We start from the raw sequence: 69446 nt of genomic DNA, 5'->3' as shown, positions 1-69446 counted from the left end.
CCAGGTGCCTGTGACAAGAAGGGACACTGTGCTGGTGACCCAGCCCACACTGGTCAGGGAAGGCTGGAGCAGTGGGAAAGGAGCCCCTTGGGATGACACAGCACTCCCCGTCCACCCTGGGGAGCGGGACACGCACGGCCCGGCCTGTCACATCCACCCCTCGCCGGGAAGGGGCACGAGGGCCCCAAATCCTAGGCAGGGCCTCACCTGGAACTTCCTGAAGATGAGGTCGGGGTTGAAGTACAGCTGGAAGGGGGTGATGAACTCCAGCTGCTGTGGGAGACAGGCAGAGCAGCTGCCATCACCCGCCGCCCTCAGCCAGCCCCCGGCTTCCCCCCCAAACCCTCCACGCCCTGCCCCCCGGCGGGGTCCCCGCTCACCACGGCGGCGGTGGTGAGCACGCAGGCGGTGGTGTACGCGCGGGTCACGGCGGGCATGCCCAGGTACTCCTGCGCGAAGCCCTGGTACGCCATGGCCGCGCCGCTCCAGCGCGGGGACGCGGCGCCTTTAACGCCCCCCACGCCCCGCCCCCCACGGGGCGCGCCCGGCCAATCCCCGTGCGACAGGCTGCGCGCCCCGGCCAATGGGAGCGCGCCTCATGGCCCCGGCCCGCGCGCGCCGCCAACCGCGAGCGGACCCGCCGCGGACGGAACGGGCCGGGGGGGGAGGGACCCGCCTGAGGGACGGACCCGCCTGAGGGACCGGCCCCGTGCGCCGCCCCCGGGGGTGGGACGCGCCCCCGTGCACCGCCCCCCAACGCCGATGGCGGCGGCGGCCGAATGAAAGGCGGGTTGGGGGCGTCCTGAGGACGGGCCGTCAGCGGCAGAGAAGGGAGAAGCACCGGGACCTGGGTGGGCTCGTGAGGCTGCGCTCGTGGGGCAGTGCCCGGGCTGAGCCGCCGGGTCCCGGCACAGGGACCTGCCCGGAGGTGCCTCCGCCCAGTTCCTACCCCGGCTCAACTCCGGCCCCCGCGGCAGCCCCCCGAGAGCCCGGGGCTGCCAGCGTGTTGTTCCCGCACACCCGGGTGTTTGGAGGGAGAGGGACCCGCTGCGGGAGCCGGGCCGGGAGAAGGGGCGGCGGTGCCGGCTGCTTCGCTCATCAGGAGAGTCCTGTCATCACTAAGACACAAAGGGATTTGGGTTGTCAGCAATTCCTGCCAAAACCTCTCCTGGTTCCTGGAGGGAGCAGTGAGGCGCTTCCCCGAGATCGCCCCGGCCTGTCAAGGTCGCACGAGGTCGCTGAGACCACAAGGGACGCGTGGTCCCAGCAGATGCTCCTGTTTTTCGGTGGAGCGGCAGCAGCACTTGGATTCATCCCTCAAGAGAGAGCGGAGCGTCTGCCACCTGTAGGACACGACACACGACAGCAACCTGACATCCTCCACTCGTGCTGCTTGTCCTTTCCAGAGCTGCCTGCACTGCTCAGGACCCGGGTCTAATGTTACAGCCACCCTCGTTTCAGACAAGGAGTGAGCCTCGTGTTGGGTTTGTGCAGGAGAGGGTTAAGCTGTCATCAGAGCCTTAATGAGCCCTGAGATTTCCCTTTAAACCCTCAGTTTAAATGGGAAATGAAATTACTGGCGGGGGAGGGAGTCTTTGTGTCTTCCACCACCTCCGCCCTGACTGCCCTTTGATGAAGAACAAAACCCAGCTGGAAGATGACAGGACATGGGGTTAAAGCAACATGGGGGAGAGAGGGAAGAAGACAGAGTCCCGTGGGCGCCTGTGAGACCAGGGACTGGGTTCCTGAACGCCCCAGGCACTGTGGTGCTGAGAGCCACCTCTGTGTCGCTGTGCTGGGGAAAAGGAGAAACTCCTTCAGGTCAGAGCTGTGTTATAGGGATCCTGGGAATGGAGTTGAGCGTGGGGGAACATGGAACGTGAACTGCAGCAGTGTCAATAAGCTTGGCTGTGTTGTTAACAGGCTTTTGGTGGGAGCTGGGATGGATGTGACAGCTCTGAAGAGGTGAGGAGAGCTGAGCTTTCAGGGAAACTCATTGGGCCAGGAGCTCTGCAAAGGCCTGCCTATATTCATGTGGCTCTTTCAGCCCAAATGCCCTGCTGCTGCAGCTCAGCCCTCCAGCATGCCACAGAACTCCCAGCCCCAGCAGGATGGGCAATGGAGTTGAAGAACTGAGAGTTAATAAATGAATAATGAATTAAATACATGAATAAATATCCTGCTCCTTTGGGTGGGTAATTAGAGGTTTCCTGTCTGTGCTCACTGAGTGGGGATGCCAGACAGAAGCTGAATTCAAGCACTAGAATTCCTGCCCCTTGATTGAATCAAGGCTGGAGATGAATACTGGGAGCCTCTCTGCTGGAAGGCCTTCATCCTAGAGCTCAGTCTCACTAGCTCCCCAGAGATGAGAATCCAGATGAACAATCCCACTTATTCACTGAGAGGACTATGTGCAAAACAGACACTGCATAAAATCTAAAAAAAAGGCATAAGTTTTTCAATTTTCTTCTTTTCCCTTGTTTGCCAGCCAAAACTGGAGAACTCTACTTGTCCAGGCTTCTACTTAAGGCCTCTTTTCTAAGATTCGTGGGGGAAGGGGGAGAAGTGATGAAGTGCATTGGGAAGCTCACCAGCTCCCACTGGAAGAGGCCAAACAAATCCCAGTGTCACCCCTGGTTCCCAGGCTGCTTTCTGCCCATGATCTCACTCCCGTTGGAGCTCAGCCAAGCTGACTTCATGCACTACAGTACGCCCAGGGCAGCTTTAGTCTTTATTACAGTCTGTGTCACATTTTATGGGTTTTTTGAATTATGTCCTTTCACAAGTTCTCATCAGTCCAGCCATATATTTGAGTTTGCATTACACACCTTTGTAGTGATGCCTTCTATAGAATCACGGAATCTGATAAAAAAAAATGAAAAAACAAAGCTAAATTTTTTGTCTCAGCTGCAAGAAGGTACTGCCAGAACAGAAACACTGCCCAGGAGTTTCTTTGCTGATTTCCTCCTGCCTTGTTCTGTCATGCTCCCTGTTCTGTCATGGACCCAAAGCAGATGTAGTACAGGTCTGAGCAGCAGTGATGTGCCACTGCTGCCTGTCATCTGCTGGGTTGTCCTTCCTTTTGGAAGCAGTTCAAGTCATGTCAATGTGAAGCATCGGTTTCAAAACCCAAGACACCAGAAACTCAGAGTTTCCACAAAAATATGCCTGATGCCCAGACTTCAGTCCATTTTTTATGGGCTTTGAAAGAAGGTTTCTGTCTGCGGTTCTTGGAGCTGCCCAGGGAACTAATTAGAAGGATTCCTGACTGTAGTCTCTGCACAAGTCATTCACAGGAAGAACTGAAACGTGATGGTGTCGGAGGCAGCTCTTTTCCAGACAGTATTTACCCATTCTGCATCTGCAGGCTTCTAGTGATAATAACCTGTCATACTGTAAACATACTGTATGTTGCACCCTCACCACTGTGGTTTCATTTGGACTTCAGTTTAAAAATATATATATTTTCTGAAAGGGAACAGTTTTGCATGTACACAGTGACAGACCGGTATTAGACCCTCCTGTTACCTCTGGGTTTGTTTTCCCAATTTCTGGGGTGACTTTTAGGAACATGCAACCATTTGCCTGGAGTTGCAGGTAAACCGAACCCTGCAACAGAAACTCAACAGCTTCCTGTCTTGGTTTATACAAACCAAAATAGCAGAGAGTTAAAAAACAAAGAAAAAAGCTATTATCTCTCCCCATGGGTTAAACAGCACATAAACCTCAAAAAGGCACATGAGCAAAGATAAATGGGCTGTTGCAGTGTTCATCTCTTTTGTTTGTTGTAAATTATTGTGTGTAATTCATGTTTCCTGTCCATAAATACCAGAGGAACTTGGAGACATGGAATCCATTCTAATTCAGTAAAGACAAAAACAACTCCTTTTGAGCCCATCTGGAACTTGTTTTTATCATAATTGTTTTAGGCTCAGTAACGAGTTCAAGATCTAACTGCCGTCACTAATTGTTTCAAGAATAAACAGATGCTTTGTTTAAAGGTGGCAGCTCCCATTTTGCCCAGCACAGCACTCTCTGGGGTCGCAGGATGAAAGGAGCTGTGCGCCGTGTCAGCACAGGCCCTAACGAGCATTGGCGCCCTTGTCGGGTGCTCACCCCACTGGCAGCTGGAAATCCAGCCCCCAGCCCTGCATGTGGAGTGTCCAGCCAGTGACGTGTGCCCTCTGCTCTTTAACACCGCTGGCATTTTGCTTGTAACTTCATCTGATGGCATTTTGCAGTGTGTCATGCTGTGACAAGTCATACCTGCTCTGATGACGCATAGGCACCTCCTCCAGCGGGGCTGTGGGACACTCAACGGAGAGTGTTCATTCCCCGGCCATATAACCCCAAGCCCCTTGCCTGGAGTAATGCTCCACCCCCTTGCTTAGAGCCCTGCTTATTTTCTTCATTTGAAAACAAAGATACCCCACACAAACCCACTCTGAGAGGCTCCCCCCACCAGGACATGAGACCATGGCAGTTCTGTTCAAGGCCTCGCTCATGGTGGTCCCCAGGACATGCCAGGCCCGAGACCCCTGACAGCCCTGACAGAGAAGAGGTCATTGCATGACCGATGCCCCAGCACTAGGAACGGGTTCAGAAAGAGCAGCACTGAGCTCCCCCACAAGGGAGCCACACCAGCCAGGGGGACCTCACTGGAAGGTTATTTCAGCTCTCACACTCAGCCCTCGGTGGCACAGACAGCAGGTGCCAAGAGCTCCAGGTCCACCATGGAGTAGTCACTAAGAGTTTCTGCTCCATGAACCTGCTGTGCACAGATAAGCTGTGTAATCAGAACTGCCTGAGGCACTTGATATGTTTACTTTTCCATGTTTAGTGGCCATATATAAATTCTTTCTGCTTCATTGAAGGATTTCTTGTCCCAAATCAGCTAACTCTAGAGTGTCGTGGCTGAAGTCAGGAGAAAGGGAATCGTACAGATTTGGATGGATTTTTAAATTTGTTTGTTTGTTAGAGAGAAACTAAAGATAGCACTTAGACCTCAGCCCTCCAAGGACATGTGGTTTGCACAGGGTTTGCTGTAAATCACAGTTTATGTTATTTTTATTTCCTATGGGTTTTAGTTCAAAAACACAGCTTTGCATCTGGCATATCACGAAAAAGAAGATTTCACTTAAATCTCCTTGAGCAGAGCCTGATCACATATCCAAATAAAGCACCTCTTCCAAAACAGCTTCTGATCATGAGTTGAAGACATCAAACAAGAAAATGTCTGTCTTTTTGCACAGTTATTTTTTTTCCAGTGTTTAATCATTCTTGTTAAATTCTTCTGCCTTGTGATCTGTCCTCTACACCATAGGTCACCTCCCACAGCTGTCAGTAGGGAATATCCTTCAAGGGCCTTTATTTTGTAACATCCATTTCATAAGCACTGTGGCCAAATCAACAAAAGAACTGAAAAACAATCCCTTATTTCTTATAAAAAGAGATCTATGTTCAATTTACAATAGCAGCACATCAACTGAGCAAGCTGTCAGCTGCTGAAGAGGAGTCAGAAATGGTATTTGTAGTTTTGTTTTCAGCAAACTTTTTTTCAGGGGCAGGAGTATGTGTCCCAGTCGAGGTGCCTCTCAGTAAGCCAGGGGACAGCTCTAATCAAAAGCTCTATCTGAAGTGAGTGATAAATAAGAAACCAGGATGAGTCTGACACTCTGACACTGCTGCACACATTTTCCTCTCCTCAACGGGAACATTCAGCAACATTTGCTGCCATTTGGCAGAGTCTAAATGCTCTTCTCTTGCACACAGAAACAGAGGTTTAGTTCAGCCAGGCAGTTTGTTCTCTCTGGCCTTCAGGTCACCCAGTTTCACCCAACTGCCTGCATCAGTGTCTGGTACAAAGAAGGAAGGAAAGGAAATAGTTCAGCCAAAGCATGAGCTACAGCTCACAATGCACTGAAACAAGGGTATTTCAATCATTTTTAGTATTTTGGGCTTTCTCAATTTTCCCTGGGAAGCTCTACTGCTTATCAGGAGGATGAAAATGCAGACTGCTGATCCAGCATATAGAACATACAGCCATTCATCTCATATCCAAAAATTCTAGCTGGCAAGGAAAAGCAGCTAGTTCCCTTGGCTGCATCAGCCCTCGTGTCCTCAGAGGACTCAGATCCCATGTATCCCCTCTGGTTTGGAAAGCATCCCAGTGACTCTGTGTGGTAGCAGAAGCTCTCTCAGCATTGGGTCCCTGCCCTGAGAAACCTCTGTGATGAAGCCCATTTCCTGAAATTCTTATACAGTGTCTTGAACCGACATAAATTGTGGGTTTTTTATAAAGAACACTGGTGAACTGCTGGAACTGAGAATAATGGTGTCACAGCAGGGCACTCATTTCCTACAAAGAAAATCAATTTTAACAACTAAGTTCCATAAACATTGCTGTCACCATAAAACCAGCAAACCCGCTGCATGTTTCTTGAGAAAGCCACTTGTTTGTGGATCATATTATTTGTCTTCTTTATTCTGAGCGAATCCTGCAAGAGTCAGGACAAGCAGACAGAGGTATTTTGTATCTCACAGTGATGGGCCTTGCAGGAAAGTGAGAAGGGTTTAAAGAAATATCCAGGCTAGAGCTTGGGAAACAGCCAACAACCAGCCAGGGAGCAGCTCCAAATCTCTTCTGCAATTTACAGTGTAGTGTTTGTAGGGAGAGTTCATCCTGTCGATCCAAGCCTCACAGATGGAAATGGGGCCCCTTTTCTCCTCTTGCACTGTAATTGCAGTTGGCTCAGATGATTCTGGGGTAAAAACACTAAAACTTGGGAACCTCTCAGTGCGTGACAGATCAAAGAGCATGTGTTGATGGTCTTTCCTAATGACAGGATTACCACTTATTCCTGCAGTCAGATAATTACAGGCAGAGCCTGCCATCACATTCTGCAAATAACTACTCTCCCATGCTCATGGCATCGTATTTCACCTCGATTATGACAGGTTTGAGTTAATTGAAAAAGTATTCGAGGGAAGAGGGTGGAAGATCCCCGCATTACTGCTGGAAACCTGCTGGGTTTATGTGAAGTTATGAGCTCTAGAGCCAGGAGTTTGAGTAACTGCAGTGCAGTGGATATACCCTGGTGACAGACCCCGAGACTGGGAATTCCTCATCTACATCAGCTGCAACTCTGAGATTTTGAGAACAAGGACTGAACATTGGGAATGATGGTTTTTTTAAGGTGCTGCACAAAGCTGGCTGGAAACACAACCAATGTGAACATTTCTCAACACCAAAGCACAAGTCATATATAGATGCTGTGTAGGAGGAAAAAAAAATCTGTTCCTTCACTCCTCATCAAGGCAGCTGTTACTTCCAGCTAGCCAGCTGCACACACAAATCTAGACATAGCAACAGAGTAGACAACATTAAGAAACTAGAGGTTTTCTTTTTGAATATGTTACTGGTTTTGATACCTGCTACCTAAACTATAGGTTGACTTGTACAGTTGGGTAAAGTTACACCTGTTTCCCAGTGAACAAGTTATTGTTTGGGAAGGTGTTGGAAGTGTTCATCTAACCCCTGCCATAGTGTTGGAATATTGGATTCAGAGCCTAATACAGCAAATTTTGTACTTCTCCTGCCACTTAGTGGCTGCAGCTGATGCAGCATCACATCCTTACTCACACAATCGTGAGAAAATACTTCTGTGATGTGGAACAGATTTATACTTCTGTTCAGGTTTAGCAAAACCTGAGTAGGGACAAAGAGGCATTTTTTAAAAAGTTTAACTTAGTTTGAATACTTTGAAGTCTGTCAGGGCCCTCACAATTTGCAATCTGCAGGATGAAAGGATGTTAAAATATCATGGTTATTCCTAAAGGCCAGGTATTCTGTGAAGCAGTAGCTTTGATGTTACTGCTGGCACTGCAATATGCCTCCATCTCCACTGGGCCCATCTCTAGGATTCATAAGATTGCACCATTTCTCACTGCCAGGGAGTGCCTTTCTATTTTATAGAGAGCAGCAAGGCTGTCCTTGCTGTTACTGCTGCCTTGCTGTCTTCTGTACATGGCAGGATCTAGTGCTGTAAGTGTGGCTGTCTGCTCTATGCTGGGCTGCAGGGAGGGGACAGGACCACAGCCTTCTGTGCATCACTCACAGCCTTGTCAGCAACCCCTGGATTGACTGCATGGCACCAGGACATGGACAGGACTGCAGTGAAAGGCCCTGGATAACAAGGATTTGAAAGGTTTGGGCTTCATTTATTCCTGTCACTGGCAGGACCAAGGTTTGTCTTTCAGATCTTAGATTGTGTTCCAGGGCAAATACAGTCAGAAAAAGAAAAACTTGTAGTTCACTTCTGCTTTGATCACACTTAATCAGACAAGTGATACTGGGCAACTGTGCCAGATGCTCTGAGAGGGAATCTATGCAAACCACGCTGGCCTTCAAGAGGATTTAGACAGCTCTGGATCTTGGAGAATCATTTTCCCGAATTGCCTTTCAACAGTTCTTACTTTTCCCCAGAATGTGCTTTGAACAAAATTAATTGAACTGTCTTGCTAATGAACATGCAGCCCTGTTTTGAGAATGTAAATCAGCTGGCAAAACACCTGCCAAGTCAAGTGTCTTATCCTAACGTAATGGGTGACTAAATACACATTCCTATGCTGGAGATTTAAATAATCCTTTAGAGCACTGCTGAGAGTACCAGAGGCTTTGGCAGACAGAGGAAAACCTACGAAAGAGGATGAACAAGCTGCAGAGACTGGTAAAACATCTATTTTACTATTATTGCTGACAGATTTTTTTTTTAATTTGAATTTTTCTAAAGCTGTGTAAGTACTATCAGGTTCTCATAGAATTATTTTCCAACTCATCACAGTCCTTGGGATAAAACTGACAGACTAATGGCTCTCCTGGCAGCTGCACACCATTGCTATGGCTGAGAAAATAGTGCAGAAGCCGGGTGTTAAAGAAGGCTTGGGAAAGTCACTCTATCAGTACAGCTCAGCTCTGAGCACAGAACTGTTTGGTGGGTCCTGGAGGAAGAAACAAATCATTTTCCTTTAGCTCATGGCCACAAAAGAGCTCTGTGGTACAGAACCTGTAGGGGAAACGAGCAGGAGGAGTGGTAGAGTCCTAGGCATTGTGAGTTAAAAAGAGAAGTGTGCTATTATTGTAGGGAGAGGAAATCTCTCTCACCTGGAGAACTAGAATAACTAGGAAGAGCAGAGATATCAGGAGCACAATCCTTAGCTCAGGTCTCAGTAATAAGACAGGGAAGTGGTGCAGCCACGAAAAGTGCAAAGTGAAATGTAGCTGCTTCTAATGGGGACAGGAGAGAGCTCAGCCTCTTCTTGCTGCAGGGCTGGAACAGTCTGGCTTTATTTTTGTCCTGGGAGAACGTCCTGTCTCAGGCTGGTATGGAAGTTATTTACAAGAAAAGACTTTGAGAAAAGGAAAAATCTAAGATTATTTGAATTTGTGGTTTTAGAACTATTGCAAGACTAGACCAAACTTTCCTTTTCTTTGGTAAAGGGCTCTGTAAGAAGAAAATGAGCAGGTAGAGCAGAAAGAGCTCCCCAGCATTGGGTTATCCAAGTTCTTGGGGTCAATGGGGTCATATTCATGTAGCAAAACACAATCTGGCCTGAGGTGCCCTGCAGTGGCTGGCTAACAGCCAAACCTGAGCATGGGCTCTTCATGTTACACTAGAGCTTTCCCAGTGGGAGGGGTTTTGGAGCAGGGGGCTGGTAAAGGCCCTCCTGGCCCTGGGTCACTCAGAACTGGAGGTGTCAGACTAAAGGCCAGGGGCCCCCAGCATGCTCAGAGTGGTCTTGAGACATGGGACAGTGTTCCTAGCCCAAGGACACCCTCAGGGCACAGCTTGCCTGTCACAGGATTTCACCTACAGATGGGGAAACTAAAGGCACAGGCACAAAACAGCATTCTATTTTAATCTAAAATACGTGCTATTATCATGAAAAGGTAGAAGAAATAGCATGCCAGTGTATCACAAATGCACTGGATATACAAGGCCATGAGAAAAATCTCCCAGCTCAAAGTGTGAATTTTGTGGGGTCATTTTATTCTGTGCAAGGAAGCCATCCATTTTCTGTCCCTCTTCTTCAGCTTCAGAACAAGATCCTGATCCTGACAATATGTGCTGCTGGGATTGGAGGCACTTTCCAATACGGTTACAACATCTCCATCATCAATGCTCCAGCTTCAGTAAGTACTGCTAGTCCCAAAGTCCACCTGCCCGAGGGCCTCCTCCCAGGACAGACCCTTCCTTAGTGGCTCTGTTGGACAGTGATGTGCCATTGCTGGTGCTGAGGGACAGAAGGGAAAGATGTGTTGTTCCCTCTGTATAATTCACATCTGGGGTACAGGACTTTGCTGTCAAGAGCCAACTTTGAGCAGGATGTAGTGTCACAAGAATTTATTCAAAATCTTTGTCTCAACTCCTTTAGCAAATGTAATTCTAAAATTTTCTAACCTGCACCCTTTGAAACTGACTTTTGCCCCTATATTCAAAGTTAGACCCATTAAATTAATTTTTAAATTATACAAGGTAGCTACATACAGATAGGAACCAACTGCAACTTTTCAACGGCAACAATTTTACACTCTAAACTCTCTGTTAAAAACTCGTCTGGAAGGGATTGGAAGCATAAACACAGAATAAATAGATATATTAATAAGGAAGACTTCATATTTCTCAGTGTCCTTCACCTCTCTGTGGTGGTTATGCTGCCCTGTCCCTCTCCCTCAGTACATCCAGACGTTCATGAACACGACCTGGCTGGAGCGCACGGGCGCTCCCCTGGAGAGCAACGTGATCCTGCTGCTCTGGTCCTTCACTGTCTCTGCTTATCCCCTGGGAGGCCTCACTGGGGCTGTGGTTGCTGGTCCCATGGCCATCATGTTGGGAAGGTAAGAGGGTGCTGGAGTTTAATTTGAGCTTTGCAGCTTCCATTACTCTGAGAGGAATTAGGAGCCCTGCAGCACAATGCTCACTGCAGTTAAAAATAATGAAAATATGTTTGCTATCACGGACCAGTCTGCCTTAAACATTCTGAGTTGGCAGGGAGCATATTCTGATATGACAGTATTTCATATCTCAAAACCCAATGGGGAACATTTTTGTCCCCCAAATCACCTTCTCATCATATTCCAGCCCAGCTGAGGTGCTACAAGGATTTCGGCTCACCTCCATATCACAGTAGCCACCTACATCATCACTATCATTTTTGTGCCAGTTTTCTGCCATCCTTTCAAATAAAAAATCATAATGGGTCAGACCAGGTATTTTTCTTCAAAATAAACTGTGGAGATTGGTAGGAATGACACTGGAAAAACAGAGGGTGGTTGTGCATCCCAGGTCCTCCTGTCTCACAGGTCACTTTTTGTCTGATGTATTTTAGGAAGTATTCATTAAATTCCCAGAGTTGGAGGGTTTTTTCTCTGCTCTGGAGTCTCTAAAAAGTATTTGTCTTACCTCATCCATCTTTCATACACAGCTCTATCTCCAGTTCTCTTCAGAAAAAAAAAAACAGTATTGCTAACATAAACTAATAGGTAGTCAGATTTTCCTTCCTTCTCTCTCAATCCCAAAATTTTCCTCCATGTTCTATGACTTTGCTTTGTTCCTCTGGTATGATGAAGCAGGCACCACTGTGAAGGACTATCTCCCATGGCTTACTTATTTCATGGTTATGAATATCTGGAAAAGATACAGCTTTTTTATCCAATTACAGTTTTAGAGACTTCACCCTGTACTGCTTTGGAATAAAATCATATCCCATCATAAATAAGATTTAAAAAGACTGACTGGCAAGGCAGTGAGCTGGGACTAGAGAGAATTATTGGCTGTTATGGGTCAGTAGAGCTCTCTCTCTTTTTTTTTTTTTCCCTAGTTTTCAACAGAAATTTCTCCTGGGACACATGAAGACTTTCTGTGAAAGCTTCACAACACTCATACTATTACATGAAAAATGCCTGTTTCAACAAGTTAGCATTTTCAGACCGCAATGCACACAGCTTACTGAAGGAATACTCCTCTCCATTCGAATGGAAACTGCGTGTGAGCAGGAGAGCCCTGAATTTGGGCACCCTCACGGTGCCCTCAGCGTGCCCAAAGGCAGCGCTGCAGGGACACCTTGTGGCACACAGACACCCCATGTAGGGCTTCGGGTACTCAGGTGTTCTGTGGTGGGGCTGAGCCCACCTTGAGCTTCCAGGCGGGACAGATGGGATCTGCAACGTGAGATGTTTTATTTGATAACTAAACCTGACACACCAGTGCTCACAACTGTCTTTTTTTCTCGGAAGGAAGATGTCCCTGCTGCTGAACAATGTCTTTGTGATCATAGCTGCAGCCTTGTCAGGATTCAGCCGAATGGCAAAATCCTTTGAAATGATTATGCTCGGCAGATTTTTCACTGGCATGAATGCAGGTATGGCAACACGAGAACCATAGCAGGACAAAGGGGATAACAGGTAACAATTAGAAATAGAAGATATTCAAATAGGGATGATGTGAGATATGAAACCAATTAATCCTCCAGGCTGACCAGACACATGTAAGTGAATTAAGAAGTTGTATATACAGATTTTATATTTTGCTTCTGAGGCCTTTTTTTGAAAAAACATGCATAGGCAGAGGTTTTGTGTATTACGTGTATCTGTGTGCACAGGGAGAATCTGAACTTAAAATTGATCCCTGTCTGCTTGTAAGAATATCAGTCCCTCCCCAGCATGAGCGCCAACATTAAAGCTCTTGTAGAAGTTTATCCAAGAAAATAATGATTAAGTGTCTTAAAGTATGATCAACATGGGAAGTAGAGGGAAGCCTTGCTTACCACCTCGAATTTGGTGCTGAAAAGACCATAGACGGAGGCCCTGCCAGGTTTCGGTTTCATTATCCACTGGTACTGATGAGTCCGGAAATGGGTGTTTAGCAGCCTATGCGAAGAATAGCCCTGCAATTGGGGAAATAATGAGAACTGGCAGATGGGTCATTACATAGACCACGGCAGAAAAGTTCAGCTGGCAACCTCCAGAGGTGGCTGACGGCATTTATCCTTGTCTCCTCCGCCCACGAGCTGAGGTCACTGTTTGTCTGCCTTGCCCAGGTGTGAGCATGAATATTCAGCCCATGTATTTGGCGGAAAGTGCCCCAAAGAAGCTCAGAGGAGCTGTGGCCTTGACCTCTGCATCGTTTACAGCCCTGGGGTTGGTGCTGGGACAGGTGGTTGGACTCAGGTAATGTAAAGCAAAAAGCTCACTTATTAAATCTTTCCTTTTTGTTTTTTTTCTCTTTACTACCCCTTTCTTTCCATTCATTTTCAGTGCCCTCGTGCAGCAGAGGGTGCTGGGCTTTTGCCAAGTTGTTAAATGTACTGTGTAAATTTAGTTTGTTTGGTTTATTTTTTCCTCTAGGGAGCTCCTAGGCAGGGAGGAGAGCTGGCCATTCCTTTTAGCAAGCAATGTGGTACCTGCCCTGATCCAGCTCACAGCTCTGCCTTGGTTCCCTGAAAGCCCCAGATACCTCTTGATTGACCGTGGAGACAAAGAATCCTGCATCTCTGGTGAGTTCAGGATGGCTTGGCTCCTCACTGAGCATTTGAAATCTACCCACTGGGCAGATTGCATATCCTGAACATACATAATTATTTATGTTGTAAATATCACTTCCTCCTTCCAAACTAAAGAGCATCCTATAATCTTAAATATATTTGACCTATTGAAGTAATTGAAAGACATCTGACATCTTCCTACAAAAGACTTTTTTCCTACAATAGGAGGGTCAAAAGGTGAGAGTTGTGTTCGCAGTGGCAAATATGTTTTGTAACTGTGAAGAGAAATAAATGCTAGTTGAAGAGCTCGGGATCAAATCTGAAGCCAATTCATATTAAAGGATTTGCTTAGATTTGTGGCATACAAATCCTCATATGAGAAGTGGCTGGACTTACTTTCTGGGAAATATGTGCTGTGTACCAAGAACATCTTAATTGCCTGCAATTCCCAGGGAAGTCACTTGAGATCTGAGTCAGAAGCACAGCTGCTGAAATGGCACTGGTGGGTTATCAAACAACGTGGAGGGATTTATACTCCCTTTCCCCCAAATCCTTCAAGTGGCTGCACCACAACTGGCCATCTCTGTGAAGGTAACAGCGTGATCACAGACTCTGCAGAATGACAAACCAAATGTAAGGCTCGGGAGTAAGAGGTTCCCTTGTCCTTGCAGCACTGCAGAAGCTCAGAGGCACCAGTGACCTGAGTGCAGAGCTGGAAGAGATGCTGGCTGAACAGGCTGCTGTTAAAGGTCAGAGAGCAAAGAACCCCTGGGAGCTCTTCCAAAATCCATCTCTGAGGTGGCAGCTGGTGAGCATCGTTGTGCTGAGCAGCGCCATGCAGCTCTGTGGGAACGACTCGGTAAGAGCCTGAAACAGGAGCCACAGCAGCACTTTGTCATGAGATGTGGGTGAGAGCTCTTGGGTTTAACATCCTCTCTGCTGGAAAAGAACAACCAGTGGTCTTCCTGCCTGTGGAGACCTCAGATGTTTGTTCCCAAAGTACACCTGTGCATTATGGAAAGATTCAGAGAGGTGCTGTCAAAATCGCCTGTGTGACAGCACGTCAGTCACTCTCTGTGTGGTCCTTCAGGAAGAACAATGGGATGTATTTTCAGGTGTCTTCTCTTACTGCTTTCTCCTCTCTTCTCTCCACAGATGTATTCTTATGCAGCTTATGTGTTCCAAGAGGCTGGAATTCCTCAGGACAAAATCCCATATGTTGTAATCGGTACAGGAAGCTGTGAACTGATCACGTCTGTCACCTGTGTGAGACTCTTAATGCACTCTGCTGACACGCAACCTCTGTTGACAGTGTGGAGGCTCTTAATAGCTAATTTTGGATTTACATGTCTTTTCATGCCAAGAAAGCCCTCTAAGCACAGCAGCCAGGCCATTTGTCAGCACCCACAGCCAGACAGGTTAACGCAAAGTTATTTGGTCTGACATTGCATCGTCATCACTGTCTAAAATCTCTAAAAAGTGTAACTTTCATGCTTTGTGCCCATATGGATAGTGGCAGAGTTTAGGCTGCAGCTGGGACATTCTCTTCTCTCCTCAACACCCTTCTTGCCTGATTCCTGCCACCAGACCTTTCCTTTGAAATTTCCTTTTTCTTTGCTAAGAAGCAGACAACATCCTTAAAGTAGCTGTAGAGTGAACTAGGCACGGAGTATTGAAACGGGAAGAGGGAGCAGGCAGGAACTATAAACATAGATCAAATATCTTGCTTTATTTCACTGTGTTACTTTGTGCAGAACATGATTATAGACTATGCTGGTCGGAGGCCGCTGCTGCTGGGGGGCTACATCTTCATGGCAGGATGGGCCATTGTCTTCATGGTCGCTCTGAGCCAGCAGGTAGCAAACTTTACTTAATTTTTTAAGTGGAATGGAGTTGGGCTTTGCTTTTTATATGACTGGGGTGTTCAGTGGTGGCAAATAAGTGTAAGTGCCCTCACTGGTTTTCCGTTGGTCTCTGTGGCTATAGACTCAGATTAGCTGGATGCCTTATCTCAGCATGGCCTGCATTTTCGCCTATATCCTGAGCTTTGGAATCGGACCAGGTCAGTTCCCTCAGTGTTTTCAGTGAAACTTTTGGGTACTGCAGGGGCTTGGAGATGTGTGCAAGCAGCTTATGGAAACTCTCAGACCCTCTTTAGCCACAGCACGCTCAAAGGAACAAGGCAGTTTCTGCCAGCAGTGTTCAGCTGTTTCTCAGGGGCTTGCATTGCATGCCCCTGGAAGTCAGTGTTGGGCAGGGTCATTCTGTGCTCTCCTCTGTGCTGTTCCTCCTCACAGCCATCTTGGCTGTAAGGCCAAGGCAGCTAGGGGTGATTCTTGTGTTAAACAGATGGCAAGGTTTTGATTTGCTGCTCAGTCCGTTAGGGCTGCAAACCAGCATTTCTGATGCTTCACTTTAACCCAAGAGATTGGTGGTTACATAATTTGATTATTTACTTGCAGATACCTGGAAGGAAGATTTCCACATCTATTTGTTATCCTACTAACATACATTTCCATTAGTTTCTGTGGTTGTGGGGGCAACACACAGACTGTCTGTGTGTGGATGTTTGGTTGGTGTGGGAGTAGATGTGAAGCTCTGTTTGCTTACACAAGTTTGAAGGAAGGCAGGTAAGAGTAGAACCAAGCTGCCAGTGTCATAAACCACACAAGTTGGCAACAATTTCTTGTCCTACAGTGCCATGGGGCTGAATTAATTATAAGCCTTTCTCACGGTTTGGTCCTGGTAAGAATAATGTGGATTACAAAACTTTTCCTGGCAGTTCATTCTAACATGAGAAAGTTTGAATAATTAGCCAGGCCTTAATATTTAACCTAAAAATTCCCCTCTGCAGTTAATCTCTATTACCACTTCTTCTGGCATTGCTGACTAGTGAGAATAATTTGCTGAATAATAATTTACTGTTCTCTTATACTTCAGGGTATGTTTTCTTGTTAAGATGTGTTCTCTTGTTTTTAATGTCATGTCAACAATATTATTAACTTTCTTGCCATTTCTTTTCCCAGCTGGTGTAACAGGAGTTCTGCCCACAGAGGTTTTTGATCAGATGTCCCGGCCAGCTGCTTACATGATCTGTGGCTCCCTGCTCTGGTTCAACCTATTTCTGGTTGGAACAGCCTTTCCATTCATCGTGGTGCGTTCCAAAGGCAAAGCAATCACCTGCAGCTCTTCAGTGCTCTGTACAAGAAAGAAGCTCTGGTAGTGACCAGGAAAAGGGAATATTGCAAGCAGCAGGATAGCACTGCTATGAAAGTATCTTTATGAGAAAAGTGGCCAGAACTCCTCTAAACCAAACTTTCTCCATGTTCCCTATGGTGAATTCTGATTTGAGGTTGGGAGAAGACTAATTTGGGGCATGGATGACTAATATTCCTCTCTGTCCTCAGCTGCGAACAGCTGGGACTAAAGATGTGATGCAATTTCCTTTGGCCAGACCCTGGCACCATTTCCTAAGGTGATTTCTGAGGCGAAAGGGAGCAGAATGTACACTCCTGTCTTATTTCCTACTGGAGGTTCCTATTCTATATAATTATATAGAGATAAAAAGAGAGAAAAAGACATTTTGAAATACTATTCTTGCTATCTCAAATCTCCCAACCTCTGCTGGGGAGCTATTGCCTCCAGGCATGTGAGACCCTCACCAGGGTGCAGAGAAATATCCCCTTGGCTGACCTTAGTCCATGCAGGAACAGGGATTAGTGGCCTATTTGTCACCACACAGAATGTCACCAACACTGTCTTGTTTTTTTCCTCCTCCTCAGAAAAGTCTAGCACATTTCTGCTACATCCCATTCCTTGTGGTCTGTGTCTGCACTGCACTCTACGTTGGATTTTTCCTTCCTGAGACAAAGGGAAAGTCCTTCCTGGAAATCTCGGAGGAGTTCAAGAAACGGAACTTCAAAACTAAAGCCCATGCGGGTTTCTATAAAGGCCCTGAAGAGATCAAAACCACCACACTGTAGCAGAAGAAAGGAAGATGGTACCTGGGGGAGTGGCACAGTGAATTCAGCAGTGGCTGTGTTCCTTTGCAGGGACACCAAGAGAAAAGTAGGGTTAGGGACAATACATTACTCTTAGGTCCTTAAGTTCACCTTGAAAACACATGGTTGAACTGATAAATACAAACAGAAGTTTGATAATCTGTTCTCAGTTTTTAGTACTGAGTAACACATGCATATTTTAGAATCCAGTGACAGAATGATGCCTTGTTCTCTTATCATCAAACAACACCACGTAATGCTTGAGCAAATTTCCTCAGAATTTCTCCTCTACCCAAAGAGTAACTTCCATCTCAGAAGCCTTTCTTTCCTTGCCCCTGAATCTGGGCTCTCTAACACAGAAATTAATGCGATTAAATTCTGTTTTCAGACACCAGATGAAATTTTCAGTACCTTGTCTTGGTGCTCCCGTTGTTTCTGTTATTAAGTGATTTCAAATAGACCCCTACTTGTTGAGCAATAGTGAGCAGTTAATTATTTTCAGCTATAAAAGCATGTGACAGATGGATTAAGAAGAAAGCTTCTAGTACTTGCTAAGTGGCTTATTATACAACAGACTTTTGGGCATTGTTTTGCAGAATATTTATTCTGGACTGGTTTTCTTCATGGCTTATTTGTTGTCTTCCAGTCCTATATTGTAAAGCACAAGTTCCCCAGTCCAGTTTGTACTGCTCTCACAGACACTGCTGGTGCACCTTGTAGGGTTTTGCACCTGTGCTCTGCTAATGGTAAGTGTGGTGAGGAGCTCGTGTGCAGCAGCTTATTTTGGGTGTGGAGATTTAGATCACACCTGGACACTCTCTGCAGCATGTTCTTGTTGTCTCCACAGAGCACACTGGAGAAGACCCAGGTGTGATAGTGATTGCTTTTAGTTAACCTGGTACAGAAGAGGGCAACACTCCTCATTTAATATGGCCTTTCACTTTGTTCATATGACAGTCACAGCACTGCTGATGGTTGCAGCAAAGAACACATACATTTTGAAAAGAAGTTGCTAAAGTTTCTCTCAGTGTATTTTTTAACCGCATTTTTTGGGAAATACAGAACTTCTGAGTGACAAGACTGTAAACATTTCCAGAGTGTATTACTGTCATTACTGGGCACGTGTGGAGCAGCAGATCTATTTCTCAGAAGTGGAGTCTGTGCAAGAACTCTCTTTCAATACCTAAAGTTTATAACATACAAAAAATAAAGATTAAACTTTTGTTCCTTTGTGGTTGCTGCTGTTTTAGAAGTCATCAATATACAGACATGGGCAAGAGCAGGTATCTCTGCTCTTGGAAAACACTGAGGTTTTGAAGTATGCAGGATTTTGAGAGAAGACAATCAAGAGCAGGACTTCCTGGAGCTGGGAACTGAAGAGATACTTTTCATTTCTATAGTTTGAACAGAGCAGTGAGGGGCAGATGGAAAGAGTAAAAAACACAGTCAAAGCAAAAAGTGACAGTACTGTTCTGGTGGTGGCAAAATACTCTGTCATTCCTTCGGTGAGGACCAGAGTAAGGAGAGAAGACAGAAGTGAAGCAGAGAAGACAAGGCAATAGTGAGGATGCAGGATAGGAAGCAGGGATGGACTGAAGAGACTCCCTGGGCAGAGAGAGAGGCCTGGCACACACTGCTGGGACATACAGGTCAGAGAAGAGAGAAGCCCTCCAGTGTCCAGAGGTCCTCACCTTGCCCACCTCTGTGGCTACTCCCCTGAGTCAGCACTGTACTTTTCCCCAGAGCCCTGGCAGGCCAGAGACCATCTGCACCTGTCAGTATGAAACATGCCTGTGCAGAAATCACACACAGTTAATTGACTTCCTGAGTTTCAGAGCCAGTCCTGTGAGTACATGTGGCAGAAAACACTAATTCAAACTTTCTGAAATCAGAAGTCTTTAGACTGATTAAGCAAATGCAAACAGTGGTTACATTTCAATTGGTCTAATTTGTTAAATTTTAATTGAAGCATTTAACAAGTTGGTTAATTGATACTGAATTCAAACACCTTTGACTGAAAAGATATATGACACTTGTTCAGATTTCCTTATCATGTGAAATGTTAAACAAAAACACGTTGAAAAGTGATCCTCAGAGACTCATTATGGTTCATATTACTATTTGCAAATCAAGTAATCATGCACTGTTGGATTTATTAATAACTATCAACACCAGAGAAAAATAGTTACTGCTCCTGTCCTCAAACACTGCTCTTCTCCAAAAGCTACCTCTCACTTCAAACCCAGTTGGGGCTGGGATTCTTCCAGGCACTAAAGACATGCAGCATCCTGGTCTGTGGAATTGCCAACTGCAGCCTCTCACCAGAAGATGGAATTCCCCCCTAAGCTCTTTGAATGACTTGTAAAAGCCTTTTAACAGAACCAGCTCGGAGACTGCTAGATAAAGAGGCCTTTTGAGAATTATGGATAAAAGTAAAGATGTAGTTTATTTATTTTGAAGTCAGGATTTAAAATTGAGATTCGACTTTCTTAGCATCTGACATATATTATAGGGACACAGACTTGAACTTTCAGGCAATGACCTTTACTCTTAAAGAGTCAACTGATCCCACAATTCAAGAGTTGGATGCACAGGCTGAGTCAGGTTTGGCTGAGTCAGGTTTGGCCAAGTCAGGCTTCAGAAGGCTTTGCTGTATTGAGGCTCAAGGTAGCAGTCAGGAACTTTTCCTTTAAATGTGATAACTGATTACCCAGCCTATGACTTGGGGAGTCCAGACCGGTCCAGTCCAGTTTGTGCCAGTCCCTGGACTTTGGCTTCCATCAGTGCTTTTTTTGATGCCCACTCAAGCAATGGCATTCACCTGAGCAGAAATCAGCTTGTAAATATTTGGCAGGAATTGTTTGAATGTGATCTGTTCTAGAGACAGAGGTGCAGCATCACACCATCATCACTGGCCAGAATATCCCTAGGACAGTCAGGAACAGGAGGAGTGGGAGAGGCTGAGGAGTGCATTTATTGCAGTCCTATATTCTTAAGCCTCCTGTCAGATAGTTCTAAGAAAGGGTGAATAAACCATGAAACCAGGAATGCCCTTCAATCCCCAAATGTTTATCCAGTCTCAGCCAAGTCACAGAGCAAAATATTCACTTAGGTGAGATAACAAGTGGGAAAGGAGGAGAGGAAAGGACAAATAGATGGAATTGTTGACGGCACACTTGCACATTGCACCATGCTCCCACAACCATGACAGTGCAGATTGAGATGGCCAAAGCTGAAGACAGAAGCACTGAAGTGTGTAACTGGGTTCTAGGAAACAGCTGTGAGCTTTGTCTCTCCTCAGATTCCTCACTGTCCTGTGCTTTAGTAGCTGTGGTTTCCTAGTGCCAGCTCCTTGGTCTCAGAGGAGGCAGGTGCGTGGCATTGCTCAAACTGCTAGAGCTCCTGAGGAAAACAGAGGACACTGGGGGCATGTCTGAATAGCTGTACCAGCTTTGTTTGCTGCTTTTATTTCCTGCCAGAAAATGAGCTACAACCTCTTTCTGCTGCCTTTTGTCCTGGGCATTGGTGGAGGTTTCCAGTATGGGTTGCAGGTCTCCATTATTAATTCTCCTGCTGAGGTAAGCATGGAGAGCTCCAAGAGTGAGCTACTAGCATGGATTTTACTGTTCTCACTGCCTCTATATGTAATCACTAACTTTTTAAATTCTGCTCTCAAACCTAGACCTCTGTTTTTTTAGTTCTAAGAGTAGCTACTATTGCTCTTGTGTTTCATGGGGTTTTAACTTCTATCTAATGTGGCAGACCTGGGAAAGGGGAGGATGAATGATATCCATAAAGTCAGCCATTTTCCCCTTGCTGAGTTGAATTACTCATAGGGCACTCTTCTCTTTTCAGTGCTCAAGGGGCCTCTTGTACATGTGCTTGGCCACACACTGTGTCTAAGTGACTGTAAGGTGCAATAGGACAGGGCAGGACTGTAGCTCTAGAGCTGAGTTCAGCACTGATACCTGCAGCTGGAAAAGGAAAATTAGGGAAGATGTTTGTGATCCTAGATGGTACCAAGGACATTGAGCTCATACTGTTACCACATTGTGAACCCTCACCAAGAACGAGGGTGCCATGGAGGTTGTGAACAGCAGGCCAGAGAGACCTCACAACAGACCATGTCAAGGGACAAAACCTGCTCTCACTTGAGTCAGTTGAAGTCAAACCTGGATTTCACTCAGGGCATCAGATGCAGCAGGTGGACAAGAGAGACAGACATACAGGCAGGAATGGTGGGAAAGATCAGGTAGCAAAACCATCAGGTTTTAGTACAGAAACAGAAGACCAACCTACCATGCAAAATTGCCATTGATTTCATCAGGGCTAAGATTTCAACCAAGGTATCCATAGAAATGTATCAAAAAGGCCAGTTGGGGAATTAAAAAAGAGGCGCAATTATGCAAAAAGCATGTTGACTGGGTCCATGGGTTTCTGCTTTTGTTTTCAAGTACATCAAGAGTTTCATCCGTGAGACCTGGCTGAAGAGATATGGCTCCTCTCCCAGTGAAGACATGATCACTCTGATGTGGTCCTTCATTGTGTCCATTTACAGCATCGGGGGGCTCCTGGGCTCCTCCTCTACCGGATACTTGGCTGTTAGATTTGGAAGGTAGGAAGAGTGATTACATTAGTCCTTCTATTTACACCCACAACTGCAAAAATAAGTGACCATGTCTTGGGAGAAACATTGCTTGTAAAGTAGCACTGTGAGCAGCCCAGGGCTGCTTCCAATGAAGGATCAGTACAAAATCACACTCTCTCCCTTAGAAAGTCCAAAGTGAATCCAGGCTGGGGAAATCACACAAGGAGTGCATGCATTTTAAAGTGAATTTCACAGACAATCACTCACAAAGCTTGTTCTTCAGTGTAGATGTTGGCTCCACTAAAGGGGTCAAAAGCTTGAACTAACTTATCAGTCTGTGACAGTTTTCCCATTCCCTTTTCCCATTTACTTCACTGCAGCCGATCTCAGAAGCTGGCACAGAGTCTGTAACCATGGTACAATTCGTGTCACTTCTGTCAGGTGTGAATGACACATGGACAATATTTATGCTCACATTAATTTAAGTGAATTCCAGGAAAAAGTCCATGCTCCTTGCCAACATCCCTGCTCTGCTGAGCGCAGCTCTGATGGCACTCAGCCGGCTGTGCGGGTCTTTTGAGATGATCATCGCTGGAAGGTTTTCTGCTGGACTGTGTGCAGGTAAATTAAAATTCCTACTTAGGGCATTAAATAGTTGGAAGAACAGTGACTCAGATTCACAACGATTTATCAGTACACAGACCACAGATTTTTACTAAACCCTGCAGAGGACATGATTATGATATGATATGATATGATAATCATGATTAATGATTATTTTTAATTAAATAAGAAACCACAAACATAATTAAATTAGTAATGTCTAACATCTCCATTTCTCTTTCTTCTGTCTTTACATCCAATCCCTATAAAAGGTACTGCCTTTTGAAAAAGCCAAAACATGCAATATTTTAGGGGAACCTGCTCACTCAATAAAGAGCTGACCTCTGTTGTTCCTGTTGTTTTTCACTGTGGCTGATGCTGCCCTCCATATTACAGACAAGGGAATGGTTTTCAAACTGGGCAATTCTAATTTCCAAATGGTTACATTCTCCCAGTGTTTTCAACCCCTGAGAAGCTGGATAAAGATAATACTAACCAGCAAAAAAAAAAATTGAGAGAGGATAAATATTAATTAATTCATTCACTGAAATGCAAATGGAATGTATAGAATTTGTTAACTTCTTGGTTTCAAGCAGAAAATAAGGCACATATCATCCTGAATAAACACTGAAACACATCACCTGAGACTAAAGGGAGTAACTACAGTCCTGTATATGTGGCTGTAGGAAATGATATAAGAGAAGGCCAGCCTGCTGAAGGACAGAGTTCTCAGGGGCAGGTACTTGCCTAGTGAAATATTTAGCAAAGACACAAGGCCATGGTACAGGGCACATGCTTCAGGTCGGGCAGACACATACTCAGCATGGTTAAAAAGGTGTCTCAAAGCCAATCCCTATAGGCTTTGTCCATAATGGTCCCCTCTGAAACACCACACCCATGTGGGTTTGCATTGCCCTAACAGTCCTTTGTCACTGCAGGTTTATCTCTGAATATCCACCTCATGTATTCTGGGGAATGTGCCCCACGGAAGCTCCGTGGGCTGATTGCCATAACAGCTTCTACTGCCGTTGCCTTTGGAAAATTCGTAGGATTTGCTCTGGGTCTCAGGTAAGAGGGTCTGAAATAGACTCAATTTATTCTATTATTAAAATATATGCATATGTCAATGCAAGCCCATGGATAGGCAAATCAGCAACTGTTTTCAGACATGTTTGCAGGGTAGTCAGACTGAATTAGCCCAAATTCCTGACTTTAGTGAATGGGAAACAGAAATCATACAAAATATTTAATTCTGAAGAATAAAGTTCCTTTCTAGCAGACACAGATCAAAATACAAGTAATAAAAACCTTGAACATATTTCAGTGGGTTTGAAAGAAATCAATCTTTTTATGAACAGACCTTTACTTTCTATTTTTTTCAGAAGGAACGGGGAATATCAGACCCATCCAAACCTTCTTGAAAATGCACACAAACTGGCATACCCACTCATCAAACACACACACACACAGAGAGAGAGACAGACACTTATGGTGGATTTATCCCCCCAGCACAGGCTCTTCCTGCCTGTCCTGTGCCAAAGGCAGTCTGCCCCATTTCTAGGGCATGCATCATTCTGGCCACAGTGTTCTCAAAGCTGCAGGAAACCCAGCAGCTGTTATTTGGGGCTGTCAGTACCAGGCTGACAACCCATAGGTCTTTCCCTAATTGTAACATGGGCCTCTTTGGATCAGAAGCTGAGGGATCAGCCCCTGCAAGTTCTTCCTTCAGCGTTTGTGCTGGGACACTGTTGGTCCCTGCGGGCCCTCAGCCGCTGCAGGAGGATGCAGGTGGCCTTGCTGCACTCGCTTCTGAGCAACAGGAACCAACACTGGGTAACTCGTGGGCTACAAGCAACGGCCCTCTGCTCTGTCCTTCCCCCTCCTGTTGAGATTTTAATTTTTCTGGGCTGAGAAATGCTGGAGACCCTTGGGAGGAGCTGCTGTGACACGCAGCAGGGCTGAAGGATAACCCTGTGTCTGTGTGTGCTCACATGGCCAGCACACGATTCCTCAGCCTCTCTCACTCTCTTGGTTTTGTTTCAGAGAAGTTCTTGGAGCAGAGGCTCTCTGGCCTGTTCTCTTGGCAGCCAATGCAGTTCCTGCCCTCATTCAGCTTCTCACCCTCCCCTTCTTCCCAGACTCTCCCCGCTACCTCCTCATTGACAAAAAGGACAAGGAGGCATGCATTAAAGGTATGGAAATAGGTCACAAAGCATTCATTTTAGAAAAAAGTGGAAAACACAGTAAAGCCCCATATGAGCCTGAAAGAGAGGTACAGGTGGGAAAAAGACTCTTGGTCTTTTGGCTCTGAAACAACCTTCAGCTTTAATGAAGATCAGCCTCTTCTGTTTGAATGTTAGTGCTCTTTTGGCACCAGTATTTCCCTTACTCTCTGCCAGAGTCCTCTGAGGGATGTGATCATACAGAGCTTGTATTTCCAACAATACAGATTCTGCCCTGAACAGTCAGGGTGTGGACATGGTACCTTCTGACTCTGTGTAAGAAAGGGAGGCTCTGTATTGTCATACCATATCCATAAGCATTCCAGTTTTTCAGTAACCTAACAGCAAATCCTGACAGAAACAGAGAAACAACCATTCTGGGGGTTTAACTATCAAAAGAGAAAACTCCTTGGATGTAGACATACTGTTTTATATGTGGGAATCATTTTACCTTGTCTGTGTTTTGGAGTGTGTACTAGAGCAGCACCTCTAGTAGGAGTTTCTTTGGGGAAGGATCGGTAAGAATTTAAGTGTGGGTTACATTGAAAGGCTATAGGCAGCTATTGGCCAAGGGTGAGGTCATGATTAAGATGTGTGGGTAAAAATAGATAGCAGTGATCTGAATCTGTGTCTAATCTGAGCCCAGATCTCTAGGAAGTTCATACAAGAAAAGAGCCTGAAGTTCAGATAAGACACTCTGCAAAACAGGAAATAATCCTCAGAATTCATGTCTGTGCTGGTGGGCTTGGACCAGAAGTCACCTCTCCTCTTCTCCTTCCAGCTGTGGAGCAGCTCTGGGGGGATGGAGACCACATGGCCGAAATAAATGACATGATTTCAGAGGAAGAAGCCATCCGTGGGGAGAAGGCCAAGGGTCTTTGTGACCTGCTCCGTGACAGAGCTGTGCGTTGGCAGCTCATCACTCTCTTCCTCGTGGCCTCGTGCTCACATTTCAACGGGGGCATTGTGGTATGTGCTCTGCTCTGCTCTCTGCACTGCTCACAGGCTCTTGCAAAAGTGAGCTCTGCAACGAGCTGTGAAATGCTGACTGAAACAGTGGCTGTAAGGAGGGGTCTGTTGTTACTGTTCATTACAATCCTTTCCCATGGAAGTTTGGTACCTGAGATAAGTTGATAACTGCAAGTGTCATCTGAAGGCATCTCTATGGATTACCCTGTTATGATAAGAGAGAATGCAAGGGGATCAAGACTTATTTCTTGTCAAAAAACCCTGACATTAGTGTAAACATGAGCAAAAATTTCTATTCTTTCCAGGTTTACTTTTATGCATACAATATCTTCATAAAAGCTGGAATCCCCCCTGATCAAATCCATTATGTCTCACTGGGGCTTGGGACCACCGAGATCCTCTCCACAGCTCTGTGTGTAAGTGGCTTTTCAGCTGAATTTTGTTCTGCTGCAATGCGTGGTTCATTTGAATCTTTAGAAATGCTGTAAGCGGAGCTTCAGGAATAAAATTTTTGCAACAAATCAACCACAGAACCAATCATACAAAATCATCTCCACACATCCGGCAAATATGGGCATTTATATTCAATTTCTGGGAAGAGAGGAGAGTCTTTCTCTCAAAATCATGATCCAGGGATGGCAGCTACTGGAGCAGCTCAGCAGTGCCTGCCTTTGGTCTGTCCTTTGGAGCTGGCAGTGTGTCCTTCTGGTTGCAGGGTATCCTCATTGAGCGTGCAGGGAGGAAGACACTGCTGTGGAAAAACTACACAGTGATGACCCTTGCTTTAGGGCTCCTCACAGTCACACTCTTCCTACAGGTGAGACCCCACTGATGCATTAAAACTATGTCCTGTCTTCATGTGTTATTGTGCAGCAGATATCATACTATTTCCGTTCCCCCAAATAATTTTTTAGCCCGAGTAGAAGTGTTTTTGGGGCTAACCATCATATTAACAGAGGTCTGTTCCCAGCCCTGTACATACAGGTTAAAGACAATAGACTTATACAACCAAGAACTCTGCCAAGACTATCTCCTCATGAAATTTCTGGAAGTAAAATAATTAGATTTATATTTAACACTGCTATATTTAGCAGTTGTGAATGTTTCTAATGGAGCTAGATAAACAAAATCTTAATTTCTGATTTTATTTGCTTTTCATTTCCTACCACAGGATTCCTTTTTCTGGGTACCATACTGCTCTGTTGCACTTGTCTTTATTTTCATCCTGAGCTTTGGTGTTGGGCCAGGTTGGTATTTTCTACTGGAATGGTTTCAGGTACTCATTCCTTCCTCACTGCAGCCTTTAGGAGAGGTGCCAGGCATAGCTGCTCCACAGTTAGCATGAACCCCATCCCTACTCCTGATTCAGTGCAGGTGCAGATTTTTCCCTCCATACTGCAGTAGGAGATAAAACTTAATTTCCTATTGCATTCCCACATCCTTCCTCCTCAAGAGCCAGGCAGCACCTCAAACACTTCCAGGTCATTTAAAGCCATAAACCTATGCAACAATATGAAGTGTGAGGTACAGAAGCATCTTGCAAAATTTCTAAGTTTCCTTCTTTTCTTCAATACTTTTTTCAGGTGGTGTGTTATGCTCCTTGATCACAGAAATTTTTATTCAGTCATACAGAGCAGCTGCTGTTGTTTTTAATGGTCTTGTAAGCTGGATCCAGCTCTTCATCCTTGGACTTGTCTTCCCTTTCATTGTGGTAAGCAAAGCAGGGTGTTTTTGTCCCTGACCAAGATCTATAGTAAATACAAAACCAAAAAGTCTATATCATAAGAGAAAGAAATAGAGATAAATTCTTATGAACATATTTTGTCTCTTTCTTTTCCCGTAGGAAGGCCTTGGTAATTTCTGTTTCCTCATTTTCCTGACGTACTGTCTGACCGTGGCTGTCTTTGTCTTCCTGGTGATGCCAGAACCCAAAGGAAAGACCATGCTGCAGATCCTGGAGGAGTTCAACCGCCTCAACTACCGCGGAAAGAAGAGACAGACAGTCCTACAGCAGAGTAACTGCTCGGTGATGACTGTCACTAGACTTTAACAACAAACCCTCCGCTTCATATTTTGCTCCTTTATTACTGTAGTGCCCAGAAGCCTCATTAAGCAATAGAGAATCCGTTGCTCCACAAAGAGCACAAGTGTGTATTTTAAAAATAATCACCTGCAGTGCAGGGTGCAGGATGAACTTAGTCGTTCTCTCCAACTCCTGAAACATGAGCTGAATTAATTCCTCTGCAGAAAAAAAATTGAACACAATATATAAAGAAATTTTGTCAGTCCCTCCAAGTTAGCAGTTGGTAAACTGAAAACATAGGATCTGCTATTTTTCTTGGCAAAACCAGGACTCCACAGTTGGAGAACATGAGTCTGGAAGGTCCAGAGATACAGCAGGTTTGCAAAGGTGAGAGCAAAAAAAGACAGAGCTTTGGTGTTGAAATTATCTGCTGTTAACAAGTCAGTGGTGATGAGCTTTCCCAGACAAGAAGCTTCAGTCCAGAAGAAAAGAAGTGTTTAGCTCCTTAATGCAGTGGAAGAAGAGCACCTTGCCTATCAGTAGACAGAATCAAAATGCACCATTTCTGCCTCTTCAACTGGAAAAAAATCCCTAGGGATATGTGAGCACTGAAAGAAAGCACGAGCAAAGAAAGCAGAGCTGCAGGGAATCATGAGTGGGCAAAGCCATGGTGGGCAGGTTCTCCTTCTTGATCGTGCAGTGTGTCTTCAGCCTGGAGAACACTGGGTTTCAATGGGATTGACTCCTGAGAGTAACTGGTACCAGTGAGACAAAAGAGAGTGGTGCCTCTCCTGGAGAACCCAATCTATGTGTCTGAGTGTTTGCTTCTCTCTCCAGGTGTCTGAATACTCCACATTTTCCTTATAAAACATAGTAAAAAGGGCTTCACTTTTTGTAGTCATTGCTATATGACATGACACATTTTTGGTCTTCTTCATGCTTTGCAGTTTACTGGTAAAGAAATAAAAAGCACTGACTAGGAAAACACACCCTACTGATCATGCCTGGATTTGGTTTTCATTAAATGAAGAGTCAGGGACAGAGGAGAGGCCATCTTTTGGGACTGTGTTATTGGGGTCAAGGAACACTGTATCTGTCTTTTCTGGAAATGAGATCTTCACTACTGACTGATGCAGGTGCCACACAATAAAATTTGCAAAAGGACTTGAATACTGAGCAGCAGTTTCTTTCACAGCCCTAAGGCTCCTGCTATTTTATCTTCACACCATTCTCTAGCAGTATTTGTAGCAGTGCCAAAAGCTAATACCAGGAGCAGGGGACTTCCCCAGTACAACCATCCTTCCTATGACAATCATCATAGTACCAAAAAAGCTAGATAAAGTCCATAGTTTCAGGGCTTGAGGTTATGGATTGCACAGTACCAAGTTAAGAACCAACATACATTCCTTCTTCTGGTCAAAAATGTGGGGGAAAAAAAAAAGAGAAGAAACATTTAAAGTATTTTAAAAAGAATCAGGTAAGACCTTGATTATTTTAAAAGTCTTTATTTGGTCTGGACTTTCTAAACCTTACTGGTTCCCAGTGAAAAAGTTTTTACTGTCTTATGAGACATTAAAAACTCATTTCCTTCTACATGTTTTTCTACAGGGTGATCTTGTCCAAAGTGCCTTACTTTTTTTCTCCTACTAGTAAATACTGTCCACAAGAGGGAAGTGTGGTAAATCATTAGCACTGCCATAAACTAGCATGGATTGGGAATAAAGGTTAAAGAAGTATTTGTGAATCTGCCATGTAGGATCCAGGATCACACAAGTGCTACACAGGGCATCTTTGAAGACAAAATTCCCTCTGAGCCAAGGGTATTGAGTGAGCTCCAGACTGGGTCCGGAATACATTTCTTGTAGTGTTCAAATCCTAGGTGAAAAGATTTGTACTGTCCTCTTTTTTAGGAAAATAAATAAGAACTATAGTAAGCATCTAAGGCTTTCTTTTTCCATAGTACAGCACTGAACAAAAGTGTGAGGCCAGATGAAAATGAGAGAGCAGTATGAGTACTCTAGGAGAGACACAGACAACAGGAGGAAGAGGAACAGGGCTCTGCAGGGACTGTTTGGTCAACCAGATGTTAAAATCTGGCCACAGTGTTTAAAAACCTCTCCAGAAAGACCCAGAACTGCCATGTGTGTCCTTCCTTCCTTCCAGTAGACAAGCTTCCCATCCTTAGCTCAAAGAAAAAATCCTCCTTCTCCCTCTAGTTCATCAAAGCTCATCATCTCCCCTGTCCACAGTCCCTCTCTGAGGCGCCTGAAAAGGGGTTTGCTCTGAGTCTGGCAGAACCCCTTTGGGATGGAAAAGAAAAAATAAAGGGGCAGTACAGACTTGAAGGGGCAGTACAGCATGAAGAAGTGTGGAAACTGGAATATGGGATCCCACTCTGGCCCCCAGTGGGTCAATTCCACTGTCACAGAGAGGCAAGAGTGAGGCTTCTGAGTGGTTCTGGAAAGAGTGTGACCCTCGGGGTGTTAGCAAGGACCCAATATACCAATAGTCCAATACTTCATTTCCTGCAACTGGGAAATTGTTCAAATCACTTCAAGCAACTGAAAATCTTATAGAAGGCAAGAAGAGGCATTACAGCTCAGCTACAATTCTAAGGGCATTATCTCTGGGGTAGAGTGGAGAGGAAGAAAAAGCTCCCTGCCTAAGATGCTTGTCAGAGAGGTGGAGAGGGACTCTGCTCCCCTGAAGGGAAGATGGTAGCACTGTCTGATTCCTCACACAACAGCAACATGCAGGTGTTTTAGCAGTGTGAGTAAAGGGGAGCACTCCCAATTCAAGGATAAACATTTACCAGTGTTGTAATCAGCTTGTCGTATCTGGGTCTTAGAATAATTAAACCAGCAAGAAGAGGCCCTGGCCAGTGTCAGAGGAGGACATAGTTTGCTAAAAGCCATGTAGTTAGAATTTAACTTCTGCGCTGTGATCCCAAACTCTTACAGTCTCAGTGAGGAAACCATCTCTCTCATCTGACAGAGTTGACAGGAGCTCTCAGAGAGGGCAGGGTTTCAAGGGAAAATGTCTGGTTTCCTTTCAGACCTGGTGAGTATCCAACTTCTTGTGTTCTAGCCCTAGTCATTGACAGCAGCATGGTCTTAAAGATTACAGCAAAGGGAATCAAGCAGTCCTTGTAATAAAAATGAGCAACAGAACATGTGTTTGGGACAACACCAGTTCAGCAATACGAGTTCTGGCATCTCCAGAAAACAGATTAGAACTACAAAAGAGTGAGACGCTTAAAAGAGAACTTGGGAAACCAGGAAAGAATGAGCATTTTGAGGCAGATAAAGAAAATAGTAACAATGAAAAAGACAAAACAGAGAAAAAACCTCCCACTCCACTCTACAGCCCTGCACTCTCAAGGATATTTGAAGATACTTGTTTGTTTTAAGTGTGACCTGACTAAATACCTGAAAACATATGTGCTTGTGAGAGGTGCTCTAAAATTCAGTGCACGTCACGGAAACACAGCATTTCAAAAACGAGTCAGTCAGGCAGGGACTCTAAAAATGGCAAATGGCATTCCCTGTGGGGATAATAAAGGGGAAATGTAAAAAAAAAAAACAAAACCAAAAATTTAAGAGGACAGACTTGATTAATCTCTGGAAAGTGATGAACAATGTATTTGAGGAGGCAAAGTTGAAAGCAAAAAAGGGATTCAAGAATGTTGTAGTGTCTTTCTAGCACAAAACTAAACACAAACTACCTGAACAAGGCTTTTATGATTTTTTTCCCCCATAATTACCAGAACTAACAGAATTAGAGACTGCATCTTTTCAGGCTCCTAATGACCAGGACAGGAGCATAACGGAATGGGCAGATTTGCATTTTAACAATTTCTCATTAATTTCGTTTGATTACTGAAAAATAAAAAATGGGTATTTGCATTTTGAAGGTTTCTTAATAATAGAGATGTGGAGATATAAGATCCCATAAATTATCTGGTCTGAAAGCCATGGTGGCATCAGGAACTTAGGATGTGTTTCACTGTCTTTGGCAGGTCCAATACCGGAAGCTGTTGCTGATGATTGTGGTGCTGGGAATTGGTGGAACCCACCTCTCTGGTTTTCAAATGTCTGTGATCAATTATACTTCTCCTGTAAGCAAAGCCTTCATAAAATCACATCTCCAAGTGTTCCTCGTGGGACTAGGCCTTACACTTTAAAAATGCTCTGCCAAAGCTCTTAGGTGTTGCTGTGCCAGTTTATTCATAGCTCTTTCCATGATTGTTGGGAGCTGTGCTGCAAAAACAACTCCACAGAGAATTTCGTGGAAACAACATATTGAGATATCTTCCTCAAAGTTTATGTCATGGAGAGAAAAGATTAAAAACTAGCTGATGGAGCCTCAACCTTCAGCTCAGCCCTTTTCTCTTTGTATCTGCTACCTACAACAAGAACATTTGCATTTCACTATGAGTAAAGGGCCCCTATATTTAGTGTAGGAGAACAAGGATTCAACACACTAAAGATTATAATTAATTTTTGAAAGGTTCTATTACACTATTGGGCTGTATGAGAGGAAATATCAATCTCAATTTACAAACGAGTGTCCTTGAGCCATGTTTTCTGTAATGCCAATAACCTCATTTTTTCCAAGTTGTAAACATTATGAAGAACTACTGTGATTAGTGCCTCAGTGGAATGCAAATCTCTTTTTCTGTCCCAGTACATTCAGAAGTTTATCAATGAAACGTGGCTGGAGCGATACGGTTCTGTGCTGCACCAGGAGACCCTCACGTTGCTGTGGTCCGTCGTTGTGTCCCTGTACTGCCTGGGTGGGATGATGGGGTGTCTGTGCAGTGGGTACCTGACTGCAAAATTTGGAAAGTAAGTGTATCTGCCAACAGCTCTATACTCAGGGCTGCAGCAGAAGAAGGAATTAATTAGTCACCTAATAAAAGGGATATCAGAATCTCACTGCCACCTGCTGTTGCAGAATTTACTCAGCACATAAAACTACACGAGTACATGGGAGAGATGGGAATGTGTGACTATTTCTGATTCCCTTGTCACAGCTTTTGCTGCCATACAATTCCTGTATATTTGCTGACATTTCAGTAAAAAATAAATCTCTGAAATTTCTTGTTTGGGCAGTAATGCCATAGGAAGCCCAACAGCTCTGCAGTAGTGCAGAAGGAGATGGATATTCTGTAGGCAAAAGCTTTTTTTAATTTATTTATTTAATTGATCACAGGCTTCAAAAAAGTTGTGTCATTCCTCTGTAAGAATAATCAGAGTTCCAGCAAAGATAGCAGAAATCCCTCAGGCCACATTTAGAACCCTCTTTTTGGGGGTGCCATAAAGGACAAAGCGAAAACTCTCTCACTTGAGGTGGGCAGTGAAGCTGGATTTGCCTTGTTCTGGAGATGCAAGAAGTGTTTGAGATGGGAGCCTTGCCCACAGCAAAGAAGTGAAAAAGACTGTTCCTTATCAGTATTTATCCTGCAGGAATTTCCTTCAGCCTCATGGTTTGCTCACACAGTGTTAGCACGGATAAGAGGAATGTAGCTTCTCCCTTTCACTCCTCTGCGAAGACATCACGCCTTTTCAGAATCAGATTTGGTTGTCCTGTAAGGAATGGATTTAAACATGACCATAGGCTGGGTCTGTAAATCCAGGGGAGAACAGGCAGACATCAGTTAGGATGAAAAAGTAAAACCTGGCTCATACCCAGGTGTTGTTTGCTGTTGCAGGAAGAAATGTCTGTTGCTCAACGATGTGATCCTAATAATAGCCACGCTGCACACGGGCTTCAGCAGGACAGCCAAGTCTTTTGAGATGATCCTGGTTGGGCGCTTCCTCGAGGGCATCTGTGCTGGTAGGACTCCCCACTACTCCTTGTCAATGTGACTCCTTTGGGGTGGATACAGAAATCTTCCCGTTGGGAGTACCCAGGCATGCACAGTATTCCAGTGGAGCAAGGAACAGACTGGGAAAAGGTAAGATGAGCCGTCCTTTGCCTTCAAGAGGTCTGGTAGAGTGAGAAATCTGATGGATTAGCTAAATATCTTGCTTCAAGTAAAAGGTAAATTTTCAGTCTTATTGTGGAGGATGTATGGGAAACAGCTCAGAAGAGAGAGGACAGAGCAACCTTCAGCTGAAATGGAAATGAAAAGGGACCCTCTCTCTTTCTTTCTACACTTTTAGCACTCTCCTCTTTCTCCCTCTAGGAATACATCTGAGTACCCATGTTCAGTATGCTGGAGAGATCTCACCCAAGAAGCTGCGTGGATTTATAAATGTGACCTCCTCGGTGTTTTTTGCACTGGGAAAAACTGTAGCAAGAATTCTTGGATTACGGTACTTGTGCTACTCCTTCTCATCCAATTTCCTACTTATTTTTTTTCTGTATGGCAGGGAAGTGTTGTTCTCCCAGTTCTAGAAAAAGACATGGAGTAAGGGTGGGGTTTTACTTTGCTTGACTGCAGCAGTCTAAAAGGAAGCACCTGCCCTGTACCAGTCACTGAGGTTTCTGTGTCAGTCACTGGGGAGAGAAATGCCCTTCTCTGGAGGTGTAGTCTCTCTGTTGAAGTTAATAATAAAAGATTGTATGCAAATATTCTCAGTAAACTTCTGAGATCTGCTAATTTCTTGATAACCTTATGCAGACTTACAGTATTGGTTCAGAGGGCTGTTGAATATTTAGACTCCACTGATCTCTAGTAACTATTTGAAGTATAATGAAAAATCTCAGCCTTGCAGAATAAATAAAGTAGTAATCTATATTTCTCTCCTTAACATAAACATCTTCTATTAAAATTTAAGTTTTCAAGGACTGTATGCATTTTATGTCTCTTTAGTTAGTCTAGGATTTAGAAAACACAAAATTAGATATAAACTGTAATTTTACTGGACTATAAATAGACTCTAACGTGCTTTCATAGAGATCTTTTAGGAACTGAAGACAGATGGAATGTGCTATTGTCCTTCTCTGGCTTGGTGGCATTGATTCAACTGCTCTTTTTACCATTCTTTCCTGAGTCCCCTCCCTATCTCTTGCTGCAGAAAGGAGACAAGGCTGGATGCTTGAAAGGTAAAATAAAACTTTAGATCCTTAGTTTGTTAAACCATAACTCTTGGGAAAGTGAAGCTAACAGAGGAAATCAGCTTTTCTACTAGCCAGCTACAGATTTCTTGATAATTACATGATTAAAGTTCTCCAGATGAAGCAGAGTCATCAGAAATATTTAAGATCTACCCCTAAATACTACAGCAAGCTGAACACCATTTTCCAGGAAAATCTCATCATGTTCCAACAAGCAATGTTCCTTCCAGTCCTTTGCTCAGTAACTCATGAATCAAAGCACGGACTGAACTGCAAATGTTTAGTGTCAATAAAAATTGCAAAACTCAGAACTCTGAGTGGATCAGGTGATGGAGGAGTACACTTCATTCTGTCTCTTCTGCAGCCATGAAGCAACTCTGGGGAGAAGGGAACTATCACACGGAATTTGAGGACTTGATGAAGGAAAAGGCTATAACAAAAGGCACCAAAATCATGAACGTCCTGGAGGTGCTGAGAGAACCATCCGTGCACCCGCAGCTCATTACCATGCTCCTCCTGTTACTGAGTCTGCAGCTCTGTGGCCTGAGTGCAGTTGAGTTTGCCCAGTTTCCATGCTTAAATCTGCTGTTAAGTAACCAAAGTGCCACAATGCAACTTGTCCCTTTCCTCTGGGTCTCCATCATTCCTCCTCACAAAAACCCCACGGCCTGAGATCTCTGGTATCATCACCAGTGTTCTTCATACCGTTAAGGCAAATTCTCAGGTGGGAATACAAGAGATCCAATGCAGTTTAAGTTCCTGCAAGGACACTGTTGCCTTCATTCCCCCTGTCTTGTCCCTTTCCTTCTCCTTTTTGCCAAAACAACACCTTTTCTCCATGGTTTACAGGCAATATGCTCCTTTCAACTACTTTTTTCCCCTTCCTCCCCCCCCCGCCCCCCCGGATTTTCAAATACCTTTCCTTCATCTCCATTAACCTTTTGATTTTTCCCATCTTGAGCAGGGATGTCACGTCCACTAAGCCCCAGCACCATACCCCTGCTTTTGCAGTGATGACAGATATAGTTCAAAGTGATGCTGGATAGGCACGTATCACAGCTATTAACTATGCTTAACTTTTAATATTTTTTCTTACTTCCCAGATCACCTTTTACACCTCAGAAATTTTTCAGACTGCCAACCTGCAAGAAAATATAATCCCTTATGTATCTCTAGGAGTTTCAGTCTCTGAACTCATCTCTGTCATATTCTGCGTAAGTCAGAGCTTTCTGAGCCCTTAAGAATTAAAGTACATGTGAATTGAGTCTATTCTTCCTTAAAACAAATCAATTTTCTCCTTAAGAACCAAAGTATTTTTCTGTGGTACTGCATGAATCTGTACAGTGGTTGTTACCACCCGCTCCAAATTTTGTCCCAGCTTTTATGACTTTCTTCCTATCTTCATTCTTCTTAATTTCTTATAAGAATCCCTTATGCAATGTCATTCAAACATAAATATGTGTGCTCATTTCCATATATTCATGTGTCTATATATTCAAATGGAGTTGTAACATGCTTGATTACAGCATTTAGGAAAAAGTAGCTGCAATGCTGGGCAGTGATTTTTAGTTCGTAGTGTTAGAGAGGCTAGAAGGAATTCAATAAAAAACCAACTTGGTACCAATAAGATTTGTGTTCTCTGAAGTAAAAAGAAATCCAGGAGAATGCTTGATTCGTTGGATGGCTTACAGCTGGATTTTGCCATCCTTCCAGTGATATTCAATGTTCTTCTACTCTTCAGAGCTCCATAATCGACCGGTTTGGACGCCGAATACTCCTGTGTGGTGGTTACTTGCTGATGGCACTGATACTGGTGTTGCTCGAAACAAGCCTCCTGCTGAGTGTAAGCAAATGTCTCTCTGGCAGCAGACCTGCATCTGAATTCTTTGTGCAGGACAGCAGATAGTCAGCCTTGGCTTTCACGTCCCAAACAGCAGGTCAGGATATCTTCTGAATACGAGCTCACCTCTGTAGATGTGACACTGCAGGCTGCTTTTGGCCTTCCACTGTGGTCAGTACAGAAAGATGAGCAGTTCTAGGGAGCATCATGGGCTTTTTCATAAATACTGCTGCTCCTATGCTTGGATCAGCTGTGCTACAGCCATAAAATTAATTGTCATTCTCTTCCCTCCTTTTGCCTTTTCTAGGATCAGTTCCTCTGGATGCGATACTGCAGTGTTATTCTCATCTTTTTATTCATCATTGCTTATGGAATAGGACCAGGTGAGTATAACAATAAAAGCAACAGAAAAACTTGGACCACATGGATAAGCACAGGCCATGAATTTATAGAAGCAGACCTAGAAGGTGTGAATATATCTTTGAAAATCAACAGTTTAGTTTGGACTGAGATTGAGGGAGTTCCAATTTTTGAATTAATTACCCAAGAAGCAATTTCTTTAAAAAATTATTTTAAATCATTCACACCCTGATGAATCAGAAGCCTGTTTTCTCTCATTGGATTACAGGGTCAAGACAAATAAGTTCTTAATAATCAATTCACTAAGACTTGTTTTGGAGGGTACGAATGCCATTCAGTGCACACAGGCTCAGCTGGTTGATCCCCCTCTTTGCCCAAGGGCAGAGGAAGGCTCCTCTGAAGTGCCAGTGTTTTCTCAACTTACCTGTAAAATATATTGGTAACACCAGACCCAAATTTACAGCTCTCTTTTAGAATGTCACTCACATAAGACCAATATTTACTCTGGAAGTTCCCTGACTAAACATTACTACACTGTCCAAATTCAAATGGCAGCCTTTAGTATTGTAAGAGTTGTATAAGAGGACCATGAAAATCTAGAAAATATAACAGAATTCCCACATCTATGGGAAATGGACAACTACAACAACTGTTGCTTTTTTATGTTGTTTTTCCCTCAGCTGGAGCCGCTTTATCTGTTAATAATGAAATCTTCACCCTCTCAACAAGAGCCTCCGCTTTTGTCATTGGTGGAATCGTCATCTGGCTGGGCCTCACTTTCACTGGAATGATTTTCCCCTTTGCTGTAGTATGTAATTTGATTCAAACCTTCTCTTTGACTCTGTCAATTTTAACTGATCAATTTTTTCTAGACTGGTCTGGACAGGGAATAGGATAAAGTGACTTGCAGATGATTAAAACTGTGAATCCCTTGTTGCTATTGGCATATGGAGGCCATTTATGCAAAACACTTCCCAATACCTCAGAAATGATCTGCTGCCTCCAGAACAGATTGAAAAGATAAATGAATATTGCTGCTGTAAAATCACCTTATTCCTCATTTCACAGGAACAAATCAACCACTTTCAAGAATCTGTAGAGGCAAATATTGCCAGGAAAATCACTCATCTTATTCTATTTTTTTCTCCAGATGCTTCTTGGTCCTTTTTGCTTCCTCATCTTTATTGCTGTCCTGATCATTTCAGCAATTCTTATCTACCTGTTCCTCCCAGAAACAAAAGGGAAGTCAATCTCTGAAATCACAGAAGAATTCAAAACACGCCAGTTTAAGAAGAAACGTCACCAGGCTGTGGAGGTGAATACTACTGAAGAAAAGACATTCTGCACCAAGCTCTGATAAGCCACCATCAGTAACTTCCACTGACAAAAAGGCCTGTCTCAAAATCAAACTGAAAACTGAACATTAACATGGACTTTTCTCAATGAAATGCAACCCAAAAAGCAATCCAGAGATAGCTTGTCATTAATCCAAGTAGTCCTGTTTTATATTCATCTTTGCTTTTCATGGTGAGAGTCAATGGCTCATTCCTAGAGCGACTCTGTAGCAGGAAAACAATAGCAACTACAGACACTTCTAAGAACTGGCACATGGAAAACATTTTCAGGCATAACACACCAATTGTATTTCAGATCTTTCTGCATTGCTGTCATTTTCAAGCAACAAGATTTGTCTTTATGTTTGTTACTTCATAAGAAAATTCTGCTCAAGGTTAAGAGCAGGATGAAGAAAGGATTAAACACAGACATAGTTCTCGCTAACAATGGTCATGTCATCTCATGTCATTATGATATCACACTGTTAAGGACTGATTGTGAGCACTGCACATGAACAAATACCAAGTAGGACAAGGAGAGCTTGTATTTCCTTGAGCTGACATCAAGTTACTGTATGTCCTGATTGTCTCTGTAATGACTGTCAGGGATCAGCCCCAATCCCTGGGCAATCGGTGCAGAAAACCCTCACTTGCATTCTCTGGAGCCAACTGGCTGCACTCTCTGTGCATATCAGTTGTAGCAAAATCAGGAGGAAGTTTTTGTAACGTATTCTGGTACCTCGTGGATGGCACGAGGGTTAATAAACATACAGACAGTGCTGAGAGCTGGAGGATCAGAGCCCTGCAGAGAGGGAGTAAGAGACTTTGAGAGAGTACTGAGAAATTAGAGACTTTGAAAATTCAGCCCATTTTATACATGATTAACTGATTGAAAACAAAACGAAACAAAAGCAGAAGCTGTGATGGCTGATATCTGCTGGCTGTGTACTGGCCTAGAACAGATTGTACTTTGCTGCTGCACATCAGCTCACAATCCTACACTTCCCTGCTGTGCTCCACAGCACCCCTCACTGAGCTATTCAAGGACTGTTAATCCAGCTGCATCATCCAGTCACTTTCCCCCCCAGACTCATAGAGGATGATCAATTATTTTTCCTCTTTCTGTCACAATCACAAATGATATTCTAAGCCTCCTGTTCAGCAGGGCCATAAGTCCTTTCTTTTTGCAGTTTAACCATTCATATTGGTTACCACTGTGCTGGAGAACTGAATTAGTGTTAAATTTTAGGGATTTTTCTGTTTAAAAATTTCAAATAATGTACTTACTACTTCTAAAGGAATAACCATAGGAGAAGCTCTGATATTAAAGGGCTGGTGTGTGTTTCAGCAACTGAAACTTCAGTTAGATTTTATATTCAATCTGGTATCACTTCCTGTATCAAAATAGGAGCACTCATGCTACAAAATGTTCCCATTCAGAGGGCCCTCTCCTGTTGAGGCATTGAAATATTTAATCCATCCATTCTAAGTGCTGTCCAGTTGCTACAAAAAACATAAATGAACAGAAATCATACGAAGTAAACATTAACCTCAGCCTCAGAGTCAGGTGGTTACTTAAGAAGAAGGTGCAGAAGAGGCATGAGAGAAAACACTTCCACAGTCTGACAGAGTTCTGTCTACCTGGGATCAGCCACCCTTTCAACATGAGATGGACAAGCTCCTTCCAGAAGTGGTGAGTACTGCAGCTGGCAGCACCAGCTGGCAGCAATAGGATTTCAGAAGAACTGTGAGGTGGTCTGTTGCAACCATCATTCCTAAAGAAAATACAATACATATTTATCTAATTATTTTCGAAATAATAGGGTGGGCAGGGGATCATCCTTCTAATTTTGTTGTTGCAAAAATTAGAGGTAACATTTAAAATAAAAAAAAAAGTCAAAAGACACAGAATAAACTTTTTGGACTAAATCATCATGGATACTTCAAGGGAAGTTCCAGTTGGGTAGAAAAACTAATTAAAAGAAAAAGTTTAAAATTCCTCTAGTTCTTAAATAGTGAGGTATTTCTATACCATTTTCACCTGCTCCCTCTTGTTTCCATGTCCAAGTATTTCCATTGTCTTTTCATTCCCAACCCTTTCCACCCACCCTTCTTTGCAGAAGAAAAGAATAAGAGCTCAGCTGTAGCTGCCTTTGAGTGGGCATGCCCGGGTAACAAACACATCAATCTCTCCACTTAACACAGTTTGACATGGGCAGTCAACATTTTCAAAATATATCATGTAAGATAATGTTAAATGAGGTAATTTGTGTACCACAACCACCTAACTAAAACAGCAGACAGTCTACTGGGAGCTATCTTATCTTGTCAGAAAACTGCATAAAAAATTCTTTCCAACAAATCTGTCCAGATACAGCAAATCTTTGTAATTCTACATGAAAACATATGGGCATAGAAATACAAAGCCCTTTAATAAATCAATGTGCTACATTATTGGTGCAAAGAGCTACCAGTCATTACAATCTTATTTTCTCTGTTCAGGTTCTAGAAAGGTACTTCTCAGGTGCTGTAGCAAGAGCCATGTGATGAGACAGGAAAGAGAGAGGCCAGAGGCTATGCTGATGTTTTTACACCTGTACAGTGCTAGTTAAGGTTTATATACTAACAACTGTGAGATGGGATCTTATGTCTGCAAGACTGTGAACACAGGATATAAATATATGTCTCTTGTGTTCTCATGCCATGCCTGTTAATATCATGAAACCTTAGGGGAATAACTAATTAATAATCTGCAAGATCCGCATGTACAAATATTATGATGCAGTGGCATTGAACCTTCCTCTTTGTTCTGCACAGCTGTGAAGGAACTGTGTGGTGAGGAAAACCACCAAGCAGAAATGGACAATCTGCTAAAACAAAAAGCAGCGATGGAAAACAGCAAAATCCCGAGTGTGCTGGAAGTGATGGAAGACCAGACTCTGCACTGGCACCTGTACATTTATTATTATGATCATAACTCTGCAATTCTCTGGCATTAATGCAGTTGGTTATCTGCCCATCTCCACACAAAACAACTCTTAGGTTTGCGTAAGAAAATTCTTCAGTTCAAGCTTGCAGACACAGTAAAACACATTGTATCTGGGTGGGAGTCAAGCAGTCATGAGATTTACTCCTGACCATCAACTGGCTGCTGATTTGGTTTTGGATATTTTCACCCATCCATCTGTCACTCTTTTTGTAAAACTGGCATTTAACATCTACTGACCTAACAGAGCTTCACTGACCTGGCAAAGTGCTACATAAATGTATCACGTCATTTAAGAAGAAAAGTTTTGGATTATGGACATTATTTTGCAATAAGGGACAGACTGGCTTGCACATGTCAGCCTGCCCACAACAGTTCCTGTGCCCTCACACCTTCCCACAAGGTGCTGCCTGCATCCAGGAGGAAATCTTATGCTTCTTTTTGCCACCATGCTCTCTTCCTCCACCCCTACTGTGCAGTGCAGCTTGCAGCTTCCCTAACAATGGGGAATCACTAATGCCTGAGTGTCCTGTTTGAAAATATGGGCAGCATGAGGCCAAATGGAACACAAATGTCACATTTATCTTCTTCCATGCTATTCTTTCCCAGCTTGCACAGGTTTCACAATCAGGTGGAATTGCAAGTGCTAGCACTTCTGAATTGTGCTGAACAGCCATTAAAGCCATGGAGTCACTAACTCAACAGACAGATGGAAAAATAGATGTTAGGATCTGCATTCACTGTTGGCACTGCACCAGATCAATAGTGTGTTCTGCTGTGGAACTTCCACTTTCATTTCTCCGTTCCTTCTCTCTGATTTGACTCTCCTTTTTCTCTTTTTCATAGCTTCTTTTCAGGATTCTCAACCTCTCTGAACATACGAAGAGAGAATTTTATCTTGTAAACTTGGTCAGTGTCACTTTGTCTTTACTGGTCCTTTCGCAGGAATTGGCCTCAGCAGCATCACAGCTGGAACCCTGCAGAGGGACTGTTCATCCCTGTCACACAGCACCATGTCTGGTTTAAAACAGGAGCCTTGGATCCCCCTGCCCCTCTCTGTGAAGCCCAGCCATGCTGACTCATAACTCCAGTGCCTCCTGCAAGAATTCAATCCTTCACAGGTTGCCTTGCTGGGCACTTCCTCTACTTCATGGCTTTGTGAACTTTTCCATCTCAAGCATTCATCCTCCCAAACTGCACCAATCCAACGTGCCAGACCTCAGGAGGCCTGTTCTCCCAAATGCTCACTATTGCTGCATCTCTTGCAGTTACTGATAAACCAGATAGTCTGTGATTAACCTGCCAATATTAATGTTTGTGAGCTGTTTTAATCCCATGCCAAGGCCTCTCCTTCATACTTCTGCAAGCAACATCTCAAATTATTTTGACTACTCACCCTGCCTATTTTGCCTTTAAGAAAGAAGGAAATTTTAACTATTTTATTTCTGTTGCTGTTTCACATTTAAAGACTGGGTTTAGGCAGCTACAAAGCAAAACTTTGCCATCATTGTCATAATTTTGTCATCATGTTCTAAGTCTTGTAAAAAGAGAAGCAAAAGAATAAAATAAAATTATTTTTCTCTGATTTATTTCCAGGAAAACCTCATCTCTTTCTGCCTCCTTATCTTTATGGGGATCCTCATGAGCTCAACATTGGCTTGACAAAAAAACAAGCGGCAAACTCCTGGAATAAAAATCTCCTAAAATTGCTAATAACATGAAACACTCATGTACAACTCAGAATCACCAGAAATTCCAAAAAATGTAAGAAAAATTTCACTGTGAGGTGGTGGAATTTGCTGCTATTTGAGATCCTAAGTAATGATTTTCAAGGAGTGTAAGATTGCTTATGGTGTAGCCACCCTACACCTTGACACAGTTGGGGAAAAAACATGTAATAGAAAAGAAACATTAACATTTTGAAACAATAAATAGTCAATAGCTATGCAACTAGTTACAATGCTGGTGTTCAAGAAAAAATACTTACAAAAATTGCCAAATCATTCTAAATACCATTGGAAACCAGGACAAACAGCATTTGCTATGTAGTTATATAGGCAATAGTTGGAATTACACAAGTAACCAAGGTTTTATTATTAACATGTATTTTTTTCTCATTTCTTTAGACTCACAGTATTTGCAGTGAACCCCTCTGTAAATAATTGTATTCTATGTTTTATGAACTGAAAGTACAATCCCAAGGGTGAGCCTGAGCATTTACTGAGGCCTTCAATATTACCCTATTGCCCCACCTGCCCCCATTCCAGGCCTTGGAGGCAAAGGACGTGAGTGAGAATGAGCAGAAGACTTTGAAGGTAGGAACAGCACAGGGCACCAAACACAAAGGAAAGTTCCAGGCAGACCAACCTCTCTCTTCCAAGTGCTGGCTCGAGCAGAAGCCACGCAGAGCTACAAATTGAGCTTCACCTCACAAGAGAGGAGCCTCTGGAGACCAAAGGTGACTTTTTCATGCCTGCAACAGTGATTTTGGAGCTGTTCTGTGACAAAGCTGAGGGAGTAAGATCCCACTTGTTCCCTCCTAACTCATTAAGGAATATTTACCTCCTTTGATTACTCTCGTGAGAAAGTGTGTCTTTGTTACTGAAGAGGAGCCTTGAGGACCACATGCTCTATTCTGAAAGCTTCTGCCAGGGCAGTGCTTTTTCAGCCCACCTGTCAAACATCCCCATAAACACCCAATCCTCAGTGCAGTCTAACTGATACTTAAGGCCAGAACAGCAGAATTAGGCTTTGAAACTTGCTTATTTTATTTCTAATAACAATATTTACTATACCAACGAATCTGAAACAGAACACCACATACTTTACTTGTTTACAAATAACAGTACCTAAACCTTGCACCAGCTGCCTTGGCTTTCTGCAGATTATGGCAGACATACCCTCTGGTCTGTACCATAGGAGTAAAGTATTTTACTGTTTCTGGAAAACTGTTCAGGATTTTTTGCCTAAACTCTTCTTCTTTCCCTTTCCAAAGCCCTCACTCTAATCCCCAGATGCAAACTTCCTCTGCTTTGAAACCTTCCACCTGGAGAGTGGACTGGATGCAATTATTTCCTGAAATATTTAATCTGGCAGTGTTAACTTTGGCCGGTTGAAGTAAATATAAGTGAGTGAAGATGAAATAGTAAAAGTTTAACTCTGATCCGCAAAGCCAAATGCCCACTGCCATACCAGCAGGCAGGAGACAGAGACACAGAAGCCTGTGATGACAAAGACACATCACACACTGGACAACCAGCCCCCAGCCAGAGATGACCGGCTTCCTATCAGACCTGGTAAGTCTTTGCATCTGTGACATTTTTGCGTGCTACTGGTGCTTCAAAGAAAACCAATATATCAGTAAATATATCAGTAAAAGTCAATATATCAGTAAAAACAACAAGGCTCCTACTCACTGAAAGATTCTTGGAAGTGGTTCTGCCCACCATTTTTAGGTATTACAAATGTTTGCACTTCATATGCTCTGTCACCCATCTTTGTCAATATGTTAATGTTCCTTAAATGTTTTCAGTTACTTGAAAATACTTGCTTACCTGCAAACATAATTTGCTTTGCTCACCTGCTGAAAAAAAGAGCTTAGTTAAATATATCACTAATTATTTAGTGCAAGACATGGCAGGCAGAGGTTTTGAAAGGCAGGGAACAGGACTGGATGTCGGCAGCTGTGGCACCTTGACAAGGATGTTTGTGGGAGCTGTATTTCCTTGAGCTGGATGTAGGGAAATCACAGGAGGATGTATTCCTCACACCGGGGCAAGCAGAGGGAGCATTCCTACCTGCAAGTCCCCTGAACAAATGAGATGTTGCTGGAGAATGAAAGACACATTGCAGGAAGAGCCTGATGTGGCTACAAGCCTAAGAAGATTTTGTTCTACATCTGCAGGTGCAGTACCAGGGGCTCTTTCAAATGATCACTGTCCTGGGGATCGGTGGAACATTCCAAATTGGCTTTCAGATTTCTACCCTGACCTACATGTCTCAGGTAGGCAAAGATGCACATGGCACACTGGTTAATGAGGGCACTGAGTCTACACTGCTGCTTGGGGTGCTCCCCTCTGGCAGTCAGAAAGGGTTTAATCACAGTATTCTCCTCTCATTTCCCAGTTGCTACGCTATGGTACCATGAAAAGCAGAACATGTCAGAGTGTTGAAAAGAGAAAAAAAAAGAGATCTGCAAGTTGTTATTTATAGAACTGTTTGTCAGAAGACACACATTGAGTAGGATGTCATCTGTCACCCCTAAAAACCTTCAGCACATTTGCCTGCATCAGTGGCTTCAGTTGATATTTTTATAGCTACCCATCTTCACAGACAAATAATCAGTCAAGTGAGCCATGCTCTAGGAAAATGTCTGCTTCTCTCCATTGATCACATGCAAAACTTCCATTAAAGATACTGAGGTCTAGATGGAAGACATCATTATTTTGTGGGGATCACCTTATGGGAACAGTGTTATTTTCTGGCTTTAGAGTATTAAATTCTGAGTGAAAAAGTACTTAAGAATTGCACTGAAGATACGCTGTGTAACCTGGCATTCTTGGCAGGTATGTGAGAGAAAACCCATAACTCCTTTGCAGAACTTTGCAGGGGTGTTTATGCTATTCTTTAGTACCAGACTATGCCTCAGTTCCTCAGATTTCAAGGATAAAACCCCAAAGATTGAACTGCCTTTAATGAAAAAAAACAAACACAGCACATTCTATTACACTATGTCTGTTAGCTAAAATGCACAATTTTAAAGTCTATATGAAATAGTAACTTTAGCTGAAGCAGCAAAATTACGTTGTAAACATAACAAAATACATGCACTGCTGTCACAGGTATTGCTAATGAAAATTCTTTTTCTGTCTCAGCATGTAAAGGTTTTCATGAATGAAACTTGGCTGGAGCGATATGGCTACCCCATCCAGCAGGATAACCTCCTGTTCCTGTGGTCTATCACCGTGTCCATCTTTGGTATAGGAGGTCTCTTGGGTTCTTCAGGAAGCAGATACCTTGCTGTCAAATATGGCAAGTATGTATGTACGTTCAAAGACAATTTGTCAGCTGAATCTTAGCTCGAGGAAATGACAGTCGAGGTTTTAAATGTGAGACAGAGTTTTAGACTCGGCCATGGCTGTTACACAGCCAGGTTAGCTGTGGGGTCAACTGGTTTTCCTGCTTCCTGTCCTTGTCCTGTGGCATGGACTAATCAGCTGTGCTGCCAGCCTGTCACACCAGGCACAGTTACTCAGACTGGGTTAGTCTCAGCATAGAGGAAAGGCAGCCTGGCTGAAGACAGAATGGGTTCTTAAAAGTGCTACTCAACATATAGAAGCACTGAGGTCCTTCTAAGTGCTACGACAATGTGTTTCATGGTGGATATTCAAGTGCAGAAAAGTTTTAAAACTTTTCTCTGCTATACAACCCAGAAGTGTTCCCAAACTCCCAGGTCTAACCATGTGCCAAGGTACACCATGAGTCCAGAGTATCCAGTGCCAATGGCATGGAAGGGCTTATTTAATCCTGGACTACATATGTATCATTTCACAGAACTAGCAAGACAATTTCACCCAAGAATTCCTGCATGGCAGGAGCTTAAGTGCCATTTGCCTTCTGATTTACAAAAAATCTTTTCACTTCCTTACAGAAAGAAATGTCTCTTGTGCAACAACCTGCTCATGATAGTGGCAGCATCTATCATGGGCTGCAGTAAAACAGCCCAGTCCTTTGAGATGATTCTAATTGGGCGCTTCATGTGTGGAATAAGTGCAGGTGAGTGATTTCTCCCACAGGTCAGCAGGATCTCACAAGATTTTACATCTTTATTCAAAGCAAAAAATAACCCTCCATTAATGAAATAAAATATTAAAGTCATTGACCTTTTGTCAGAAGATTTTCTATAAGACCAAGCAATAATCACTATTTTCACTAATTATCACTAATTTCACTTATATCAAATGAAATTCAGCTTCACCAAGAATATAAATATTCAGAGCTGTCAGGACTGTTTTGATACAATGTGAAACAAACCTTCTTCCCGAAGGAAAAATATGTACAATATTATCTTAATTTTGGTTGGCAGTACTGAAAATTATATGGTTTAAAGCTAGTATTTTGATAAAGGGGAGTCTTCCAAGCCATAAATTCTTTGGATTAGTACAAAGATCTGGTAATAATCAAGGAAAATCACTCCTAGTGAGTACACCACATCCAGCAAAACCTCCTGTGCTGGTGTCAGTATTTTTTGTATTTTTCCCCTATACAAAACTTGCTTTTCCATTGTTTGGATATTCGCAGGGATGCCTATTTTAACTTATTATAGAGTTGACTTAGAAGTTAATGCCTATTTTTCAAATACATAGGTTTTGTACATTGCTTGTCTGACACACAGTTGTATTGAAGAACTACAGATGTAGTTTAAGAATTACTCACCCTCAGAGGTCCTGCTCTGGTCTAGAACCTGTATCATGCCTCATGCAAAGACCTGATTTTTTTTTACAGAGACTGCAATTAAAAGAGATTGTTTTCCTATCACAGAAAGCCAAGAGAAGAACATATTGCTTTCAAAAGAGATAAAGGGGGCTGTGACCACCATATCAGGAAAAAGCTCTTGTTCCCAGACTAATATGCAGCATGTCTGAGTTATGAAGTACTTCACATACAGCTGGGAACATCAACTCTGCCTGAAATCATAGAAATTATTGCTGACAGCAGAAGAGAAATACTTTTGTCTCCCTCTAAGTCATGTACAAATCAACATTAGCTATAGCAATGTATGTGTTAATCTGCCATGGATCTACCATTCAGCTCTTCAATAGCATTATGTCAAGAAAGGCTGAGATTATGTGGGTTAACTACAAGCATTTTAAATATTACTACAAGGGGTTTAGCTATTCAGCACTGGCATACTCTGTGTCCTTTAAAATATGTTAAGGCTCACAGATTTTGTGATGAAGCTACACTTTAAAGGGAAAACTGTACATTTGTTAAGATCAGGAAACTGCACCATGCAAAGAGGCTCAAACACTTTGGTGGAAAGAGTTAGAAAAATCTAGTAATGAAAAAATTCATATGTGGGTTGAGGTATGAGAAACAACTCTGTACTTGAGGCAGCTATATTCTGTAATGCTTAATTATTTACATCCAGTTTTATTTCCAGTGGTTATGAATGTCTTCTTTCTTCTCTCCCATAATTCTCTCCTCGCCTCAAGGCCTTTGTGTCCCTCTACATCATCAATATGTTGGAGAAATTTCCCCTAAGAAGCTACGTGGATTTGCAAACTCTACTTCCTCTTTCTTTTGGTCACTGGGAAAAGCCGTAGGGCAAATTTTAGGACAAAGGTATAATGCAATGGATTACCCACACAATCCATTTCTGGATCCCTTCTACCTTTTGCTCCTTCCTCTGCTTTTCCATCCATCCCTTTCTCTCCTCAAAACCAATGCAATGAACTCTTATTCTGTACACATGTTTTATCCCTGCCAGGGAGCTGCTGGGCAGCCAGTCCCTGTGGCCCATGCTGATGGCTTCCTGTGGATTTCCAGCACTGGTTCAGCTGGTCACGCTTCCCTTCTTCCCTGAGTCCCCACCATATCTCCTCATGCAAAAAGAAGACCAGGAAGGCTGCAAAAAAGGTAACTGAAGGCTCCAGGTTCCTGTTCCTCACTTGATTTATGATTGTTTTGTGATTCTTGCTTTCCCCATACGGAAAAAATAAGCAGGACAAAGTTTCTCCCTGCTCATTTCCAACATGGCTCTGTGAATACCTATAAGTATATTTTTGTTGTAGTCTCCATATAGAACAGAAAACTACTTCTCTGTGCAGTTCTATATTACAAAACCTTTTGCATTCAGCTGACATCACCTGTACTGTCAGTCCTATGATTACCAATAAATGACAAATGAAAATGGCTGTTTGCACTGCAGGGCTCTGCAGGGCACCCCCCAGCTCTGGTTGTTGGCTGTGTACCCTGTTCACACCCCAAGAGAAGGAGGAAGGTACAAAAATGGCCCAAAGGGCAGGGAGAGAGTCACTGTGCACCCCTCTAAGGTCCCTCTGTGCAGGAGGGGACCAGGGCTCTGGGAGACCCTGTAGGACATCTCTGCCTCTCAGCACAGCCCCAGCCCACACACGCAGGGCTGCCAGACACTTGCATCACCTACTCAACAAACTTCTTAGGGAACAAACAGAGATGAATTAACATGGCAGGTCTCACTCTCCTTCTCCTCCACAGCCATAAGGCAGCTTTGGGGTGAAGGCCATCACCAAGCAGAGATTGATGACATCATGAAAGAGAAGGCAACAATGAAAAACACCAAGATCTTGAGTGTCCTGGAACTAGTGAAAGAACCAGCTTTCCGTTGGCAGCTGTACATGATAGTTATTCTGACCGCCACAGTTCAGCTATGTGGCATCAATGCAGTTGAGTGTATTTCCCCCTTAAATTCTCAAAAAACTTATTGACAACCTTAAGGGAGACATGATGGCTCACAAGAGCTCCCTCCATTTTCCTCAGGCTTCTCAATCCACACCTTGCTGTCTGCCAGCCCTTCTACAGGGCAGCAGCAGCCTGCAAAGCTTGGCTGGGCTCTCCATGTGACACCCCTCTGCCCAGCTCCAGTCCTTGCCAGAGTTACCTCTCCCCATAGTCAGACTCACTGAACAGCCACGTCTGAGGGCAGCTACCAGGCTCCAGAACCCACTCTTACAAACGAGCCTCTACTGGCAAAATCTGCAGTGTAGTTTTTATGTGACTGCTGGGCTGCAGCTGCTGCTATTTGCTCCTGGCTCTTGGCGCCCTGAGATGTTGGGATGGCTCTCTGCCCTCAAAGCTAACAACGAACATGCTCACTGTTCTGCAGCTTCTGCACTTCTCCTGTTCGTCCTCACAGCAGAGCTTTTCCGGGATCCTCTTGAAGCCACAGCTTTGCAGTTGCCTGCGTGGCCCTTCTACCTCTAACATCACGATGCAGCAACATCTGTAAAGGAAATACACAGCTGAGTCCAACACAGCTGAAACTGGAATCTTTATCATCTCAGCATGTCTCCAAACACAAGCAAAGATATTTGAAAAGATGCTTCTTTTACCCCATCATGACTCCATAACTCTTCTTTCTTGAGAATACCCTACAATGATATTTTTGGATGGGCTCTGAAGACACCATATACCTGGCTGCTTCTGAAATCACCTAAATCAGAATTCTGCAAACCTCATTACATTATAGCAGCTGCAGGTCCAATTATCCCAGGATTTTATCTTTTATGAAATAATGAATGAATTAATTAAATGTTATAATATTTTTGCCTGCTGATAGAGTAAATAGTACCAAAAAGAGTGCAGAATTCTAGATCACTCCAAAGCTGAGCTGCATGCTCCTTGATTAACAGCCCTGTCTAGGGCAGTGGCACACAGGTATGGATAAGAAATCAGCTCTTTTCTTCTCTTACTGTTTTATGGGGGTTTTTTTCCAGATTTATTTTTATACTTCTGAAGTCCTCCAGGCTGCTGGCTTTGATGAAAGAATGGTCTCCTATATGACCCTCTCTATTGGACTCTCTGAACTCGTAGCTGCTGTAGTCTGTGTAAGTCACATTTCTGTGGGAATGGGTCACAATGTGCTCTCTGGCCCTGATATCAGTGTGATTTCTGCCCTTCAGAGCTCCATCATTGAGCGACTGGGCAGGAAAACGCTCCTAAGAGGAGGCTATTGGATCATGGGTTCACTGCTGGCTTGTATCACTGTGACTCTCTCCCTACAGGTAAGGAATTCTCAAGGCAGATTTCTCTGCCTATTCTATTTCTAACTTCTGCTCATGGGCAGGACCATGCTAATGAGAGAGGAAAGTGAGGCTTAGATCAAGCTCCTCTATACTCAGGATTAAACTCCCTCTCAGCCAGTACTCTCTTGTACTCCTGCCTTCCTTTCAGCGTGACCCCATGACCTTAGCAAGGAGCACATAAAACACTGGCAGACTGGCATTGGATGCTCATTTCATTGGACTCCAAGCACCAAACACTGGTCAGCACAGATCAAAAGACAGTCCAAGAAAAATGGCCCTTTCCATTCACACTTTCTAACAAGTAACAACAGAACACCAGACTTGTTCCATCAGTGACTTTGAAATTTAACTTTGCTGCAGAGGATGCTGGGAAGGCACTGTCTGTTGACAGACAGGAGACCAGATCACCTCTCTAACAATGACATGTCCATGTCCTTGCTGTGTCTCCTTCAGAAGCAAATCACCTGAGTTACCAGTGCTCATCCAGAGCCACTCTATAGATGCACTGTAAAATTAGCCTTGAAGCAAGGTGGCAGCAGAATTCCATTTTTGTTTTATTCGTGAAGAGTCTCAAACACAGCAGAGAGAATCTTTTTTCCTAAAGCATTGAGTCTCTTTTCTTCTTGACTAAGATCTAGGAAAACTCCTTTTCAGTACCAGTTATCAAATCTATATCTCTACAAAAGTGAAGAAAAATATGATTTGGCCTTCCCATATCTCTAAGGATTGGAGGAAGCACCACGAGTTCAAGGAGAAAGGAGGACAGGATGCAATAGTGCTATCTAGACTTCCTTTAACAGAAACCTTCCAAGCAAACCTGCTTCTCTGCTCATCTAACAAACACCTCACTGCTCCAACCCCAGGAAAAGCACTCACATCTCTCTGTCAGTTCCCACACACTGAATATTTCCTTCTTGAGGTGACAGTGTTGGAAAAGGAGCATTTCTCTCCTGCTGTTATTAACAGTTTTCACTCAGAAGTTTGTTACTGGTTTTTTCCCCCAGGACTGGTATTTCTGGATGCCATACTGCAGCCTTTGCCTCATTATCCTGTTTGCAGTTGTTTTTGCAGTTGGGCCAGGTAAGTACTCAGTCAAAGGAAATAAAGAGATCGAGTCATGTGACCTTATTAATATGGCTAGGAAAATACTGCATTACATTGCATAAGTAAATTAATTTAACATAATCTTGTAGTAATTTAAATATAATGGGGCCAATCACCAGCCATAAACTTCAATGCCATCAGGTTTGGGTTTTGTTAACAAGGGGAAAGGAACACACTGGAAAAATACAGCAAAAATAGAGCAAAAACAGATGGGTAAAAGATTTTTAAAAATACTAGGAAAAAAAAGAAAAAGAAAATGAGGTTTTTTTTAAATTCAGTGTTGTATAATGTTACATCTTATCCCACATAGACAACACTGCAGAAGACCTACTTTAGACTAATTCTTTTCCTAGCAATTATTGTCTGCTACTTTTTAAATTTTATTTTTTAAAGGATATTAATTTTTAAAATATTTGCCTCCCCATACGTCAGGGTTGAATTATTTTCCAAACTCAAAACTGTTGAAAGCCTGTGACTTCCAAACATAACTCAAATACCCAGGTAGTGAATCTGGGAAGATCACTCATTGGTGATCCAGCAGAATCATGCAGGCAATTCTTGTGAGCAATAATAATTGTCATTTCATTCTGACACAACTTCTTTCATGAGAAAATTTCAGGCTTTCTCGAGTGTAAACTACTTAATTCTTGGATCTCCCCAAAAATCTATTTGAATATTTTACCACTTTAATAAACTGATGTCTGTCTAGTGATTTATAAGATGCCACCAACATTTTCATTTGTAAACAAGAGCTACATACTCAAGTGTTCTGAATGGAGTCCATGACAGCAGCATCTATGTGCTCACTGTGTAACAGTACCACTCTATCCAAATATTGAAAGCAAACACATCAACAAGCAACAATTCAGATTCTTCTCTCCCTTCAGGCGGTGCCACCGTTTCCACCAGGGTTGAAATCTTCACGCTGTCCTGCAGACCACCTGCCTTTGTGATCGGCGCAGTTCTCAACTGGCTGGGAGTGTTTGTGATCGGGACAACCTTCCCCTTCATCGTGGTGAGTGGCTTTTGCCGGGGAGGCTCCCAAGGGCACCAAACTTCAGTCGGCCACGGGGGCGGGAAGACAAGCAGCAGGACACGACAGTGCCATGTCAGCCTGGAGCCGTGTTGGCACCTCCCCTCCCGAGTCACTTTGGCAACTGAAGGGCCCTGATTTGCCCAAGATACTTATTCAGACTGAAATATTTTTCCAAGGTCAAAATGAAAAGAATTTCTTATCGAATTCAAAGTACTTTGGGACCCAAATACAAAAATTGTGCCAAGAAGGTGACTAAAGAAAAGATACGCTCATCTTGCTCACTTTCTCCCTTTGCTCTTTCCCTGCAGGAAAGACTCAAGCACTTCTGCTTCCTCATCTTTATGGGGGTACTTTTCACTTCAGGGATGATTATCCACCTGTTCCTTCCAGAAACAAAAGGGAAATCAATCATAGAAATCACAGAAGAATTCAATAAGCTAAACTTTAAAAATAAGCATGTTCCAACAGCTCCAAATCATGTCACAGAGGATGACACCTTCTGCACCAGGCTTTGACCAGACACGGGGGGAATCAGGCTTTCTTAAAAAGAAGAAAAAAAAAAAAGACATTTGTCATTTTCTGACTAGCAAGTTGATCCAAATGGACTGTCAGCTTTCCTATTGGTCATTCACAAGGTTCCCATTTTGCCAAACCAGCTCCTTTCTCAAGCACTCCACTCTGGGCAGCTCTGAAAAGGGATGAGGGCTGATATTACATCATAGACTCGTGAATCATGAGCATTTTGGCTTAACTTGCTGATGTGCAAATCTTAACAGAGCAACTAATACACACTGAAACTACATGTAGAATTTATAAACACTCTGCTGACCACAGAGAAAGGAAAGACCTGTAATTCCCTCTCTCTCTATGATTTCTGAGTATGTTTTTACAGCCCTGAAATGGGGACAGTGAAGTTCTTGGCTTGCTGTCTCTGGCTAGGGTTCAATCCATAACAGATTAAAGAAAAAATTTAGTGGAATAGGAGATAAATTCTTTGTTTCTCTAGACTGAACTGAATAACCAAACCTTGCCAGGTTCCCATGCACAGTGCCATATTGTCCTTGTGTAGTATCTAGTTTGACAGACTTCAACCATTCAGCACCAACAGAATTAAAGGACTGAAGGGTGGAATCCAGGCACCATAAACCCAAGCACCTACGGTCATTTTAGATACTCTGTGCTGTCCTGTCCATCATTTTTGTCATCTCCAGTCTGTAGCTCCTCTTCCAGGACAGAGTTCCCACAGATCCCACGTGGGCTGTAAATCCCACAGCAACTGAGCTGCTGCTTTCCTTGTGAGACTTTTGGCTACATGGACCAAATTTAGCCCAGAAGAACCACCTCAGCATGGAACTGATTTCACCAGAAAACCTTTTTTGAAATATGCAGATTCATGGGATTTTTATTTTCTTTTGAAAGTGCCTAATATTCTGCATGTTTCTGTCTATTAATGAGAGGCTCACATGGTCCTAGTAGCAAAGCAATACTATCAGGAGGAACAGGAACAAAGCTAAGGCTTCCAGTGGAGCACTCTATATAATTTGAAGTTCAAACTCTAGACTTGCCCAGTAAAATAAATGGGTTTACCTCTGCTCCTGCTTTGACTGTCATATTTACTTCAGCTCAAATAGGGTTATTCAAAATGACAATTCAATTTTTCATCTTAACTGCTGCTTATTTTTAATTGCAAATGTTAAACATAAAAACATAATAAAAATGGCAGATTGCCTTGTAATAAAACTTCTGGCCTCCACTAATATTTTTTTCTTCACGTCATGACCTCCTTCAGGAGCAGCTGACTAGAAAAAGATGTTGGTGTGCATACTCTTCCATGATTGGGGATTTTCATTATTCCTGTCTTTATTATTGAGGGACACTTAAGATTACTGACTAAAATATAACTACATAACTATAACTATATATCTACAAAACGTGAAGTGTCCTTAGAGTCAGAAAACTCGGTAATTTTGTAGTGTTCCCTATACACATGATTAAAAACTACCAGTCTTTTGGAGACAGCTACCAATATACAAAGGGAAGCTCAACTTTTTGCAAAACAGATTCTCTTTTCCCAATTAGTCACTCCGGAAACATCCTTCATTCCATTCCAACAATTCCTGAAGCCTTTGGAAACGAGAGCAGAGTGGCTCACTAGTGAGCCCCTTCTCTGATCCCAGTTATTCATTAGGTGGGATTGGGAAAGCTCTTCCCCATAAGATCCTCAGCAGGAAGCGAGTGGGTGCCCTCTGGAACATTAATGGGACAACAAAGCGGAACAGCTCTTTGGAGCACAGGTCAACCTTAGCCTGTGCTCAGTGGAGCAAGAGCTGTATTGTGGGGACAGTCTGGTCAAGGGATGAAACAGCAAAAATGTCTGGTTCAAATATACATGTGAGGTGACAGGGACAAAGAGGATAGTCATCCAGAAGCTTCGGGAACATGTACTACATTTTCTTCCAGACACACCAGCTGATGGGTAAGATATGTCTCAAATACTAACTGAGGCACGTATAAACACTTAGAAACTGGATCAGTGAACTGCTGTCAGATGGACACAAAAAACATGGATCTGATCATGCTGACCTGTATGAAGGAAAGTTTAGCACAGCTTTGCAGACGTGTGTCTGTAAAATTGCAAGATCAATGACTAAATGGCCTGATGTTGTGAGATTTACTGTCCTGAGCACAAATATCACTAAAGGATATCTCTAAGATACCTGCTAATTACTTTGTTAGCACTAATAAAGAAACTGCACATCTACTAAGGGGGCCTCAGCACAGTGTAAGCAATAACAGCACAGAAGCAATACAGTCACTAATCACCATAAATGCAAAAGACATTACACATTATGGGAGTCATGAGAGGAAGACTCTTAACCTACTCAAAGTAGGAATCCAAAATTAATGTCCAAGAGCAAAGAGTGTAAGTTACAATATGTGTAAATACATGTAGAAGAGGGTGAGGTACAACATAAGAAAATATGTGCAATAGACTGCATTTGAGAAGGAACGTCCCATGCCTAAAGCCACATGTTATTGCCTGCTTGTAGCTTCCCCCAGTATCATCTGAGCAAGATAGATACCAGCAGCCAACACGGCATTTCTTCCCTCTGTCAGATGCACACCCTGTTATTTCAACTTTGTATAACTTTACAGAAAAGGAAATTAATTCTTAGCATCAAAGGGACAGTCTTGTTTGTGCTCTAACAACAGATTATCTGCTGGAGAACCTAAACTGGAAACAAATCCCCCCATGAACTCTCAGCACACATCAAGAGCAAAGTCAAGACCATGATGAGGCTGCACAGTGATGGGAGAAAGGGTTGGGTGCTGCCACACACTACATTTCAGACATTAGCTGGAGAATCTGTGAATATGCTTTTCATGTGATGTATTTTCCAGTAAATATGACTGCTTGCATCCAGTAAGCCCTTTATGATTTCTTCCTCCTCTTCTTTAACTGAAGTGTAAATGGCAAGTGATAACTAAGCCATTTACCAACTCAATAAATACAAATCCCTCCTAATTGTGAAATAAATGAAGTTAAAGCCTTAGAATTTTCTCTCAGAAAAACAGAGATGTCAATCCAGCTGTGGAGGTTACAAAACAGTTCCAAAACAACCTTTTTTTCATCACGGGCACAGAAATAAGTATACTGACTAATGGAAATGCCAGACAAAAATGTGCATAATGAATTTTTTTCTCTACTAGCAAAGGAAAACCAGCTACTATTAAATACTGAGCTCACCAAGCCTGGTGTGCCACTGTAGAATCACTAAGTTTGCACCACATTTCAAAATCATGGAGCAGTTCAGTTCCTTTCAGTAATGATTAAGTTACGATGTGCTCCAGTTAGTGTCACATGAAGACAGGATAGATCTTTCCTGTTATATGTCAAAGTCCTATAGTTCATTGTCCAAGCCCCACCTAAGATTCCCAACAGATCATTTTGTCTCCATGTTTCTCAGTTTGTCCTGAAAACTGAGCAAAGTCATGATTATGGTAATCCTGTTTAAAACTGTTGTCTCAGCTCTCTATCTCCCCAGCACAAGACAGTGCTGATGAACTGAACAGGTTCCCTGCAAGGGAGACCAACTTGGTTATTTGGACATAACCATTGGTTGAAATATTTAATCCAACAACCCTAAACTTTGTACGACCGCTGAAATAGGTGTAATCAACTCAAAAGCCTCCGAAGTAAAATTTAACTTCAATGACATGGGACCAGTTCCCTGACACTGCTGTTGTATAACGTGAGCACTTGGCTCCTTTGGCAGGTCCCTGCCGGGGAGCAACAGGCTCTCTCATCGAGATGGCTGCCTTCTTCTCCAACCTGGTGAGTATCTGCTCACTTCTTCTCAGGGCTATGGCTTAGAAAAGACAAAGCTGACAAAATACAGAAGATTCAGATCCTTTAAGGATTTTAAGTCCCTTTGGTATAGAGACTGTCTTTCCTTTCTGTGTTTAAACGTCACCAAGAACAACGGGGCCATGAAGATCGTGCTGCATGGTCTTTTCTATGAAACAACATGAAATGAAATGAATGAATGAAATGAATGAAATTAAATAAAATAAAAATAAAAACAGCTCTGGCAGTTCCACCATTGACAATGCTACTTTACTTTTGTCTTCTGAATTACTGAAACAATACTAATTGTTAACCACTCTACTTCCCAAAATAATGAATATTTTAACATTGCTGCAAAAGGCTAAGAAACCATGACATAAGGTTTAAAATAAATTACTTCCTTCATTTCATCAAGAGACAATCAATATAATCCACTGAGAGTTTCCATAGTCTTACACAGGGAAGAAGTGATGTGTATTGTTGCTCTGTTTCTCTTAAAAAAAAAAAAAAAAGGAAGAGTGAGAGGGTGAGTTCTTAATTTGTTTGAATGGTCTTGCCAGTTAGCAAATCCATTGAATATGAGAGAGGGTTTTTAAGGAAATTTAGAGTCTTCTTTCTGGTCCACAGCTTCCTGGTTCTTGTCATGTGATAATTAGGGAAATCCAGATGTGGCCCAATTAAATAACAATCTGTTGAAAGATGGACTTAAGGTCTAAGTAGTTACTGTTATGTTTTCTCCTTATTTACAGTTAAAATTATTTCATTAATCAGAAAGTGTATTTCAGTCCCTAATCCTTGAGCAAGGAAGTTCTAGACAGACAGTATCTCACTAACTTGGAAGATACCAAGCCCTTCAGTATGCAAGCACACCGTTTCATGGTTAAATAAATAGAAAAAAATAAAATATTGAGAAAGGAGAAATGAAATCCCAAATCAAATTCAGGAAGACTTTTATCTGAATGTAATTACAGGGGCTATTCCCGTAATTATAACTATATTTATGTTATATTTATATTGTATAATTATAGTCCATGCCTTCCTGAAAAAGCTGAATGTCAAAAGGGTATTTTCTTAATTATGCTTAAGGATACAATGCAGTCAGAAACTAAAGCAGAGAGTATAATAAAATGTTGTTGATTTTTAATGCTGTACTTCTGAGACACAGCATTATGGTTTGGTGCACATCAGTTATTGTCGACTGCAGACAAGGAAACTGAATCCCTCTTCCCTGCACCCAGGGCTGACACCTTTATCCAGCCAACCTGCCAGATATTGCTGGCACAGAGTGAGAGCTGCACTCTTGGGAACATCTTTTAAAACTCCTTTTCCTTCTTGCAAGCAGAGTGATGGATTATCACCCCTACAGTGGCAGTAGTTTGCTATGGCACTGTGGATGATGAGTGTGTTTCAGGAGGAGATTGGAGGGATTTTAAAAAATGTTTATATTCAAAAGGATTTGAAGTAGACAAAGAGGAAGGACCAATGTGGCTTTGGCCCTGCACAGATCTAGACCAAAGAGAAGCTGATGGAGTATTTTATGTTTGCTTTGCAGGTTCAGTTCCGGGGACTATATCAAATGATCTTAGTGCTGGGAATTGGTGGCAGTTTCCCATATGGATTCCACATTTCTGTCATCAACTATCCTTCTGTGGTAAGGAGCCATCTCCCTGAGGCTGATAACACAAATGGAGAGCCCAAGCTCTCCATTCTCCCATAAATCTCAGATTTACTGACCATTCACAGTCTGTGCCTTTTCTTTGGCTAACAGTAACATCACATGTGCAGAGAACTTTTTCTCCTTTAAAGAACAGGACAGCATCTTCTGTTTTAAACAAGTTTTTACCACATAGTATACAAGTCCCCATAGAAGGATAACAAATGTGCTCTTAGCATGCTTGCCAGGAAGCTTCCTGAGTGATATAAACTTGTAGATTTTGCAGTGTGATCTCGGTGAACTTGTTTTACTAATAAAGACTCAAAATAAATTTAATATTAGAACCACAGACTCGATCTGAAATATGACATCCAAATAACATGAGGGATCTTACACCCCTTATCCAGTCAAATCTCATCCTATTTTTCAGCACATCAGGAAGTTTATTAACGAAACGTGGATAGAGCGACACGGCTCCCCCCTCCATCCCGAGACAATCATGCTGCTGTGGTCCTTCATCGTGTCTGTTTATGGCATAGGAGGGCTCCTGGGGTCCCTCTTCTGTACCTACGTGACTACAAAATACAGGAAGTAAGTGCTTCTTGTAACAGCTCCACAGTCAGAAAGTGCAGGGAAATACCAAGGTGAACAAATGAAGCTCTTTTTGGTTGAAGCAGTCTGGTTGGGTTTCCCAGCACATCCACCTCTTCCAGGTAGCAAACAGCCTTCTGCCTTGTTTATCTGCCCTCCCCAGGGAATTGTACTCTGTAAAAGCTGCAGTCATCATCACATCACCAGATCAGTGCTCTGGGAGTAGTGGCATAGGGTCACATTCTCTTCAGTGTCCCCTATGGCTCTCATAAAGGTCTCCCAAGTTTTACAAACCCCAATGAAAGAGCTGTGTGTCTTGTGTAATAACACATTATATGCAGTTACTCCAACACCTGGAAGATATCCTTAAGTGACAAAGCAGAACTAGATTTCCATTTAAATACACTCATTTTGGGGTACAGACATTATATTAAATATTCAGATCCAGCCTAATGAAAATATGAACAAAAGAGAAAAAATAAATTGCCTGTAAGTACACTGTAAAGATACAACCAGCACCAAAACAAATGTCCAAGAGACATCTCTGCTCCTGGGAATCCATTTTACTGAAAGTCAGTTCCCAAGCTATCTTTCCCACTAGATGGAGGAAGGATCCCTCACCAGTGTGGTCTGTTCTCAGTGCCTTGTGTGTAACACCACTGATTTCATTTGCAGAGCAATTGGCAAATATATCTACTTGGTGTGACCACTTAAAGACCTGCTCCACAACACACTGATCCAGAGGCCCCTCATATGGGTCTCATCAAACCATCTTAGCCTGCCTGCAATTGTGTTCTTTCCTATCAGGTAAGTGCCCCCAAGAGATTTCTTGTGGGACACTGCCTCATCCCACACACTGGGTCTCCCAAGACTGGAAACAAGATCATGCACTTCTCCCATGGGTCGTTTAACCCATGATAACTTAATTGCTGAATCCCAGACTAAACACAAGGGTCTCTGTGAATCCTTAATGTGTGTAAGGGGACTCTTGTCTAACAAGCATCACAGCAAAACATCTGAGTGCAAAAGACTTTGAAACTTTGATTTGAGCCTGAAGCATCAGGGCTGTGAACACAGCAGGCCACAATTCATACAGAGGCACTTTTGAAATGATAAACGCCTCTAAAAACTCTTCCTGTCATCTCAGATCACACCCATTTAGCCAAGAGTATCTTTAATATGAGCCATTCTAGAATGGGACCCGCAGACTCAGACTGTTTTTGGGAGACAACCTGGCATTTTAAGAGGAGTTACAGCCATTTAAAAATCTTGGTGATAAAATGGGCCAGTTCTTCGATCTCTTCCCCATTTGTACTGTGGAAATGCTGACAAGGCGTTCCAACTCTTTAAATTCTGAGCTCAAAAATATCAATTAATTCAAATCTAAAGGATCCTAAAATTTCAAAGAATCATTTTGACCATCCAAAGTCAAAATTATTTCATCCATTCCTCAAAACAGTAGGAATGGCTGTACCACGCTTCCTGTCAAAGCGAGAGTAGTTCAAAAGAGTACAAAAGGTTCACATTTCACACTAAATTCTCTAGGCCTTTTAAGATTTTTTTATTTGGGGTTTTTTTTTTTTAGAAAAAAGTGCCAAATATTCACCAACCTGATCATGCTGGCAGCTGCACTTTTCATGGCCTTCAGTAAAACAGCCAAATCCTTTGAGATGATTCTGGTCGGGCGCCTTCTCTACGGCATTGGTTCAGGTATGTGCTTGTGCCAGTGGGGACTGCAAGAGTCCCTGCTGTTCTGGGATTGTCTCTACAGCCATTCTTGGAGAATGATTTTTAAAGCAATTATACTAGGCACTTAATAAAAGTGAAAGACATCACCCCTTTTGCAAGAGATTGCAATCTAAATATCAGAGTGAATGGAAACTGTAAGAGAGGACGGAGTCAGAAAGTTAAGCTTTTCTAAATATTTTAACAGTCATTTGTCCTCCTCTGTGTTCAAGGTTTTTCTATGAGTATACATCCTCAGTATGTAGGAGAGATTTCACCCAAGAAGCTGCGTGGATTTGCCAACTCCACCGTTTCTGTTTTTCTGACCCTGGGAAAACTCACAGGACAGGTCATTGGACTACGGTAAATTCTCCAACCTTTTGATCAGGTTACATTAAAAGTACAAATCTTTCTACAACCTTACCTTCCACCTAGTCAGTGACTGAGAAACACTCCCATCCTCCCTAGGAGGACTGTCACACCCACATCCACCTTAGTTTTAAGGCAGACATTTAATTTTGAATAAAGAAGGCAGAAAATTAATTGCTCATAATATGATTTCTTCTTATTTCCACACCTTTTCTACTGGGAGACTTCCCCTTCAAAATTTACTGTACTTACATAAAAAGTCTTAGTTTTGGTCCTGTGGCTAAACAGTGGTCAAATGAATCTCATCAGCTCTCTAGACATTATACTGGGTCCCAATGATATTTAGAAAGTTTTTCAAAATATCTAATAATTCCTTTAAAATAAAATTGCTGGGAATAAAAATAGCAAAATTTGTGAAATTTGCCAAATTATGAATTCAGGGTTTTGCTCCACTGTACTCTTGAATGGGATCTGAGCAACCTTCATCACTCAGAAAAACTTCCTGAACATTCATTCCATTATTTCAGCATTTTTGTCTCACATACACTTTCCAGGGAGATTTTAGGAAGCGAAGCTTTGTGGCCATGGTTGTTAGCATCTAGTGGACTTTCAGCATTGGTTCAACTGGTTACCCTCCCATTTTTCCCCGATTCACCATCCTACCTCCTGATACAGAAGGGTAATGAGGAAGCCTGCAGGAAAGGTAGAGTGTCTGCTTTCCTCACTTACTTCACTTCCTTTGCTGTGTTATGGTGACAGCCCGTGCAGAAGACAAGCAGGGCAGAGCTGTACAGCACAGTGCAGTGCCACGGAGCAGAGGCAGTGTCAAACACAACAGATGAGGTCCCTATGACAATACATCTGTATTAACCTGAGCCTCAGTCAGTCTCATTAAGACAAGAAACATAGTTATGTATCAGCATGTCTTGCATTTCCCACTTTGGTGGGCACTGCTTTGCTTCTTTAAAGGAAATGGTTTAGGCAGCTCTTTTTTCAAATTCAATAAACTGTACTTAAGTGTTGACTTTGTTTACAATTAGGTCAACTCCACATTAGAAAGCTACACTATACTGACAACCAGTGAGTCAAAAGCCTTCTGAGTGCCCACTGCCCCAGCCCCAACCACGCAGCCCAAGCAGCGCCACCATCTCACCAATGGACAGGCAGACTAAAGGGTTTAACGTAACCAGTGCTGATGGAGCTGCAGAGGCAGAACAATCCACCTCCCTCTTTCTCTCCACCAGCCATCAGGAAGCTCTGGGGGGAAGGAGACCACCAAGCAGAAATTGATGACATTATGAAGGAGAAGGGTGCGATGGGGAGCACGAAAACCTTGCGTGTCCTCGAAGTGATCAAAGAGCGATCTTTGCGCTGGCAGCTTTACTTCACGATGACTGTTATGACCACCCTGCAGCTCTGTGGAATCAATGCAGTTGAGTGCCCTCTTTATCCCCAGCACAAGGGACAACACTAGGCAGCACAACAAACCCCTCTAAGTCAGTGTTATTATACCAGCTTAGAATTGCACCTCAGTGCAATGCTGTTTTCACAGGTGCATTTCCTCTCTGCATTTTTCAGATATACTCCTACTCTTTTGAAGTGTTCCACACAGCCAAGTTTGAAGAATACCTTATCCCATATGCATCCATAGGAATTGGGTTGTGTGAATGGTTATCCTCTATACTGTGTGTAAGTCTTTTCAGGCTTGAGTTTGAAGGAAAAATTGAATGTGGTCAACAATTGTACTTTTCCTTTCCTATGACTGGGTTCAGGGGAGATTTGCATAACCTAAGACACATCTTCCTGCTTCTGCAAAACCACATGCAGGAGAAAAGGCAGTTTTTGTTCCAGATTACTTGCATGAGTGTATGTCTTTAGACTAAATTTTATTCTGTAAAATAATTTTCTGATGTTCTGGATTAGGTGTGGATATGTATCTGTGCACAATTCGACATATGCCAGCAGGCAAGAAAGGGAACTGTCTAAAACCAGCCTAAGGTTGACTAATAAACACAGCTTTGTTAATCATAAATTAGTTTGAAAAAGTTAATCTAATTCACTAGGAATTAAGAGACTTAAATGACATTGATTTATGGATATTACTCATATAAGTCTTCTGCAAAGAATATATGGAGAGAGGAGGAATTATTTAATTTGAGAACTGGGATTTATGACCCGTGTTTTCTGCTTTTCAGAGCACCCTCATAGACCGGTTTGGGAGGAAGGTGCTGCTTTGGAGAGGATACACACTGATGTGTTCTGTGCTAGCACTGCTTACCATGACCCTGTCCCTGCAGGTAAGGAGGCAGCAGCCTTCTGGCCCCTTACTCAGCACCTTTCCAGTCTTACCTCACAGCATATGTACAAAAACCTGAGCCAGTGGCAGAAAATACAGAGCTCTGCCATGCTGTCACATGTCTAACTGTTTGATATCACCCGTTTCTCACCCCCAGCATCGTTTTTTCTGGATGAATTACTTCAGCATTATCTTGATCTTCCTGTTCGTTGTCTTCTATGGAAGTGGACCATGTGAGTACAGCAATGGCTGTTTGGGAGGAAATTTTGTACCAGTAACACAACTGGCAAAAGGAAGAACAGACTAGTGCCACAGTGAAAAAGTTTTGGAAATCAAGGAAGGAAGGACAGACATGTACAAGTGGGAAACAGGGAAAGGATATAGACACCTTGGATTTTATTGCTGATCACAAGATCTAAATAATTTAAAACGCAGTATCATCTCCAGAGGGTTTGAGAATGAAATTTCAGAATTATTTTTAAACTACTCAGCTAAAAACAGGAATCTAAGCATTGCAATGTACGTCACAGTACTCATCTTGCCTACATGTTATAGTAATCATCTTCATTAACCTAGCAAGTTAAGCTTATGCCTAACAAAATGCTTCAGGTGGAACTGACTCCAGGAGCCAAAAGGGGAGCTGGTTTTATAAATCATTGCACCACTAATGGCTACCAGTGCAAAGTGGAACTGCACAGACCCACTGGTACCAGAAAAACAATTCTGGTACACATGAGAGAAACCTAAATTAACAGCTGCAGTCCATTTCTGGAATCAAGGTCTTTCACCCTCATAGCAGTGGCCACCTACCAACAGGTCACCTATTTTACCTGTCTGTCATCTGCCACTGCCATTGGGAGGAACTTCAGCAGGAGCAAGGAAACAAATATGCCTGGTTTGTGTTTGGTTTTTCTTTTTCAGCTGGAGCCTCTGCAGCTGTCATGGTTGAAATCTTCAGCCAGTCACACAGACCATCAGCCTTTCTGATTGTTGGCTGTATCAACTGGATGGGACTGTTCGTACTTGGGATGATTTTTCCACTGCTTGTTGTAAGTGACTCTAAGTGGATCCCTCCTTCCAGGAGAATCCATTTCTGAATGCTGACAGGGAGCAAAATAACAGCAATAAATTGCAATGACATGCAAAGTTTAGAGCTCTGTCCAAATACCAAACCTGTTCAGGAACTCTCCAAGCCTGTCAGAGGAGCAGCAACAGGACTCAGGTCAAACATGGCCAGTGGAAACTCCTGGTTTGATACCTGTCCTGGATTGTGTACTGAGCACACTTTTAAATTTAATTTCAAAGACATGGGCTTGCAGTAAAAGGCAGGGAAACAGAAATGAGATTCTTATTTTCCTTACAGTGTCTCATTTCTGCTTGCAGGATAACCTTGGGCCCTTCTGCTTCCTCATCTTTTTGGCAATTGTTGCTTTATCAACAATTTTCATTTACCTGTATCTTCCTGAGACCAAGGGAAAGTCAATCATGGAAATAAAAGCAGAGTTCAACAAACTAAACTTTGGGAAAAAAGAAACCTCCTTCACTGAAAATAGCTTTCCTAAGGAGCAGTTGGCTTGCACGAAGCTCTGAGTGTTCAGAGGAGAAATTTGCATCTCTTAGAAAAGACAGGAAACAATGTTGCAACAGAACTAAAAAGGAAACATTAAAACCAGACTGCAAGATCTTCTGTCTCATTTATTTTTTCTTTTCCCTTTTCCTTTTCTTTTCCTTTTTTTTTTTTTTTTTTTTTTTTTTAATAGCTATGAAACTCATCATGCTAGAGTTCTATTTCTGGAGTTCTATTTCTAAAGGTTTTTGCTGGAAATTTCCCCACTCAGTTTCAAGACATAGAGGGTTTTTTCCCATTAAAAACCCTTTTATGGTAGTACATCTTAAGAATTTTTAAAACATTCTGTGAACAGTCCACAGGACCCAAAGAAGACCATGCACACAGGCTCTGCTCAAAGTCCTGGACCCACAGGTCTGGGCCTCAGTTGGTGTCCCCTGTTCCCAGAGTCCTGCCCAGTGCCACAGATACCTGAGCAGTCTGTTAGTGGCCTTTCCTAAAGGAGACCTCACTAGCAGCAAGTACCTCATAACCAGGAGCCTGCTGGAAAACAGCTCAGAGAGGAGTATCAGAAATATGAAAGACTAAGTAAAATAATTTAAAAGGACAAACCAAGAGAAAGAAGGATTAAGAAGGCTAAATGTCATGAGGATGGGGAAACAGAAGTCTAAAATACTTGGCTAGCAGGCAGACAGAGGAAAAGCTGGATATGGCATTTAGGGTGACCTGAGCAGACATGGACTAAAAACTCAGCACAGCAAATGAGGAAAAAAGGTTCCAGCATGACAACAGAAACAAATATTGAAAGTGAAATTGTACTGTGCAACAAACCTTCTGCAGATGAAATGGAAAGCTCAGTGGAGAACATCCCAGTAACTCTAGGCAGGGAGAAGGACCTCTCAAACTGACATATTATTGTATGCAAAAGAAGAGAAATGGCTGCTATAAAGTAAAGTAAAGGACATTCCCAAGAGCATCTGTGGTGTCCAAGGAACTGATTTCCAACCTGGTACATCAGCTTCTGGGAATTACATCAGATGTTTTCAGAGAAGAAAGAGTTTGTTTTGGAAATGTTTTTCTTGTTATGTAAGCAAGCTGCAAGAAAGGAGTGATTATTGTACCCAGCAGTAAAAATAGGCTGTGAATTTCATTGGAAATAGCCTAAGTTTTTCCAAGTGACCACTAACAAGTATATTTGTGACAAAATTTGTGACTAAAAGCTTTGGGTCATGCCACCTGCTTTCCACTAACCACTGAAGAAAAAAATAATCAGTATTAAAAACTACAGTTCTTCTCCTTACAGATTCAGGTGTCCCTTGAGTTTGTTTTTAATGCACTGACTAAGGAAATGTGCTCTGAAAAGGCCCTTCATAGAAACAGATTTTACTTCTGGTGTTTTTTGAGGGTCTTCATTATTTTCAGAATGCTTTGCATATAGGAGACACAACCCACTGACATGAGCTGTAGATGAACACTGACACATAGTAATTCATCTCCTAACTTTTTATTTACTGACTTTTTTACAGCAAGGGAGCTACAGTGAAGGAACTGACTTAAAACCAACATACACCACACAACCATAGAATCACAGAATGGCTTGGGTTGGAAGGGACCTTAAAGATCACCCAGTTCCAATCCCTCAGCCATGGACAGGGATGTCACCCACCAGATTGGGTTGCTCAGGGCCCAGGCCTGACCTTGAACAAAATCAGTTTAAGCATGTTCTTATAGAGGCTTTCACCATTTAAAAAGTATTGGCTTAAATTACACCATTACAGTACAAACATTTAGTCCAAGCTGCAGAAAGCTCTTCCTCTTTTCCACAGCCTGGGGAATCAAGTGAGTAGAAAAGGCCTTACCTCAGAAACTACTGGGCATAAAGACACTCATCACCTTTAGCATAGAGAGATTAACAAACCATTTATTTTACTCCCATCAGCATTTTCAAGCTCTCCCCACACATCTCACTGCAAACACCCCCTACCCAGTGCCATATGATCCCTCTAAATCACTTCTCTCATGTGAGGCTCAACTAAGCAGCAATAAGAACTGATCCCAGCTCTGCCACATACTCCACTCTGGATAAAAGCCTCTCATGTCAGAATGCCTGTGGATTTCCTATCTCTCAAGAGTTATGACTGCTATGGGACTATTTGCACAACAAAGGAGCAAGTTGAAAACAAGCCTTCTCCAAGAGTGTAGAAACCAGTGCTCACCACAGTGGAAAATCAAGATCCTGATTTTAAGGCATCTTTGTCATGACTTAGTCATGGTTCAGGAAAGGTCTGCACAACATGTGCTGCTGGGGTTTTTCTGTTATGGTCTATTCCACAGAAAGAGTTCCAGACCTCACAACTGACTCATCCACCTCTTTTTTTTTTTTTTTAATAATTATAAGACTTGCATAAAGAGGTACATTATAACTCTGTAACACTCATTTTTTCACTGGTTTCACAGTCAGGCTGTATCCAAATACGAAGTGTCACCTTGGATGCTTTGGTCTCCAGAGTGCAAAAGCCAGGTTCCCTCCCAGGACAGTCCATTGGCAGTCTGTGTGAGCAGCCTGCAGATGGCACATGCAGCCTTGTCTCTCCCGAGGCACTCCCACCCCTCCTGGTGCACCTATGGAAAGTATCACCGACTATTTAAAGGCTCCCGAGGTGCTCACCAGCACAGTGGGGGGAGCCAGCTTGCAGGTGAGTTAGAAACAAAGCTGTGAAAGAAAACCTGCTTGTGATCCAAAGATGCCTAAATTCATTGTTAACACAAATACAAGCAAGGATAAGATTCCAGAATCTTTTACAGGGGAGCTGACCCAACAGTTATCAAAAGCATTGGACAAACCAGCACAGGTAAGTCCAGATGCTCCAATGTTTTCCTTCTTTAGTCAGTTGTGCCTGTGCAGTGAGCCACTTCTCAGTGATAGCCTTGATGAACTAATATGCCTAATGACTCACCAGTATTTTCAGTCCTCTCTCTGTGAAAATATCAAATACTTGTTTGCTGTAACTTGAGGTCTCAAAGCACTGAAGTATCTAAACAAGCTTTGTGTTGGATGATATTCACTATAGGTCTCTGTGTGGGTGAAGACTCAGGATGTGTGTGGTGTGTGTGCACAGGTATCTCTGTGAATACCTCAAGAATCTGGCTGATTGAAAGCGAAAGTCACCCCCAACTTCCTCACTGAGACCTGCTGAATAAGTGCTTGTTATCTGCCATCCAATTGCCTGTAGCCTGATGGTTACAGTTGAATTAAAACATGAGTCATTCAGCTTGCTTGGACATCTAGCAAAAAACTAGTATTCTTATGTAAAACTGGTGTGTTCTATCAATCTTAAAAAAAGCCACTGGTTTTTTTATCAGTCTAGCAAACAAGTACTTGCTGATGGGGGCATGGGGGTGTGTCAGCTGGTGGTTCTTGCATAACAGCTCCTGAAT

General features: G+C 42.9%; 6 protein-coding genes across 11 annotated transcripts in view; 5 read left to right on the top strand and 1 right to left on the bottom strand.

The window, feature by feature from the left end:
- Window positions 1-517, bottom strand: part of DERL3 (derlin 3) — a 5354-nt gene extending 4837 nt beyond the window's left edge. Inside the window, exons 1-2 of one of the 3 annotated variants that reach the window (XM_027661605.1) lie at window positions 381-517; window positions 208-273 (exon numbers count right to left, since the gene is read on the bottom strand). In XM_027661605.1, the coding sequence (XP_027517406.1) occupies window positions 208-273; window positions 381-473 (159 nt within the window). In that variant the 5' untranslated portion in view covers window positions 474-517. The remainder of the gene's footprint in view (window positions 1-207; window positions 274-380) is intronic. The other 2 variants (XM_027661607.1, XM_027661608.1) reach the window with 2 other exon arrangements.
- An 8093-nt stretch (window positions 518-8610) lies between these two features.
- On the top strand, window positions 8611-29118 carry LOC113955747 (myo-inositol transporter 2-like). Its single transcript, XM_027661553.1, has 24 exons — window positions 8611-8729; window positions 10094-10192; window positions 10737-10897; window positions 12296-12420; window positions 13099-13228; window positions 13406-13554; window positions 14214-14401; window positions 14698-14808; window positions 15297-15398; window positions 15529-15604; window positions 16569-16696; window positions 17325-17521; window positions 18264-18289; window positions 20985-21121; window positions 21998-22158; window positions 22628-22752; window positions 23673-23802; window positions 24778-24926; window positions 25738-25925; window positions 26231-26341; window positions 26641-26742; window positions 27097-27172; window positions 27509-27636; window positions 27769-29118. Exons 1-24 carry the CDS (start codon window positions 8709-8711, stop codon window positions 27973-27975), a joined length of 3027 nt encoding a protein of 1008 aa, XP_027517354.1. The 5' UTR covers window positions 8611-8708; the 3' UTR covers window positions 27976-29118.
- Window positions 29119-30875: 1757 nt separating this feature from the next.
- On the top strand, window positions 30876-39438 carry LOC113955768 (solute carrier family 2, facilitated glucose transporter member 11-like). 2 transcript variants are annotated; one of them, XM_027661601.1, is made up of 12 exons: window positions 30876-31008; window positions 31967-32065; window positions 32635-32795; window positions 33662-33786; window positions 34139-34268; window positions 34853-35001; window positions 35378-35481; window positions 36117-36227; window positions 36755-36856; window positions 37161-37236; window positions 37894-38021; window positions 38364-39438. In XM_027661601.1, the coding sequence occupies exons 1-12, from the start codon at window positions 30985-30987 to the stop codon at window positions 38568-38570; spliced, it is 1416 nt and encodes a 471-aa protein (XP_027517402.1). In that variant the 5' UTR covers window positions 30876-30984; the 3' UTR covers window positions 38571-39438. The 2 variants fall into 2 exon arrangements, with proteins under 2 accessions (XP_027517402.1, XP_027517401.1); XM_027661600.1 differs by having other exon boundaries at window positions 35378-35565.
- A 5132-nt stretch (window positions 39439-44570) lies between these two features.
- Window positions 44571-55050, top strand: LOC113955769 (solute carrier family 2, facilitated glucose transporter member 11-like). Its single transcript, XM_027661603.1, has 12 exons — window positions 44571-44829; window positions 45438-45536; window positions 46408-46568; window positions 47184-47308; window positions 48748-48877; window positions 49023-49171; window positions 49772-49959; window positions 51010-51120; window positions 51196-51297; window positions 52323-52398; window positions 53310-53437; window positions 53767-55050. Exons 1-12 carry the CDS (start codon window positions 44806-44808, stop codon window positions 53971-53973), a joined length of 1500 nt encoding a protein of 499 aa, XP_027517404.1. The 5' UTR covers window positions 44571-44805; the 3' UTR covers window positions 53974-55050.
- A 2245-nt stretch (window positions 55051-57295) lies between these two features.
- LOC113955767 (solute carrier family 2, facilitated glucose transporter member 11-like) lies at window positions 57296-66123 on the top strand. 2 transcript variants are annotated; one of them, XM_027661599.1, is made up of 12 exons: window positions 57296-57794; window positions 59359-59457; window positions 59891-60051; window positions 61637-61761; window positions 62010-62139; window positions 62700-62848; window positions 63390-63577; window positions 63724-63834; window positions 64341-64442; window positions 64599-64674; window positions 65363-65490; window positions 65825-66123. In XM_027661599.1, the coding sequence occupies exons 1-12, from the start codon at window positions 57771-57773 to the stop codon at window positions 66029-66031; spliced, it is 1500 nt and encodes a 499-aa protein (XP_027517400.1). In that variant the 5' UTR covers window positions 57296-57770; the 3' UTR covers window positions 66032-66123. The 2 variants fall into 2 exon arrangements, with proteins under 2 accessions (XP_027517400.1, XP_027517399.1); XM_027661598.1 differs by lacking the exon at window positions 57296-57794 and having other exon boundaries at window positions 59332-59457.
- A 2629-nt stretch (window positions 66124-68752) lies between these two features.
- MIF (macrophage migration inhibitory factor) overlaps window positions 68753-69446 on the top strand; it is a 3928-nt gene continuing 3234 nt past the window's right edge. For both annotated transcript variants that reach the window (XM_027661609.1, XM_027661610.1), the window contains exon 1: window positions 68753-68860. In XM_027661609.1, the coding sequence (XP_027517410.1) occupies window positions 68753-68860 (108 nt within the window). The remainder of the gene's footprint in view (window positions 68861-69446) is intronic.

Source organism: Corapipo altera, unplaced genomic scaffold (assembly GCF_003945725.1).
Source record: "Corapipo altera isolate COAL_440 unplaced genomic scaffold, ASM394572v1 150, whole genome shotgun sequence".
In the NCBI taxonomy this organism is placed as follows: domain Eukaryota; kingdom Metazoa; phylum Chordata; class Aves; order Passeriformes; family Pipridae; genus Corapipo; species Corapipo altera.
This window is presented reverse-complemented; position numbering and strand designations above follow the sequence as displayed.

Coding starts and splice junctions, on each gene's coding strand:
- LOC113955747 (XM_027661553.1), top strand. CDS start 8,709: ATGAACAAGCTGCAGAGACTG. Junction 12,421..13,098: donor TTTCACTGGCATGAATGCAG/GTATGGCAACAC, acceptor TGCCTTGCCCAG/GTGTGAGCATGAATATTCAG. Junction 26,342..26,640: donor TCCTCTCCACAGCTCTGTGT/GTAAGTGGCTTT, acceptor TTCTGGTTGCAG/GGTATCCTCATTGAGCGTGC.
- LOC113955768 (XM_027661600.1), top strand. CDS start 30,985: ATGTCTGGTTTCCTTTCAGACCTG. Junction 35,566..36,116: donor AGCTCTGTGGCCTGAGTGCA/GTTGAGTTTGCC, acceptor CTTACTTCCCAG/ATCACCTTTTACACCTCAGA. Junction 37,237..37,893: donor TGCTTATGGAATAGGACCAG/GTGAGTATAACA, acceptor TTTTTCCCTCAG/CTGGAGCCGCTTTATCTGTT.
- LOC113955769 (XM_027661603.1), top strand. CDS start 44,806: ATGACCGGCTTCCTATCAGACCTG. Junction 44,830..45,437: donor CCGGCTTCCTATCAGACCTG/GTAAGTCTTTGC, acceptor CTACATCTGCAG/GTGCAGTACCAGGGGCTCTT. Junction 47,309..48,747: donor CATGTGTGGAATAAGTGCAG/GTGAGTGATTTC, acceptor CCTCGCCTCAAG/GCCTTTGTGTCCCTCTACAT.
- LOC113955767 (XM_027661598.1), top strand. CDS start 59,332: ATGGAGTATTTTATGTTTGCTTTGCAGGTTCAGTTCCGGGGACTATAT. Junction 60,052..61,636: donor GTGACTACAAAATACAGGAA/GTAAGTGCTTCT, acceptor TTTTTTTTTTAG/AAAAAAGTGCCAAATATTCA. Junction 63,578..63,723: donor AGCTCTGTGGAATCAATGCA/GTTGAGTGCCCT, acceptor TGCATTTTTCAG/ATATACTCCTACTCTTTTGA.